The sequence below is a fragment of the Capsicum annuum genome, chromosome 11 (assembly GCF_002878395.1).
Source record: "Capsicum annuum cultivar UCD-10X-F1 chromosome 11, UCD10Xv1.1, whole genome shotgun sequence".
NCBI lineage: Eukaryota > Viridiplantae > Streptophyta > Magnoliopsida > Solanales > Solanaceae > Capsicum > Capsicum annuum.
Window position 1 is genome coordinate 190,250,406 of NC_061121.1, and position 72,089 is coordinate 190,322,494.

Below are 72,089 nucleotides of genomic sequence, written 5' to 3' on the forward strand. Positions count from 1 at the left end.
TTACCCCAACACAACTAGGTGTTGCTTAATTAGTAGTGGTCATATGCAAATGAATAGGTTTTCCTACTGAAGTAATTAAGAACAATGACTCCTTAGCAAAAAAAAGGTTGTGAAAAGATATCCAGGACATTTCCTGAGTGGCCTCTTTATCCTATTTGATCTTTGAATCGTATATAAATGGCCTTATCTGGTATGAATATCCACTCTTTACCACTATATAGTACACATTCTTATCCATCGTATTCAAAAAATCTTTCATGAGGCTAAATCTCATCAGTATATGTCTATTCCTTATCAAGCCTATCTTGCGATCACATTTGATCTTGCATTATTTAAGAATTTGAATACGAAGGTCATATAATTTAGGCCAATAATAAAAAAAAATAATCCATTTATAGATCTTCCAATACATTTATCTTTGCAACTCTCTCCTCCATCCGTGTAACCCAAGGTATGCCATTAACGGTACCCACTGGTTTAAGTGGAACTAGATCCATAGGTACTTCTTTATGATTATTACTTTTATTGGTTACTATTGACTTCATGAGATCTGCAAGCTTCAATTTTTCATTATGATTCTCATCTAAGCTGGATTTCAAATTGGAAATATTGATATCCTTAGTACTCAATTCTTTGGAATTATCTGGCAACTTCCATTACTGGTCTTAATTAACTAAATAGTTAATTTAGAATTGTTAGCTAAAAATCTTACTTCATGGGTGAATTAGGGTGATGTAAAGAAAGGACAAAAATCAAAAATAGGATTGAGAAAGCCTAGCCAATAATATTTGGTTGACCAATGACATGACCCAAACAAAGGCCGGGTCGTGTCAAGTATCTCAAGTCCTACGTGGACTGGAAATCACCCCCTGTACCTAAACAAACCAAACACAACACACTTCAATGACGGATGAATTCCGAACATATAACAAGACATCATGCAATAGCTTAAGAAAAGTTTAATGCATATCTATAATCGACAATTTATGATTGGCCAAACCACCAACTAACACCACCCAATAACCCCAGTAGTCTAAACAAATCCTTCTAAAGATTGATCCAAAATTGAATATCAATAAAGTGTCATAATATGTCCCCAAAAAAGCCAAAAATAAGTTTAAGACACAAGAGAAACAAAAGACCAATTGTAGACTTTCGATGTATGGAAGTTCACCACTTCAATGTCAACTCATGAGCTGATCTTGAATCCTAATCATTGAGAAGAAGGAGTAGAAGTATGACCAATTCCTACATCAAGTTGGGATACAACATTTGAAGAAGGTTAGTAGGGTGAACACTAGCATGTAACTCGATAATAAGGATAAGATAATGACATGATCAACAATTTAACATCATTCAAACCAATGTACATAATCATATGCACATACATATATATATATATAGCATATATAGGGATAGGGAAAAAGAATTAACATGTATTTTAAAAACTTTAGCATAGATTGTAGAGCTCAACCATCATATAATATTACCCACGGGCTAAATGGGATCTAATTCTCACCCCTAGTTAAGCCCCAGTGCGTGTAGCCACATGAACCAGAGAATAATCTCATATGTATACATAGGGGACTCGAACCTCCCCATCATATACTAAGGTGACTAAAATACCCTGAGTTTTAGTCCTTAGATATTTGCTTGGTTTTGTACTTTCTGGTTATGACATGACTCATCATACTAGTCATATAATAAGGGTACGGTTCAGGTGACCCAATCATATATTGTCCAATGTTAATTGGTTGAGTTTTTGAAATGGCACGACTAGGCGGGTATGAGTCATATTGTTGGTGATGGGTCTTTGATTTGGGTTTAACTTTACTTAATATGAAACTTAGTAACATAACTTGGATCTGAGTATGAGTGGATCACCATGAGTCGTAAGATAGGGTACGAGTGGTATAGTCCAACTCGTATGATGGACAATGTCAACCCCTCTTGATTATTCCTTATGTACGGTTTAAGGGTATGTGTCATATACTTAGGTATGGTTAGGGCTTGGTGGTTGTATGTTGGACAGTGTTGGGGGTCTAAAGGATGCCTAGGGTACGAGTGATGGGTAACACTCGTATGATAGGGTACGGGTAGTATGGTAGAGTCGTACCCTCATGCACAAATTTTATACAGTTTAACTTAGGGGCAATCTGGATATTTCTCCTCTTAACCTCTTAAGTCCCTATGACTTATATCACTATTAAGACATCATTTAACCTATTGGAAATCACTCCAACTCTCTCAAAGCTTTTGGGTTAAGAAAAAGCTAGGGTTTTCTTCAAGCTGGTTAATTGAGGCTCATAGAGGTGATTTCTTCTCATCTTCTTCTAAATCTAAGGCATGTTACTGCTCCCTCATTGTTATTTCCAACTAAAGGCATGTTTTATGAATTGTTTTCATTATATAAGTATTGTATGGTTTTGGGTTTTCAATTATCTGTTGGGGGTTTGGTTATAATGGTTGGTTATGGTTTTCCCATATATTTTACTCATGGTTTTTATGTTATTATGGCGGTTTGAACATTTGGTTGCATAGAAATAGTTAATTGGTACTTGGTTTTCACTTGGGAAACACTATACCCCCAACTTGTTTGATAAAGTGCATATGAGAATGTTTTTTGTTAAATTGTTGAACTTTCATTGAACTATTGCATGGTAAAACTTGGTAATGGAACCTTAAATGGTATAAATGGTTTAGAATGGTTAAATGGTAAGGTCTTGGTTGTTATGGTTGGTCTAATAGAAATCCTTGTAGGGTATAAAGGAATCTCTCAAGCAAAGATAATAATGATCATTTGTGGGGTACTTGGGACACCCCCAAGTATACTTAATAATGTAATCTATAGGTGCATAGGAATTCCTTTCTTCTTAAAAAGGATGGCTAAGGACATTTCTTGCAAGCTATAATTGGTATAATGATACCACAACTTATAGCTATGGTAAATAATTAACGCAATGGTGATTTGGTTGTGTGGTAATGATTTAAATTAGGCAATAATGGTAGGGTATGATATCTATCCATTAAGGTGTGAGTCAAACATGGAGACTAGATGTTATACTTATGGGGTCCACGAGTATTCCCTATATACACTTGTACATATTTATCATGGAGAGCGAAGGGTACTCAGGAATCCCCTACTCCTATGGTACTTTGATTCGTGCTACTACACGTATCGGAGACCGTTCAAGAGGTTACAGATATATAGACCGTGGGTGGTTCTATGATTATTAAGCTACATATACCCAGGTTAATAGTTTTAAAGGCATGCTAAACCTGGTTCCCTTTCCCAGCATGGTTATATATATGTATGTATGGTTATGAATGCATGTGGTTGGTTTACTTGGTTTTAAAGGTTGGCATATTTTATCCTTATCCTGAGTACTTGATAGCGTTCACCTGCTAACCCATCTTAGGGTGGCTATATCCCCACGTAATGTAGGAACCTACCATTCTACTACTCTTGTTTGGTGCTCAGATTTAGGATTAGCTCAGTTGTATTGATGTAGTGAGCTTCCGTATTCCGAAAGGCTCCATTTTATGTCATGGATGTTTTTACATACTTTGGTCATTTTATAGACATTGCTTTTGTCTATGATTTAGGGCATGTCCCAACTGGATATTGTTTTACTTTCGGTTAGAGGCTTTGTGGAACTAGTACGGGTTGGAATGGGCGGTTTCGGTATTGGTGTTAGTCTTTGTATTAGCATTGTTATTGGGATTGATACAGTTGGACTGTATTAGTATTGGCATTGGTATTTGGGCTAATACCATTGGATTGTATTTGTGATTGTTCCATCCTTTTATGTTATGAACATGTACTTCGTTATTGTTCTTGCTCTTGTATGGTTATTGGTTTGGTATTGGATGGTTAGACTTGCTTGGGTTGTTCACGATCATGGACCTATCCCAGAGTCTAGATTGGTACAAATATGCTATCTTGTTATACATTCATAGATCACCTAACTTAGGGTATGGATAAAAATTGCAATCCCCCTCTTCTTTAATTACAATTAGTATCTGACGAGGTCTCACAGATAGCGTTGTTTAACCGCAAGTGAGCAAAGATCAAATGGGTAGTTATTAGATTCCTATTGCTCTCCTTTAAAAACATCACTATTCCATAAGACCACCATACTTTAATGGATAACATTACTCTTACTGGAAAAATAGGTTCATAATCTTTGTCCAATCAAATGACTTTCAAGCTTGGGTTGTTATCAAGAAAAGTCCAAATCTGATTCTAGGACTCAAGGAGAAGTAAAAGGACAAAGACAAAGAATCTAGCAGTTCTGATATTAAGGACCTTGAAAGCTTCAAGGTCACCAAAGAAAAGCAATAGGTTATTCAAACTAATGCACGTCCTATAAGTTTACTTTTGTGTGCAGTTAGCGAGGAAGAATACAACAAGATATGAACTTGTGAAATCGCAAAAGAAATGTGGGACAAATTTGAGGTAGCCTATGAAGGAACCAACAAAGTGAAGAAGTCAAAGATTGTTGTCCTAGTCAATGAATATGAGTTTTTCAAAATGAAAGAGAATGACAACATTGAAACAATATTTACCAGATTCATTAAGATCGTGTGTGAACTGAAATAACTAGGGATGATCTATACACACAACCTGCAAGTTTGAAAACTAGTCCAAAGTTTCCTAAAGATTTAAGAAACAAAGACTGCCATTTTTGGAAGACGAAGATCTACACAACATGACATATGATGAACTACGAGGTAACCTCATTGCATATAAACCCAATTATATAAATAGGTATCACAAAGGAGAGAAGATGAAACCAATAACCTCTAATTCTTCTCTAACTAAAGAAGGAGACATTTTGGAAGATTCTAATAGTGAATGAATGTCCCTCATTAATCGTGGAGTAAGGCAGATCATGAGACAAAGACAACAAAGATCCCAAGGACCTAAAAATAATGACTCCACTAGAAAAGATGATCACTGCTACTACAGTGAAAGGCCCAACCACTTCAAACAAAACTGCCCTAAACTAAAAAGAAGAACATCAAGGAAAAATCAAAATTTTGGAGCCTGGAGTGATAAAGATAAAATCGAAGAAGAAATAGAAACCGCCAATATGTGCTTCATGGAAATGGGTAAATACAATGAGGTAAGACTACATTATTGTCATAATTGTAATACTCTTGAATCTAATTTAGATATGATAATTGATGAGCTTCAAAAAGTTATAGATGATTATAACAAACTCTCTCAAGAGAAGAAAAGCTATGAAGCTCGATTTAAACAAAAACTCAAAAAGAAACAAAGAAGGTATCAAATAGAAATCGAGGCATGTCAAATCAAAGTTGACTTACTTCATAAAGAGCTTAATGATGTAAAAATAAAATTAATTACTATCAAGAGATCACCAAGTCACAGTTTTATGAGAAAAAAATCTTCTAAAAATAATCCAAGTTCCTCATCGGAATCATTTAAATCATCAAATACCTTTTTATCCTCTCGAGGACCTATTTGTTTTATCTATAGACAAAAAGGGCAAAAATCTTATAGTTGTAGGCAAAAGCCTAAAATTGTGTGGGCATGGAAGCCTAAAGAAAGCACATCTAACCCGCATGGACCCAAGACCACTTGGGAACCTAAATGAAATACATCTTATTTTGTAGGAACATGTCCACAGGAGTTATAAGAAGGGAATGTGAGTCATTAATAGCGGATGTTCTAGAAAAATGATCAAAAAGAAAGAAAATTTCTCTACTCTAAAGAAAATAGATAAAGGATCGATCAGATTCAGTGAGAATGCTAGAGGCAATGTGATCGAAGTCAGCTCAGTAAAGCTCAGCTCCTCATGTAAAGTTACTAAAGTATATCTAGTAGACAGCCTCAAACATAACTTTCTTACCATCAGTTAGCTGTATGACATTGGATTTGGAGTCTCCTTCAAAGCAGAAAGTTGCTCAATGAAACATGAAAAAAAGAGACAACTCTCTCATCATTGAACGTGTTAACAATATTATGTTTTAAACATTCTTGATTTTTATACTTTAACTTGCCTCATTATGCAAACCAATGATATTTAGTTGTGGCACATAATGCTTGGGCATGTGATTATGCATTTTGTATTTGATGAATCTAATCACCCTTCTATGAGTTTGAGTATTCATAGAGAACGTGTGAGTGATCTATAATCTAGATATAATACTAGCATAACCTCTGAGCCATCACAGGACGAGTTCACTATACCCCCTCGAGTTAGCTCCCACAGTACAAATAATAAAACCAACTATTCTAAGAGAGTGTAAACATGATATTTGCTATCCAAATAAATTTATCATCGGAAATCTAGATGATAGGATGTAAACAAGAGAATCATTGATAAAGCAAGTGCATAATACCCTTGTATCTCAAATTGAACAAAAAAAATGATGATTCCATTAAAGATGAATCATGGGTCAAAGAAATAAAAGAAGAATTGGACTAGTTTGAACAAAATCAAGTTTGGACTCTTGTTGAAAGACCCAAGAACGTCTCAGTAATTAGAACTAGATTGGTCTACAGAAATAAATTGAATGAAGAAGGTAAAGTTATCATAAATTAAGAAAGACTTGTAGCTCAAGGCTACTACAAACAAGAAGGTATTGATTATCATAAAACCTTTGCTCCTGTGGCAAGGTTAGAAACAATTCAAATTTTATTAGCTTTTGCTAATTTCAAATGTTTTAAGTTATATCTAATGGATGTCGAAAGCGCCTTCTTAAATGGTTTCATTCATGAGGAAGCCTTTATAAAACAATCCCCGAGTTTGAAAATCCATCTTATGTAAATCATGTTTTCAAATTGTCAAAAACACTACACGATCTCAAACAAGCTCCAAAGGCTTGGTATGAGAGATTGAGTACTTTCTTGCTAAATACCAATTGTCAAAGAGGTAAAATTGATACAACTCTGTATATACAGAATCTTGATTTAAAACTTCTTATTGTGCAAATTTTTATTGATGATATTATTTTTGGTAGTCCTAACATCTCTCTGCATGAGAATTTTGCTAATTTGATGAAAGGAGAATCTAAAATGAGTCTGATAGGAGAGCTCACATTCTTCTTGGGATTACAAATCTAACAAACTCCCTAAGGTACCTTAATCATTCAAGATTAGTATAGAAAGAAACTCATCAAAAATTTGGTATGGAAAAAGGAAAGGTCTTTAGAACTCCGATGAGTCCATCCATAAGTCTTGATTAAGACTCATATGGGAATGAAATTGATTAAAAGATGTACATGGAAATGATTGGATCACTACTTCACTTGACCACCAGTCGACTGGACATCATTTTTCAGTATATGTAATTGTGCCAGCTTTCAGTAGACTCCTAAGGAATCTCACCTGACATCCATCAAAAGCATCATCGAATACCTCATAGGAACTCAAGACATTAGACTATGATACCCTTGTTTTTTTTTCAATTTAATTGGATATTCAGACACTAACTTTACCGGTGATAAAAGTGATAAAAAAAGAACTAGTGGAATGTGTTAAATTCTAAGTGATGCCCTGATCTCACGTCATGACAAGAAGCAAACTTCAGTTACTCTTTCAACAACTAAAGTCAAATACATAATCATTGGAAGTTATGGTGGAGAAAGATAAGAACATCAGAAGTGCCTATAATTCAAGGGGAGAAAATCGACTGATACTCAAAAAACTTTTAATAAGAGAAGTAATTACAAGTCAGGGGGAGTAACCCGACTCTGTGAAAGACAGGGAAGTCAACTGACATTTATGATTGTTTGTCATTATCAAAAAGGGGGAGATTGTGAGCCTCCTATATTTATGTTTGATGTTTTTATAATGACTAACTAATAAGTAAACTTTTCAGGATGATAAAGATCCTTAATGATGGAAGGATATCTTACACAAAAGATATTGAAGATCTTAAATCATGGAGGATATCTTGCACAAGTCAAGGAATATCATGCTAAATATGGATCCATATCAAAGAAATTAAAGATCCCTAATAATGGAGATAGATCTCACATAAAGGAGATTGAAGGTCTCAAATTAAGGAAAGATATCTCATACAAGGCTAGGAATGTTCTCTCAAATATCATACTAAATATGGAGCCACATCGAAAGTAGGATATCACTTGACAAGGCAACAAAAATCATACCAGCTGAAGATCCCAATAGACAAGGCAATTAGACACACCTCATGGCAAGATCAAAGGAGAAAGAGGATCTCTCTTTTTAGATGGACATATCTAATATGGACTTGTATGGATGTGAGAAAGGAAAATTGCACCAAGTATAAATATATCTGATATAGACATACCACAAGGTGTAAACTTCCTCAATCAAGAAATCAATTCAAATCCTTGATTGAGAAAAAATATCTTGGGTTTTCTTTTGAAGAATAGCAACCGATGAGTATAAAAGAAGATGACTAAAGACAGACACAGGTCACACAACTTTAAGGAAAAAAATCAAAGTGTCTCTTCCTTAGTCTCACAACGCTTTGTAACTCTTAGTTTACAATTCTTATATAAAGAGTATGATTGAGTCGACTTTGTAACATCAACTAAAGTTGTGTCATAAGATCTGAAGAGCAAAATAGAAATTCAAGAGAGGGGTAAATTAAAAAATTTTTGTGAGTTGACTACTAACTCCTTACAGTCGACTCGCCTACAGATCACTGCACTTTATGAATAAATAAGATTTAAAACAATTAAGCATATAAATAAAAGAACATAAAGAAATAACACAAAAATTTATCATAGTTTTGATCACCAATGTCGTGCCTACTTTCAGTCCCCTTGGGTTTCAAAGTTTCCTTAGATCGTCGAATGTCAGGTTTGAGTACAATGATAGGAAATAAGTTTTGAAGACTTCTTTTGCTCTTCAGATCTTGTGACATACCTTCAATTGATATTACAAAGTTTACTCAATCTATCTCTTTATATAACAATTATAAACTAAGAGTTATAAAACCTTGTGATACTAAGAAAGAGATACTTTGATTTTTCTCCTTGAAGTTGCGTTACCTGTGTCTATCTTTAGTCATATTCTTTTATAGTCTTCGGCTGATATTCATCATAAGTAAACCCAAGAGATTTTTTATCAAGCAAGGATTTGAATTGATTTCTTGATTGAGGAAGTTTGCACCTTATGGTATGTCCATATAAGATATGTCCATACTTGGTGTTATTTTCCTTTCTCACATCTATACATGTCCATATCAGATATGTCCAAGTAAGGAGTTAGATCCTTATTCTTCTTTGATTTTACCGTGAGGTACGTCCAATTTTCTTGTCTATTGGGATCTTCAGTTGGTATGATTTTTGTTACCTTGTAAAATAATATCCTACTATTGATGTGGATCCATATTTAGCATGATATTTGAGATAATATTCCTTGTCTTATGTGAGATATCTTCCCATAAATTGAGATCTTCAGTATCCTTAATGTGAGATTTCTTTCCATCATTAGGGATCTTCACTATATTTGATGTGACTCCATATTTAGAAGTATATTATTTGAAAGAATATTCCTTGCCTTGTATGAGATATCCTCCATGATTTTAGAACTTCAATGTCCTTTGTGTGATATCTCTGTCCATCATTAAGGATCTTCAATATCTTGCAAAGTTCACCTATTAGTTTGTCATTATTAAAACATAAAACATAAATATAGGAGGCTAACATGGGTTTAGCGGTTGGGATGGGTATGGGGGTAGTCCTCAATCTTGGTTAGACTTGAGAAGCCCATTACGATAAGTCCTATGTTCAGGTCATGTCAATTAGGTATCAGAGCTTTACGTTTATGGTCAATTGGGAGTCCACAAAGCCGTATCAAGTACAGTTTCTTTTAAGGATGTGTAGTGTATCACACTCATAAGAGAGAGGCTACAGGGTATTTGGGAAATGTTTCTCTTCCTTATGTTCAATTTTCAACCATAAAGCCTAAGGTCTTGGATTCTTCTAATTTCTATTTTCCTATCTTTAAAATCATACCTCGATGATCTAAACCTCATAGAAATTCCTCTTTCCAAACTGGGGACAATGTTGATGAGACTTGTTTTACTCAGGTGATCTATACTCAGTCTAGGAGTCTATTCCCTAATACTTCTGGAGTTTCATTGATTCCATCTAGTTATTCTCAGGAAGACATGACAAATGCAGAATTTCTTCAGTTGATTCATGTTATTGCTCAGTTAGTAGCTTCTTAGGCTAAGCGTGGTGCATCTAGTATTGTATCTTCTAAGGCCATAAGGGTTGGCCAGTTCATGAGGTTGAGTCCACCAACTTTTACTAGTGTTAGGTAGAGGGGGATTCTTAAGATTTTCTAGATGAGATGGAAAAAATCTTCAGGATCATGTAGGCCATGAATGTAGAAGGGGTAAATTTTGTTTCCTATCAACTAATGGATATTGCATACCAATGGTACAAGGAATGGGATCAGGTAAGGGCTGAGGTTTATGAGTCATTTCTATTAGAGACTTTCTCTGATGCATTTTTAAATTGTGTATTTCCTCAGGAGTTGAGGAAAGTGAAGGCAGAAGAATTTGTTAATCTGAATTAGCGAAAGATGTCGGTCAAGGAATATGACTTGAAATTTCACTAGCTATCTTGGTATGCTCTGGAATTAGTGTCTGATATGAGGAACAGAATGATAAAGTTCACTTTAGGACTGTCTCATGAGTTGATTCTTGAAAAAAAGACTGTATTGCTGATCAAGGACATGGATATCTCTTGGTTGGCTATACATACGCAATATGTAGAAGAAAAAAATAAAAACCAGGATGAGATAGGTAAATGATAGGGTAAAAAGTTCTGTGGAGTAGCGTAAAAAAGACTGTGTAAGAGTTTTTGTTCTATCTCTACAACTGGTGCTCCCTACCGAAAGTAGTCAAGTAATAGCTGTCAGAAGGGTAGCGACAATTTTAGGTCACAGGGTGCCCAATATCAGGCTAGTAAGGCTCAGTTGGCCTCATTATTTTCTTTTTGTAGGTTCTGCAATAGGCTACATCAGGGTTTCTGTGATGAGGGAAGGGAAATATGTTTAAAATATGGTCAACCAGGCCATATATTTAGAAATTATCCTATTGGTAAGGTTTCTTCGAGGGAGAACAAGGTTTTGATTGCCTCTTTATTTGTTTCTACACCAAAGGTTGCTGCTGCTACATCAGTTTCTATTTTTGGTACCCACATAGTCCAAAATAGGTTATATGCTCTTTTACCTGATAGGAGTCAAAGGTATTGCCTGATGTCATGACTGGTATGTCATAACTCTTTTCTTGTGACATATATTGTTTACTTGATTCAGGGCCCACTCTTTCTTATATGACCCCATTTGTGGTTGTGTATTTTGGCTTGGTCTCAAGGTAATTTTGGATCCTTCTATTATTTCTACTCTGGCAGGTGACTCTATGGTTGCTAAAAGAGTCTTTATGGGATATGTTGTATTTGTTGGTAGTAAGGAGACATTGGTGGATTTATTTGAATTAGATATGGTGGGTTTTGATGTCATTTTGGGGATGGATTAGTTATATTCGTGCTAAGCATCTTTAGATTTGTGGACACATAAAGTTGCCTTTAGGTTCCTTGGTGAACCAGTTATTGACTAGGATGGTGATTCCCTGGCTGCTAAAGAAAAGTGTATATCATATCTTAGAGCTTAGAGGTTGATCTATAAATGGTGTCTCTATCATTTGGTCCAGGTTAATGCCTCTAACTTGGAAGGTCCTTCTTTATATTCGGTTCCAATGGTGAATGAGTTTCTTTAGGTCTTTTAGGATTATCATCTTGGTGTTCCTCCAGATAAGGAGAATGAGTTTAGGATTGATTTGGTTCCAGACATGCTTCTAATATGTATTCCTCCTTATAAAATAACTTTGGATGAGTTGAGGGAGCTCAAGAAGCAATTTAAGGATCTTTTGGATAAGGGTTTCATCTATACTAGTATGTCCTAGTTTGGTGCACTGTTGTTATTCATATGTAAAAAGGATGGTTCCCATTGTATGTATATTGACTATCGACAACTAAATAAGGTGAAAATTAAGAACAAGTATCCTCTTCTGAGGATAGATAACTTATTTGATCAACTGTAAGGTGCCAAATTCTTTTATAAGATACATCTTTCATCTGGGTATCACCAGCTTAAGATTTGGGAGGTGGATATCCCTAAGACAGATTTTTGTACTTAGTATGGGCACTTTTAGTTCTTTGGTATATCACATGGTTTGACCAATACCCCGGCGACATTCATGCATTTGATCAATAGGGCCTTTTATTAGTTTTTAGATCTTTTGGTCATTGTGTTCATTTATGACATCCTAGTATATTTAAGAGTGAGTTGGATCATGCTAATCACCTCCGTGTGGTGTTACAGACCTTGAAAGAGCAGTAATTATATGCCAAATTCTCTAAATATGAATTCTGGTTGAACGCTGTCACTTTTCTCGGTCATATTATTTCTAGTGAAGGATCATAGTGGACCCAAAAAAGGTGGAGGTGGTTAAGAGGTGGCCTAGACCTACGACTCCAACCGATATTCAGAGCTTCTTGGGTTTGGCTGGTTATATAGAAGGTTTGTGAAAAGTTTTTTTATGATACCTGCCCCATTGACTAAGTTGACTCAGAAGAAGGTAAAGTTTTCTTGGTTGGATGCTTGTGAGGGTAGTTTTCAGAAGCTGAAATATAAGTTAACTTCGGCTACGATTTTGAATTTACTTGAAGGTAATAAAGGGTTTGTGGTGTAATGTATTGCATCCCATGTGGAACTTGGTTGTGTTTTAATGCAACATAGTAAGGTAATTGCCTATGCTTCTAGGCAATTTAAGGTGTAGGGAAGAAATTATTCTACTCATGATTTAGAGCTTTTATCAGTGATGTTTGTATTTTAAATCTGGTGGCACTACTTGTATGGAGTGCACGTGGACATCTTTTTAGATCATAAGAGTCTACAATATGTGTTCACTCAAAAAGAGAGTAATCTCAAGCAGGATAGATGGCTAGAGCTTTTCAAGGATTATGATATGAGTCTTTACTATCATCAAGGTAAGGCTAATATTATTCTTGATGCTCTTAGCAGGTTGTCCATGGAGAGTTTAGCTCATGTGGATAAAGAGAGGCAGTAGTAGGTGAAGGATATTCACCGCTTGGCTAATCTCAGAGTTCGCCTTTTGGAATCTGAGAATGGTGGTGGGTTGGTATGGAAGTAGTTTTATCGTCTCTCGATGCATAGATCAAGGATAAGCAAATGCTAGATCCTTTCTTGATGAAAATCAAGGGTGATGTAGGTGGGAAAAAATTAATGGTATTTGAGATCTGTGGTGATGGTACATTGCGGTACTAATGGAGGTTATGTGTTCCTGGCATCCATGGTTTGTGAGAAAGGGTAATGGCTGAGGAGCATGAATCATGCTATGTTGTTCATCCTAGTTTGACAAAAATGTATCGTAATCTCAAGGAGATGTCCTAATGAAATATTAAGTAGAAGGATGTGGATGATTTTGTGGCCAAGTGTTTAGTGTGTCAACAAGTGAAAGGTGAGCTCATAAGGCCTGGAGGCTTGTATTAGGAGATTGAATTGCCAGAAAAGAAATGGGAGATAATCAATATGGATTTCATTATCGAACTTCCTCGGTCTCAGAACCAATTTGATTCAGTTTGGGTTATCGTGGATAGGATGACAAAGTCAATTCACTACTTGCCAGTGAGGACTAACTTTTAGGCTGAGGATTATATGAAGTTATATCTTCAAGATACTGTGACGTTGCATGGGTACCTATTTTGATTGTCTCAAATTATGCTACATAGTTTTTATTTCACTTTTGGCAATTATTTTAGAAAGGGTTGGGTACTGAGGTTAGTTTGAGTACTGTTTTTCACCTGTAGATGGAGGGAAAAGCAGAGAGGACTATTCAGACATTAGAAGATATGCATCATATATGTGTGATTTATTACGGTGGTAATTGGGTTGAGCATTCACCCCTAGTAGAGTTTGCTTACAATAATAGTTATCATTCTAGTATTGAGATGGCCCATTTTAAGTCAATGTATAGTAGGAGGTATAGCTCTCCTATTTAGTGAGGCGGATATGTTTGGATTGGATTTGGTTTATCAGGCTATGGAGAAGGTAAAGGTGATTTGGGATAGGCTTAAGGCTGCCCAAAGTCACCAAAATTCCTATGCAGATGTAAGGCTTAGGGACTTAGAGTTTGAGGTTGGGGATAGGGTGTTCCTAAGGGTGCCTCGTATGAAGTGAATAATGTGGTTTGGCAAAAAGAGGAAGCTCAATCCCCAGTATGTTGGTCCTTATATGCTTTTGAGGAGGGTTGGTAATATCGTATATGAATTGGTGTTACCTTCTAGTTTAAGCTCCATTCATCCAGTATTCTATGACTTGCTGTTGAGAAAGTGTATAGGTAATCCTTCATAGGTTGTTTCTTTGGAAGTATTGGGTATCTCGGATCTCTATCTTATGAAGAGATCCCGATTGAGATCTTGGATCGGTAGGTTCATCAGTTGCGGAGCAAGGATGTATCTTGGGTTAAGGTTCTATGGAGAAACCATAAGGTCAATGAAGATACTTGGGAAGTAGAAGAGGACATAAAGTCAAAGAATCCTCATTTATTTTCTGCTTTGGGTATTCAAGAAAAAGATATGTATTCTTGATCATATCATTATTTTCTAATGGGTTAAAGGAAAGTTGATTTCCTTACAACTTTGTTTTCTAACTTAGTTAAAGGTTGGAATAGTTATATTGGGGTGAAATACATGCTTGTACTACCTTGTCTGTCATTCGGGGATGAATGATCCTAGTGGGGGGGACTAAAACACATTGGGTTTTGGTCCTTAGAAATTTCCTCGGTTTTTGAATTTTTGGACATTATACGACTCACCATACTTGTCATATGGTGAGGGTATAGTTCAGGCGACTCAGTTGTATATTGTCCATTATTAGTTTATGTTAAGCAGTTGAGTTTTTGGAATATGTTTGACTAAGTGGGTATGAGTTGTATGGGTGGTGATGGGTCATTAGTTTGGGTTTTCCTTCTCTTAATCTGAAACTTAGTAACTTAACTTTAATCTGAGTATGAGTGGATCACCATGAGTTATGAGATAGGATACGAGTGTCATAGTCCAACTCTTATGAATGACAATTTCAAGCCCTCTTTATTCTGCCTAAGGTACAGGTAAGGGTAAGTGTCATATGCTTGGGTACGGTTGGGTCTTGGTGGTCGTATATTGGATAGTGTTGTTGGTTCGAGGGATGCCTAGGGTATGCTTGATTGGTACCACTTCTATGATAGGGTATGGGTAGTTTGGTGGAGTCGTACCTTCCTGCAGGAATTTTATTCAATTTAAGTTGCAGGTGATCTGGATATTTCACCTATTAACCTCTTAAGGCCCCATGACTTATATCAGTAATGGGATATTATTTAACCTATTGGCAATCACTCAAACTCCTTCAAAGTTCTTGGGTTATGCAAAAGCTAAGGTTTCCTTCAAAGTGGTCAATTGAGGCTCATAGGGGTGATTTCTTCTTATCATCTTCTCAATCTAAGGCATGTTACGCCTCTCTCATTGTTAATTCCGACTAAAGGAATATTTTATGAATTGTTTTCAATGTAAAAATGTTTTATGGTTTTGGGTTTCAATTATATGTTGGGGTTTTGGGTTAGAATGTTAGTTATGGTTTTCCCATGTCTTTTACCTATGGTTTTTGTGTTATTATGGTGGTTTGAACATTGGGTTGCATAGGAATGGATAATTAGTACTTAGTTTAGTCTTTGGAAATACTATGCTCCCAACTTGTTTGATAAAATGCCTATGAGAATGTTTTTAGTTAAATTGTTGGACTTTCATTAAACTCTTGCATGGTATAACTTGGTATTGGAACCTTAAATGGTATAAATGGTTTGGAATGGTTAAATAGTAAGGTCTTTGTGGTTATGGTTGGTATAATTGAAAGCCTTGTGGGGTACAAAGGAATCCCCCAAGCAAACATAATAATGGTCACTTGTGGGGTACATAGGACTCCCCCAAGTAAACGTAATGATGTAATCATTGGGTACATGGGAATCCCTTTCTAAAATAGGATGGCTAAGGACATTGCTTGCAATCTATTGACGGTATGACTATAACACTACTTATAGCTTTGGTAAACAATAAATGGAATGATGGTTTGGTTGTGTGGTAATGTTTTAATTGGGAAATAATGGCGGGGTGTGATAGGTAACCATGAAGGTGTGAGTCCAATGGACAGACTATAGAAACTCTTTTTACCGACATGAGGATTGGTCATGGTGACCATGTATGATACATATGGGGTACATGGGAATCCCCTAAGTACACTTCTACATAAGTATCATGAAGAGCAATGGGTCCTTAAAAATCCCCTACTCCTATGGTATCTCCAGTTCATGCGGCTACACCTATCAAGGCTCGTTTAGGGGGTTACACTGGAACCCTATAGCCCATGGGTGGTTCTAGGATGGTTAAGATACACATACCCAGGTTAATGGTTGTAAAGGCACGCTAAACCTGATTCTCTTTCCCAGTATGGTTATATATATGTATGTATGGTTGTGAATGTGTGTGGTTGGTTTACTCTGTTTTAAAGGTTGGCATTATTTTAACCTTATCCTGAGTACTTACTAGAATTCACCTGCAAAACATTCTTCGGGCGGCTGTATCCCTATGTGATATAGGAAACAACCATTCTACTTCTCCTACTAAGTGCTCGGATTTGGGATCAGCTTAGTTGGATTGAAGTAGTGAGCTTTCATATTCTGAAATGCTCCATTTCATGTCATGGATATTTTTACATACTTTAGTCATTTTATAGACATTGGGTTTGGCTATGATTGGGGGCATGTTTCAACCAGATATTGTTTTACTTTCAGTTAGAGGCTTTGTAGAACTACTATGGATTGGAATGGGTGGTGTCGGTATTATTGTCAGCCTTAGTATTGGCATTGGTATTGGGGCTGATATCAATGGCCTATATTTATGATTGTTCCATCCTTACCATTACCAACCCTTTCCAAAATCATATGCCACATTACCAGCCCTTCTCAAAATCACATAATGACCAACATATAGGGGATTGAGCTTCCCCTTCTTCTAAAACTGCATTACTCCCTTCATGGGAGACCCCTTTAGGAACACCCGATCCCCAACCTCAAACCCTAAGTCTCTATTCGTCACATCTGCATAGGAATTTTGGCAACTTTGAGTGGCTATAAGCCTGTCCTGAATCACCTTTACCTTGTCCAGGGCCTGGTAAACTAAGTCTGCGACAAACATATCCACCTCACTAAGCTCTAACCACCCAATAGGATATCTACACCTCCTGGCATACTACGCCACAAAAGGGGTCATTCTAATACTAGAATGATAGCTATTATTGTGAGGAAACTCTACAAGAGGTAGATGCTCATCCCAATTACAACCATAGTCAATCACATACGTATAAAGCATAGCCTCCAATGTCAGAATAGTATTTTCTGCTTGCCCATTCGACTGCGGATGGAAAGCATTACTCAGACTAACCTTAGTCCCTAACCCCTTCGAAAATGAGCCCCAAAAGTAAGATGTAAACTGTGCGCCATGATCAGAGATAGTAGAAAAAGGTACCCAATGCAGCTTCAAAATCTCATGAGTATACATCGCATAACCCTCATACGGTAGTCCTCACTGGCAAAAAGTGAGCCAACTTTGTCATCTTATACATGATGACCAAGGTTGACTCATATCCATTTCAAGACTGAGGGAGACTTGTGACAAAATCCATGTTGATTACTTCCTATTTCCATTACATAATTTCAATTTCTTGATACAAGCCTCCAGGCCTCATGTGCTCTACTTTCACTTATTGACACACTATAAATTTGTCCACAAAATCAGCCACATCCTCCTTCATACCACTCCACCAATACATCTCCTTGAGATCATGATACATTTTTGTTGAACCGGGATAAACAACATAGCGTGTCCTTTCTCACAAACTATCGACGTAAGGAATGCATAACCTCCCTTAGTACCACAAGGTAACATCACCACTAACATCAAATACCATCACCTCTTGCCCATCTACATCACCCTTGATTTTTATCTAGAAAGGATCTAGCATTTGCTTCTTCTTGATATCTACACCAAAAGACAGTCGTACCACCTCTTATACCAACACACCCCATCCTTAAAGTCCAAGAGATGAACTCCCAGGTTATCTAAATAGTGAATATCCTTCACCACTCCTGCTTCCCGTATCCACATAAGAAAAAACTCCCCTAGATAACCTCCTAAGAGAATTAGCAACCACGTTAGCTTTACGTGGGTGGTAGTGAAGACTTATATCATAGTCCTTGAGAATCTCAAGCCATCTTCTTTTCCTGAGGTTAAGCTTTTTGTGAGTGAACACATACTGTAGATCTTATGATCTGAGAAAATATCCACGTGCACTCCATACAATTAGTGCCGCCAGATATTCCATGCAAACACCACTTCTAACAGCTCCAAACATGAGTAGGATAATTCCTCTTATGTACCTTCAACTTCTTGGAAACATAGGTTATCATCTTACCATGCTGCATTAGACATAACCAAGTCCCACCCAAGATACATCATAGTAAACCAGCAAACCATCGGGGCCTGCAGGTAAGGTCAAAAGTAGAGTCAAAGTTAGCTTACCCTTCAGTTTCTCAAAACTACCCTCACAAGCATCGAACGAAGAAAACGTTACCTTCTACAAAGTCAACTTAGTCAATGGGGAATCTATCATTGAGAAACTCTTCACCAACCTTCTTTAGTATCCATCCAAACTCAAGAAGCTCTGAATATTGGTTGGAGTCATGGATCTAGGACACTTCTTAACCACTTCAACCTTTTACGAATCCACCATGATCACCTCACTAGAAATAATATAGCCCTGGAAAGTGACAGCATTCAATCAGAATTCACATTTAGAAAATTTGGTATACAAATGTTTTTTCTTGAAGGAGTGTCAGCAATAAACACAATGACAAACAGATCCAGAAACTGACGGAAGACCCTATTCATCAAATCCATGAATGCCGCATGAGCATTAGTCAAGATAAATGACATAACCAAAGACTCAAAGTGCCCATATTGGGTAAGGAAAGATATCTTAGAGACATCCACCTCACTAACTTAAGCTGATGATACCTAGACAAAAGATCAATCTTAGAAAAGAATTTGGCACCCTGTAACTATCAAACAAGTCTACTATCCTTGGAGGTAGATACTTGTTGTTTACCATCAACTTATTTAACTTTCAGTAGTCAATACACATTCTAATGGAACTATCCAATTTACACACGAATAACATCAATGCACCCCATGGGGACACACTACGATGGTGAAACCCATATCCAAAAGATCCTTAAGCTACTTCTTGAGTTCCTTCAACTCATCCGAAGCCATTCTATAAGGGGGAATAAAAATTGGATAGGTGTACGGAACAAGATCAATCCAAAACTTAATTTCCTTATCAGGAGGAGCACTAGAAAGGCCATCATAAAAGACCTCAGGAAACTCATTCACCACTGGACCAAATGTAAAGAAGGACTTTCTAAGTTAGAATCTTTAACATGGACTAGATGATAGATACACCCTTTGAAGATTAATATCTGAGCTCTAAGATATGATATTAACTTCCCCTTAAGATCTAGGGAACCACCCTCCCACTCAATAACCAGTTCACCAGGGATCTTAAAGACAACCTTATGTGTCTGATAGTCTAATGATGCATAGCACGAGTGTAACCAATCCATCCTAGAATAACATCAAAATCCACTATATCTAGTTCATATAAATCCACCAAAGTCTCCTTACTACCAAAAGATACCACACACCCATATAGACTCTTTTGGGAATCACAGAGTCACCTACCGAGGTTGAAATAGAAAAATGATCTAAAACACACTTCGGACCAAAACCAAAATGTACATCCCCAAAGGGGTTCATAAAAGAGAGAGTGGACCTTGGATCAAGTAAATAATATACATCGAGAGAAAAAAGTGGCAACATACTAGTCATGATGTTAGGTGATGTCTCAGACTCCTGTCGGGTAGTGAGAGCATAAAGACGATTTCGACCTGTGCCAGACTAGATGGTGCACCCTTTGGTACTTGAGCCAAAGAAAAAGTAACCATTACCTTATTTTCTCCAGAAGTGACCTTACCAACCGAACAGCTTCTAAGCATGTGGCTTAGCTGACCATATTTGAAGTAAATGTCCCTTCACTCATCAGAGAAACCCCAATACAACCAACCACAGAACCTATAAGGACATAATGATGCCGACGAAGCTCCACAAACTTGAGATTAGGAACCCTATGCCCTAAAATTACCACCACCCTCCTGACTCCAGTCTATTGATAGCTTCGGGTAGGGAGCATTAGATGTGGAGAAAGAACCATAACTCCCCTACTTTTTTTTCACTTACCACTATCTCTACCACTATGTTGTTGCCCACCACCTTACTCAAAAAACCTAAACTTCTTTCCCTGACTTTTCCCTATATCAACCTACTTTTTCTTTTTCTCTTCCACCTGTTGCATATGAATAACCAACCTAGAAATATTCATGTCCTTGATCAACAATGCAGTCTTACTTTCAAGGATCAACTCATGAGACAGTTCTGAAGCAAACTTTCTCATTTGGATCCTTATATTAGATACCATCTTCAGAGCATACCAAGATAAGTAGTGAAATTTCAAGGCATACTTCTTTATCGATATCTTTCCCTATTTCAGATTAGCAAATTCCTCCACTTTCACTTCCTTCAACTCTTGAGGAAACAAGAGGTCTAGAAATACATTAGAAAAAGTCTCCCATATAGATGACTCATCAACCTCGCCTCTTTCCCTATCCTATTCCCCGTACCATTTTTATGCCATATCCTTCAGCTGGTAGGCAATAAACTCTTCCTCTTCCTCATTCATGGCATTTATAATCCTAAATATCATTTCCATCTTGTGTAGAAAACCCTGATAATTCTCATATACCTTAATTCCAGTAAAAGTTTGAGGGCTAATTCTCATGAACTGGCCAACTCTTATAGCCTCAGATGATGGAATGTCGGATGCACCACAATCAACCAGAGAATCTACCAACTAAGTAATCATATGAATTGACTAACAAAACTCTGCATTCATTACGTCGACCTGAGAAGGACTAGATAGAACTCCAAGAAGATTAGGGACTAGACCCCTAGACTGAGTGTGGATCCTACAGGTAGAGCGTGTCCTATCAACATCATCTCTAGTTGGGTATAGAAGTTTTTGTGCATATCAAATCATTGAGGCATAATCTAAAAAACAAACAAATAGGGATTAGAGAATATTTCAAGACTTAGACTCCAAGATTGAAAATAGAACACAAGAAAGAAAAATACTTCTAAATGACTTATAGCCTCTATCTTATGAGTGTGGTGCGCTACACACCCTTAAAAGAGACTCTAATCAACATGACTTTGTGAACACCCAAATGACCACGAACCAAAATCTCTGATACCAACTTGATATGATCTGAACCAAGGCCTTTTTGTAATGGGCATCTCAAGTCCAACCAAGATCGGAGACCACCCCCAACACCCAATCCAACCAACCAACATATACTCTTAGTTGAATGAATGCCAAACGTATAATAAGATAGTGTATTTATATATATACTGACTTTGAGATAACTCTACTTCCTAAAGCAACCCAACGAAGTCAATCCATCCAATAACCAACCAAACAAGGACAATAACCCAACTTGTTTTTATATATAACCGGAACAATTATAAATATAATATAGTCCACCAATGTCATCCCCAACACTAATGCCAATGCCAAGGCTGACACCATTACCAACACCACCCATACTAACATAGTAGTCCTACAAAACCTCTAACCAAAAGTAAAATAATATCCAATCGGGACATGCTTCCAACCATAGGCAAAACCATAGTTTATAAAATTACAAAAGTATGTAAAGACACCAATGACATGAAATGGAACCTTTCAGAATATGAAACATCCATGAGATAAAATGGAGCCTTTCAGAATATTAAATCTCACCACTTCAATCTAACACAAGATGATCCCAAATTCGATCACTAAGCATGAGGAGTAGAATGGCTAGTTCTTGTATCGCATGGGTATACAACGCCCAAAGATGGGTTAGAGGGTAAATGCTAGAATACACTCAGGATAGATAAAATAATCCCAACCTGTAAAATCAAGTAAGCAACCATATGTATACACAACTATATATGCATTTTAAACCAAGTAAGCAACCATATGTATACACAACTATACATATATATATCCATTTCCAGAGAGAGAATCGAATTTAGCATTTCTTAAAGACATTAACCTGGGTATGTGTAGATTAATCATCCTAAAACCCCATGGGCTATATGGGTCTAGTGTTACCCCTTTTAACAGGCCCCAATCCATATAGCTGCGTGAACCAAAAATACCATAGTCATAGGGGATTCCTGTGTACCCTTATCTCTCTATGATACATATATATAAGTGAAACTTAGGGGATTCCCACGTAAACTATAAGTATTATATATGTGGTCACTAAGACCCATCTTTATAACAGCAAAAATGAGTTTCCAGTGTCCGTCCATTGGACTCATACCTTTATGGCTAGCTATCACACCCTGCTATTTGTACCCTATTAAACGATTAGCACATAACCAAGCCACCCTTTCTAATTATTATTAACCAAGGCTATAAATAGTGGTATCGTCATACCAACCATAGCTTACAAGCATTGTCCTTAACCATCCTCTTTAAAAAAGGGATTCCCATGTACCCATAATTGAGTTTCTTGGAAGATTCCCATGTACCCCACGAGTGTATTCAATTAATCCATGACCATAACCACCAATACCTTACTGTTTAACCATTAAATATAATCCAAACTAGTTAGGGTTCCATTACCACTTTATACAATACAAAGTTTTCAATAAAAGTTCTATAATATAGTAAAAACATTCTCATAGGCATTTTAGCAAATATGTTGAGGGCATATAGATTTCAAAACAAAAACTAAGTACCAATTAACCATTCCCACGAAACCACTTGTTCAAACCACTATTAAATTATAAAAACTATAATTAAAATATGGCAAGACCATAACCAAATGATTTTTAACCAAAAACCCCAACATATATTCAATACCCAAAACCATACCAGTATGATGCCATGAAAACCATATATAAAACGTGCTTTTAGTTGGAACTAACAATGAGGGAGGAGTAGCATGCCTTGGATTACGAAGAAGATAGAGATAAACCACCCTTCTAAGCTCTAAATTAACCTTATAAAAGAAACCCTAGCCTACCTTAACCCAAGAGCCTTTAGAGAATTTGAGAGAGTTTCTCAGTGTTTAAAATTATGATAATAGGTAAAATGATGTCCCAAGAATGTTATAAGTCATGAGGCCTTAAGAGGTTAAGAGGAGAAATGTCTAGAGTACCTCAAATTAAAATGTATAAACTCAGGTAGGAGGGTACAAGTACCTCCCCAAATTGAAATACCCTGGGTTTTGGGACCCTTAAAAAATATTTAGGATTTCTAGTTTCTGAACAAGATATAACAAAGGGATACAGATCGTAAGCTAGGGTACAGTTGGTAAGGCTTGGTCGTACACTAACTAGTGTTAGTTGGTGGGTTGGATTGGTTTCTATAATGGGTATGATTTGGTTGGTATGAGTTGGATGGTTGGATACAAGTTGTATGGTTTGGTTTTTTCTTCACTTAATATGAGACTTAGTAAAGTAACTTGGATCTGAGTACGGGTGACTCAACATTGGTCATGATATGGGGTATGAATCGCATTGTCCAACTCGTATATTGGATAGTGTTAACAACTCTTAGTTCTGTTATGGGTATGAGTTGAGGGTACTAGTCATATCCTTAGATACGATTGAATGAATATTTGTAAGCTGACTAGTATCGAGGGATCTAAGGGTGGTCTAGGGTATGAGTGATGGGTACCACTCATATTGGAGGGTACGAACGGCGTACTTGAGTTGTACCCACTTGTGGGGATTTTATATAGCTAAGTTGGGGGTAATCTGGACATTTCCCCTCTTAACCCATTATGACCCCATGACTTATATCATACTTTGGAGGTTATTTGACTTATTATTCTAATCTAAAACACATAGAAACACTCTTTATTTCCCTCTAAGTCTCTTATGTAAAGAAAGGCTAGGGTTTTATCTAGAGGAGAAATTGGGACTTGTTTGGGTGATTTATCTCCATCATCTTTATAATCTAACGCAATATAGTCCTCTGTTATTGTCAGTTCCAACTAAAGGCATGATTTATACAATGTTTTCATGGTAGGATTATTGTATGATTTTGGGGTTTTTAATTATATATTGGACTTTTTGTATTAAATAATTGTTTATCGTTTTCCCATGTTTTAATTATATTTTTACATATTTTAATGGTGGTTTGGACAATGGGTTGCATGGGAATGGCTTATTGGTATTTAGAATTGGTTTTGGAAACACTATCCATCAACATGTTTGATAAAATGTCCATGATAATGCTTTTACTAAATTATTGAACTTTTAATGGAATTATTACATGGTATGGTTTGGTAATGGAACCCTAAATGGTTTGGAATGGTTAAATGGTAAGGTTTGGTGGTCATGGTTATGGTTAATTAAACTTCCTTGAGGGGTACAAGAGAATCCCCTAAGTAAATATGTTAATGAACAGCTTATAGGGTGCATGGGATTCCCCTAACAAAACTTAATAAGGGAACACATGTATGGTACATGGGATTTCCTCAAGTTAAATTTATGATGTAATCTCTGGGTACATAGGAATCTCTTTACATAGAAAATTTTGCTAAGGACATTACTTGCAAGTTATAGTCGGTATGATGATACCACTACTCATAGCCTTGGTTAATAGTTGTAGAATAATGGTTTGCCTATATGGTAAAGGCTTCAATTGGGCAATAATGGTGGGTATGATAGCTAACCATGAATGTGCGAGTCCAATGGATAGAAACTAGAAACTCATGTTTGCCAACATGAGGGTTGGTCATATCGACCATATATAATACTAAGAGGTATATGGGAATCTTTTAGGTATACTGTACATAAGTATCATGTAGAGCAAAGGGTTCCCGATAATCCCCTACTCTTATGATATTTTTGGTTTATGCGGTTACACATATTTGGCCTATTCAGGGGGTTACACTAGACCCATATAGCCCATGGGTTGTTGTAGGATGGTTAAGCTACACATACCCAGGTTAATGATTTTAAAGGTATGCTAAACTCGGTTCTCTTTCCCAACATGGCTATATATATATAGTTTGTATGCATATGGTTGGTTTACTCTGTTTTACTAGATGACATTATCTTATTCTTATTTTGAGTACTAATCCATCTTCAGGTGGTTGTATCCCCATGTAATATAGGAATCGACTATTTTACTCCTCCTACTTAGTGATCAAATTGTAGGATCAGCTCGATTGGATTGAATTGTTGAGCTTCCATATTCTGCAAGGCTCTATTTCATATCATGGACATTTTTATTTTAGATACTTTATGGATATTGGTTTTGGCTATGGTTGGGGGCATGTCCCAATCGTAAATTGTTTTTTTTTGGTTAGAGGCTTTCGTGGAACTACTATAGGTTGGAATAGGTAGTGTAAGTATTGGTGTTAGCCTTAGTATAGACATTGGTATTGGGGATTACACCCATTGACTGTATTGTTGGTTGTTCCATCCTTTTATATTATGTTATGGACAGGAACTTGGTTATTGTTTTGGTTTTAGCTTATGATTTTGGTTTGGTTATAGTTATTGGTTGGGTTTAGAATGGTTGGGCTTGTTTGGGTTAGTCTCAGTCATAAGCCTATCCCAGGGTCTAGATTTTTGCAATTACACACTATCTTGTCATATGTTCAAAATTCATCTAACTCAGGGTATATGCTGGATGGTTGGGTTGGGTATTGGGGCTGGTCTTCGATCTTGGTTGGACTTAATATGCCCATTATGCCAAGTCCTATAGTCAAGTCATGTCAAGTTGGTATCAGAGCCTTAGGTTCATTTTCAATTGGGAGTCTACAACGTCGTGTCTAGTAGAGTCTATTTTAGGGTTATGTAGCATGCCAGACTCATAAGGGGGAGGCTACAAGGCATTTAGGAATATTTCACTTTCTTCGTATTATATTTTCAAGCTTGTAGTCTTAATCTTGGAATCTTCTCTAATCTTGATTTGTTCACTTTTTAGATTATGCCTCGATGATCTAAGACATAACATAACTCTTCTATCCTAACTGGGGATAATATTGAAGGGATACGCACTACTCTGGGGATCCATACTCGATCTAGGGGTCTAGTCCCTAATATTTCTGGTGTTATACTGGTTGCTTCTATTCCTCCTCATAATAAGGTAACTAATGTAGAAATATGCTAATTGATTTATGTTATTGGTCAGTTGGTTGCTTGTCAGGCTGAGTAGGATGCATTTGGTGTTTCATCTACTGAGGCTACAAGGGTTGTCAAACTTATGAAGATGAATTCTCCTAATTTTATCAGTGTGAATATTGAGGAGGATCATTAAGGTTTCTTGAATTAAATAGAGAGAATCTTCAGGGTAATGTAGGCCACGAATGTGGAATAGGTAAATGTTGCTGCTTACCACCTTAAGGATATGGCATACCAATGGTACGACGAGTGGGATAGGATGAGAGGTGATTTTGAGTATTCCACTTTGTGGGAGACTTTTTCTAATAATTTTATGAATCACTTCTTTCCTCAGGAGCTGCAGGAAGCAAAAGCTGAGGAGTTTGTCAACCTGAGGTAATAGAAAATATCGGTCAAGGAATTTATCTTGAAATTTCATAAGTTTTCAAGGTATACATGGATATGGTATCTGATATGAGATCAAGGATGAGAAACATCACTTCTAGACTGTCTCAAGATTTAATACTTGAAAGAAAAAATGCATTATTGATCAAGGAAATAGATGTGTCTAGGTTGGTGGTTCATATGCTACTGGTGGAGGAATAAAAGAGGAAATAGGTTGATTTTAGGGAAAGGTAAAGTGAGAAGTTCAGGTTATCTGAACAAGGTGGTGATCAATAGCAAGGCAGTCTGGATGGTAGTAAGTGGCCAAAGAAGAAGTGGGGGAGTTCTGGCTTCTTTTCTACCATTTTTTCACCTTACCTGAAGCCTTCAAGTAATAGGTGTCTGTAGAGTGGAAATAATTTTTAGGAACATGGGGCCTAATCTCAGGCGAGTGGGGTATAGTTTGACTTCATTATGTCCTTCTTATTAGTTTTGTGGTAGGTTATATAGGATTTTCTGTGATGAGGGGACATGTGTTTCAAATATGGTCAGCCAGGACATATGCTTAGAAATTGTTCGATTGATAAGGGTGCTTCAACAGAGAGTAAGGCTCTAGTTGCCTCATCTTCTAGTTCTTCACCAAAAGGTGTTACTTCTGCATCTATTTCTTCTTCTGGTACTGGTGTAGGTTGGAATAGGTTATATGTTCTTGCTACTCAGCAAGAATCTAAGGCATCACCTGATGTCGTGGCTAGTATGTTACAGCTCTTTTCTTGTGACGTGTATTGCTTGCTTGATCTAGAGTCCACTCTTTTTTATGTGACCCTATTTATCGCTATGTAATTTGGTTTTGATCCTAAGGTTATTTCGGATCCTTTTTCTATTTCTATCCTAACAGGAGACTTTGAGGTTGCTAAAAAAGTCTATAGGGGGTGTATGATATCTATTGGTATAAGGGAGACCTTGGTGGATTTTCTTGAACTTGATATGGTGGATTTTGATGTTATTCTGAGGATGTATTTTCTACACTCTTGTTTTGTGACCATAATTGTCGAACCCATAAGGTTGTAATTAGGTTCCGTAGTGAATAAGTTATTAAGTGGGAGGGTGGTTCCCTAGCTCATAGGGGGAGCTTTATTTCTTCTCTTAAAGTTCGGAGATAAATCTATAAAGGATGTCTCTATCATTTGGTCTAGGTTAAATATTTTAACTTAAAAGGTCCTTCTTTTCATTTGGTTTCAATGTTGAATAAATTTCCTAATGTCTTTCCAGATGATCTTCCTGGTGTTTTTTCAGATAAGGAGATTGAGTTTGGTATTGATTTGGTTTCAAACACTCATCTAATATCTATTCCTCTCTATAGAATGGCTCCGACTGAGTTACGAGAACTAAAGAAACAAATAAAGGATCTTCTATTTAAGGGTTTTATCCACCCTAGTGTATTATTGTAGGGTGAACTAGTTTTATTCGTGCACAAGAAGGATGGTACCCTTCGAATGTACATCGACTATCGGTATTTGAATAAGGTGATGATCAAGAATAAATATCCTCTCCCAAGGATAGATGACATATTTTATCAATTGCAAGGTGCCAAATTTTTTTCTAAGATAGTTCATCGGTATAGGTATCATCATCTTAAGATTAGGGAGGAAGATATCCATAAGATATCTTTTCATATGCGGTATGGGAACTTTGATTTCCTAGTGATGTCATTAGATTTGACTAATGCCCCAATGACATTTATGGATTTGATGAATAGGGTTTTCAGGTAGTTTCTGGAGATTTTTATCATTGTGTTCATTGATAACATCTTGGTGTATTCTAAGAGTAAGGTGGATCATGCTTATCACCTTCGTGTGGTGTTGCAGGCCTTAAAAGAGCAGCAGTTGTAAGCCAAGTTCTCCAAGTCTGAGTTCTGGTTAAATGCTGTGACTTTTCTTGGTTATTTTGTTTCTAGTGAGAGAATCATGGTGGATCCGCAAAAGGTGGCTGGGGTTAAAATATGACCTAGTCCTACAACTCCAACTAATATTCAGAGCTTCTTGGATTTAGCTAGGTATTATAGGCAGTACGTGGAAAGTTTCTCGATGCAATCTACTCTATTGACTAAGTTGACTCAGAAGAAAGAAAAGTTTTCTTGGTCGGATACTTGTGAGGGAAGTTTTGAGAAAATTAATATTAAGCTAACTTCGGCTATAGTTTTGAAATTACCTAAAGGTAATGAGGAGTTTATCGTTTATTATGATGCATCCCGAGTGGACTTGGTTGTGTTTTGATAATGCATGGGAAGGTGATAGCCTATACTTCTAGGAAGATGAAGGTATATGAGAAGAATTATCCTACTTATAATTTGAAACTTTTTATGGTGGTTTATGCTTTTAACATCTGAAGGCATTATTTATATGGAGTGTACGTGGACATGTTTTCTGATCATAAGAGTCTACAGTTTGTGTTCACTCAGAAAGAGCTAAATCTTAGGACGAGGAGATAGTTAAAGCATCTCAAGGACTATGATACGAGCGTTCACTACCACCCAGGTAAAGCTAACGTGGTTGCTGATGCTCTTAATAAGTTGTCTATGGGGAGTTTAGCGCATATGGAAAAAGAGAAGCGAGAATTGGTCGAGGATATTCACTGTTTGGATAATCTTGTAGTATGACTGTGGACTCCAATAATAGTTATGTGTTGGTAAAGGAAGTTATTTGATTGTATTTTGTTGCAGATATCAAGGAGAAGAAAATGCGAAATCCTATCTTGATGAAAATCAAGAGTGATGTTAGTGGGAAAAAGGTGATGGCATTCAAGATCAGTGGTGATGATACTTTGAGGTACCAAGGGTAGTTATGTGTTCCTGATATTGATGGCTTGCAACAGAGGGTTTTGGCTAAGCATATAAATCGTGCTATGTTGTTCATCCCATTCAAAAAAAATGTATCATCCCATTAGTGGAATGGTATAAAGAGGAATGTAGCTGACTTTGTAGCCAAGTGCATGGTGTGCCAATCAGTCAAAGCTGACCATATGAGGCCTATTGGGTTATATCAGGAAATGGAGTTTCCAAAATGGAAATGGGAGGTAATCAATATAGATTTCATTACTGATCTTCTTTGATCTCAGAATTAATTTGATTCAATTTGGGTCATCGTAGATAGGATGACCAAGTCTGCTCACTTCTTGCCAATGTAGAATAACTTTTCGACTGGGGACTATGCGCGTTTGTATCTTCATAAGATTGTAAATATGCAAGAGGTACCTATTTCAATTATATTTTATCGTGGTACACAATTTTCATCTCATTTTTAGCAGTCTTTTCAGAAAGGGTTAGGGACCAAGGTCAGTTTGTGTACTGCATTTCATTTGCAGATGGATGAACATTCAGAGCGGACTATTTAGACATTAGAGGACATGCTTTGTGTGTATTTGATTGATTATGGTGGAAATTGGGCTAAGCATCTACCTTGGGTAGAATTTGCTTACAATAATAGCTATCATTCTAGCATTAGGATGGCCCCTTTTAAGGCATTGTATAGTAGGAGGTGGAGATCTCCTATTGGGTGGTTTGAGTTTGGTGAGGTGGATATGTTTGGTCCAAATTTGGTTTATCTGGGTATGGAAAAGGTAAAGGTGATTCAGCTCTTAGTTTATGATTAGGGGGTCCAAGGCTTGAAAATTTCACTAAGTGTTGAGGACTTAGTCATTTTCAAGAACCCTAAACTTTATGGATTTTTATTTTGGTTTTCCCAACCCCGAAATGTTGGTTTTCGAGTTGTTTCATATTTAGGGAGGTTAAAAGTATGTCTCATGAGAGTTTTGGGACTTTTGGAGAAAGTTTGTAACGTGTTTAGATGGCTTAAACAGTGAAGCCTCGCGATATCCCCTCGACGAGAGGGTGGCTCCATAAGTAAGGGGGTTCGCAGTGCGATGGTGTCTTAACCCAAGCAAGGGTCGCAGCGCATTAGCCACTTAACCTAAGCAAGGGTCACGACATGCCAAAAGTAGCCCAGCCAGTTTCTTGATTTATGTGCCCAAGGGGTATTTGAGTTATTTTCCCTCAACCCAATTCATCTTTAACATGATTTGGGACTTCAAAAAGGGCATTATTTGCCCCTTTCACTCCAAATTGCTCTCAAGAAACCCTCATGTTCTCCAAAGAACAAAAGCTAAATTATTTTTTAAGAAATCAAGAGTTCAAGCCTGCAAGTTCAATAAACCCTTAAGAAATCTTCAAGAAAACTATCTATTGAGGTATGTGGGGTGTTCATCCATGGGTCCCTTTCACCCATAGAGCCTAAAAATCCAGTTCAATGTGGAATAAAAGAAGATTGCACAATAGGAGTAATGGATGCAAGACACATATTGATAAGATTGAATCAGCTGGAAGACTATGTGCAATTATTGTCAATATCAGCTTATTGCATTAAGGCCAAAGACATGTTCTGGTAGATGAGAGCACTTAAATGGGACCCTGGGTTTGAACCAGATGTTGAAACCACGATAGGCATAGCATGGATTTCAATGCCTAAGTTACCACTTAACTTTTTTGCTAAGGAAGCTATCTTTTCTATTGCTTCTGCAGTAAGAAAGTTGTTTATGGTAGAAATGGCTACAAGTAATACAAGGCCAAGTTATGCAAGAGTGAAGATAGAGGTCGAGCTCATTGCTAAGTTACCTCATAGGGTAAAAATTAATTATAAGGATGATATTACAGGTGAAACAAAATCCAATTTGATTCAGATTCAATATGACTATATAACTAAGTACTGTAAAGAGTGTTGTTTATAAGGAAATGATGAAGAAAGTTGATGGAATATTCATCCTGAGATATATGCTAAGGTACAATAGCAAAAAAACAAAAAATGATAACACTAAGGAAGAGAATAAAAGGCTAAAGAAAGATGGTAGAGCTTCAGCAACCAATAGCAACAAATATCAATGGTTACAAAGAAAAAATAAATACAGAAGAGACAAGTATGGTCACATTATTGGAGAAGATGATGAAAAGACAGATGAAATTGAGACAACAAATACTTTTCATGTTTTAAATCAAGAAAAGAATCAACTACAGAAAGAGTAGAGCAACCATCAAAAGAAGAAAAGTACAATGAATTGGGTGTATAAGAGCTTTGGCAAATCAAAAAATGATGTAGTATCAAAAGAACAAGCCATCAAAGAGAAAAGTACTAAACAAGGTCAAGTAGACAACACCGGTAGTGATAATAATTTACAAAAATGAGAAGAAATAGCATAGCAAGGTAACAACAATATGAAGAAAAATTCACATGTTCAGCAAGCAAGGCAATAAGGAGAGGGTAGTGTTGGACCAAGGTAGGCTGAGAAGCAAGATATGGTATTAGAGGGGATTTTACCATTAGCAATTGAAGTAGTGAATCTGAAAGAGATTGTTAGTAAAAGAAAGAATAGTTGGAGAATGAAGATCCAGCAGATAATATAAACATGGTTGAAATTGAAAGAAATTTGTCTCCAAAACAAATTCTATCTTTAAATGCAAAGAATGGAAAGAAGTATAGGAGAGGCAAAAATACAGGTGCAAGCACATGCAGATAAGCATCCATAAGTCAAAATCTTCATCAAAATGAATGCATTAATTTGGAACATAAAATCTGTTAATACTCAAAAATCATTTACAATGTTGATAATAATGTATAGAAGACATCAATTTTGGTTCATTGGCCTTATAGAACTATTTCAAGTAAGCCATAACAATGATGATTATAAAAGAAGATTGGGAATAAAATATGCAGTTGTAAATACATCAGGTAAAAATCTGGGCTTTTATGGACTTAATAATAGAGTACAGTATCATTAGGTATGAGGAATAACATCTCACTCTAAAACTAGAAAATTAGTATGCAGTAGTAGTTGTGTTAGTTACACTGGTATATGCATAGTTTAATCAAAATAAGAGATTAGTCTTATGGGTATTAATAGGAGAAATAGCTAATATTATACAAGAACCATGGTTAGTGGGTAGAGATTTTAATGGATAAGAAGTGATGATGAGAAACTTGGAGGATTGCTAGTTACAGTAAATAAGACAGAGGATTTTAATCACTGTATTAACATTTTTAATCTTGAAGAATGTGGTTTTAAGGGAAGCAAATATACATAGTAGAATGGTAGGACTAATGATGAATGCATCTTCAAAAGGTTGAACAAGGTGCTATATAATGACAAGTTGTATAAAGTCTTTCCTATTATGGATATTGAGTATTTGGTAAGAAGTTGTTCTAACCATGCTCTAATGTTCTTACAGTTTAGCTGTGCAAGTAAGCGGGTAATCAAGTGATTCAGATTTCCCAACTTGTGGCTAAAGAAAGAATCATGCATGGAGGTTATTAGACGGAACTCGAAGGATAATATATAGAAGGTAATCCTTCTATTATTTTTCATCAAAAGTTAAAGAGAACAAAACCTACTTTGACTGTTTGGAGTAAACAAACATTTGGAAACATATACCAAGAGATTGCTACTTTATCGGAGGTAATTAAAATAAGAGAGAAACAATTTGAAGAGGATCCTACAGGGTCAATAAAGCTAATATGCGAAAATCTCAAGCAAAATTAGCAATGCAATTAAGAAGAGAAGTAGACCTCTGGAGACAAAAAGTAGGATGTGAGTGGTTCAAAGATGGAGAAAAGAACTACAGATTTTTTTCATGCGGTAGTGATAGAAAGAAGGTCAATATTAAGAATTCAACGAATCCAAAATGAAGAAGGGAGTTGGTTGGACAGTCATGTTGAAATTGCAAAAACAGCAGCTAAATTTGTCCAAAAATAATTTGAAAAGTAAGAGGATATAGAAGATTTCTCAATATTTGATGTTCTGCCTAAAATAGTAACAGAAGCTTAGAACAGAGAGTTAAAAAAAGCCCCAACAATTAAGGAAGTAAAAGTAGCAGTTATGGGGTTGAATAGAAATAATGCTGGAGGTCCAGATGGTATGAATAGTGCTTTTGATCAGGATGCATGGACTATTATTGCCAAGGACCTACACGAAATGATTACTTCTTTTTCTATGGATATAAGCTTCTGAGATTTATCACACATCCTAATTTGGTTCTGTTACCTAAAAAGTTAGTAGTGAAAACATTTTTAGATCTGAGACCTATCTCACTTAGTAATTTTGTGAAAAAAATCTTCTCTAGAATGTTTCATGAAAGAATTAAGTATATTCTACCTAAAATTATTTCAGAAGAACAAGTTGGTTTTGTTCAAGGAAGAAGTAAAGCTAAGAATATATAGGTGGTTCAAAAAAGAGTGTTTGAAATTAGAAAAGGGGGAAAACCTCCTAACATTGTGATGAAACTAGATATGATGAAACCATATGATAAAGTAGAGTGGTTGTTTCTTAATAAAGTTCTGAGGAAGATAGGATTCTTTGAAGAAATCGTTGATATGGTATTCAGATTGCTTGCAAATAATTGGTATATATATATTGCTAAATTGATAAACTAAAGGATTTTTTAAATCCTCTAGAAGTCTAAAGCCAAGGAATACACTTTCACCTACTTTGTTCATCATTGTAGATGAGGTATTATCAAGAAGTTTGAAAGCTTTATTACTCAGGAAAAAATTCAAACTCTTTGGTATGCCTAGAGGTAGTCCAAAAATCAATCATCTTGCATTTGCAGATAATATGATTGTATTATGTAAGGCTGAATTGGGCATATTAAAGTTGGTCATAGCAATATTGGAGAAGTATGAAACTATTTCTGCTCAAAAATAAATAAGGAGAAAAGTTCTTTGTATCTACATAGAAGTGTATCTAATGGTGTAGTGGTAATGGAAGAGGTAGCAATTGGAATTTTGAGGTAGTAATTACCTTTCAATTATTTAGGATGTCCTGTCTTCTATATGAAGGAAAAAAAGAAGAACTTTATTTGGGATGTCCTATTTTCTGTGGATATGAGCTTCCGAGATTTATCACACATACTAATTTGGTTTTATTACCTAAAAAGTTAGTAGTGAAAACTTTTTTAGATCTGAGACCTATATCACATAGTAATTTTTTGAATAAAATCTTCTCTGGAATGTTTCATGAAAGAATTAAGTGAATTCTACCTGAAATTATTTCAGAAGAACAAGTTGGTTTTGTTCAAGGAAGAAGTATAGATGAGAATATATAGGTGGTTCAAGAAATAGTGTTTGAAATTAGAAAAAGGGGAAAACCTCCTAACATGGTGATGAAACCATATGATAAAGTAGAGTTGTTGTTTCTTACTAAAGATCTGAGGAAGATAGGATTCTCTGAAGAAATCATTGATATGGTATTCATATTGTTAGCAAATAATTGGTATTATATATTGATAAATGGACAACCTAAAGGATTTTTTAAATCCTCTAGAAGTGTAAAGCTAGGGGATCCACTTTCACCTACTTTGTTCATCATTGAAGATAAGGTATTATCAACAAGTTTGAAAGCTTTATTACTCAGGAAAGAATTCAAACTCTTTGGTATGCCTAGAGGTAGTCCAAAAATCAATCATCTTGCATTTCCAGATGATATGATTGTATTGTGTAAGGCTGAATTGGGCATATTAAAGTTGGTCATAGAAACATTGGAGAAGTATGAAACTATTTCTGGTCAAAAAATAAATAAGGAGAAAAGTTCTTTGTATCTACATAGAAGTGTGTCTAATGGTGCAGTGGTAATGGCAGAGGTAGCATTTGGGATTTTGATATAGGAATTACCTTTCAATTATTTAAGATGTCCTGTCTTATAGATGAATAAGAAGAGGAAGAAGGTGTATTATCAGTAGATCATGAACAGAATTAGTAACAATTTAAATCATGGTAAGGTAAACCACTTTCTTTTAGAGGTAGAGCAATTTTAATTAAGAAGGTATTGCAAAGCATTGCCATTCATTATGTCTCAATCATTAATCCACCTAAGAATGTTTCAAATACTATCCTGAAGATATTTTCTCAATTTTCTTGGAGTTGTACTATAGGAAGAAGAGAAAGACATTGGGTAACATGGAACACTATATGTTTTCCTGAAGAGAAAGGGGGTTTGGGGTTCAGGTTACTGCATGATGTTTCCATATGCCTCTTTTGTAAATTATGGTGGAAGTTTAGAACTAACAAGCCTATTTGGAGTGAATATATGAATAATAAATATTTCAAAAAATATCATCCTAAGAAAGTAATGCGGAAATTAGAGGGAGGATCTCAAGTCTGAAAAAAGATGTTGCAAGTATGAGATCTTACTAATCATCTTATAAAGTGGCAGATTAGAGGAGGTGATGCACATATTTGGTTTGACAATTAGACTAGAGTAGGAGATATTTATACTATTATGTAGGACAGCAAATAATGGGATGATAGATATCAATTTGTTAAGGATTTAGTAAGGAATAGACACTGGAGTGAAGAATTGATGAAGAATTTATTTTCAGAAAAGCTAGTGGATCATATACTACATAAAGTAAGACCTCCAGAGCAACCATCAGGAACAGATAAAGCAATATGAAGTGTTGAAGTGGGAGAAAAGTTCACAGTTAAATCAGCATAGTAGTATGTGAGACATAGAAAAGAGCCGAATGAATTTTATAAGCAATTATGGGTTAAAGAGATGCCTTTTAAGATTGTATATTTTATGTGGAGAATGTGGAAGGGAAATATCCCAATGGATGATACTATAAGAAGATAAGGAGTTAAAGGTCCTTCCAAATACTGGTGTTTCCAAAATCCTGAACAAGAGACTATTCCTCATGTGTTATTGAGATCCTTTACAGCTAATAGGACTTGGTCCTATTTTTCTTATTTTGTGGGAATTAACATTCAAGGATTGGGCTTAGGAGATATAATATGTGCATGTTGGGATGCTCAAGTGAAATATAAGGAAACGGTCTACTTTAGAGCACTACCAGGTATCCTATTATGGGAACTGTGGAAAAGAAGGAATTCATTGAAACATAAAGGAAAATAACTGACAATGCAGAGGTTGATCCTTAGTGTTACAAGGCACTTAAGGATGCTATTGCAAGTTATAAGGCCAAATATGGATTTCTCATATGAATGGCCAATAATTTTACAAGATTTTAAACAATTGAAGCCTAAGATCAAAGTAATAACAGTGTTATGGGAGTTTCAAAAGGCAGGCTGGGTTAAGTACAACACTAATGGAGCATCAAAAGGGAATCTATGGAGAAGTTCAAGGGCATTCTGTTTGAGAGATTTACGTAGAGATCTACTATATACAGAAGGAACAATAATAGAGGATACCAATAACATGGAAGCAGAGGCTATGGCAATACTAAATGTAGCTATACATTATAATCAATCAGAGAAGGACAAAGTGATCATTCAGACTGATACATTTGCCATACAAAAGATTTTAAGTAAGGAATGGGAGAGTCCATCGAATATAGCAGATAAGGTCAGTTAAATACAAAAATTACTTTCAACCAAATATGTACAAATATAGCATATACTTACAGAAGTCAATTAACTAGCAGACTATTTTGGTAACATAGCATTGGAATAAGGGGAATTCATGTTTACATCATTCAATCAGTTACCAAGTACAGGTAGGAGAATAGTTAATAGTGATAAGCAATAATATCCATATCTCAGGTTATCACCATCAAAAAGGTAAAAAGACTAAAATGGATAAAGAAAATTGGTTCACATACACTATATGTACAACCTGAAAGGGTAAATAAAATAGTGAAATGCTAATTATCATAACTACATCAGCAAAAAAAATGGACTCTCAGTAGATTAGGGGATCACAAGGTTAGATCTTATCTTCAAGCTACTGACATACTTGTTACTCTCCAGATACATAGGGGTCTGAGCATCCCAAAATCTTTATACCATCCATATCTACACCTAAAAAAAGTCAAGGTTTCTAAATATAATTAACAAAGTAGTCAGTAATGTCAATATAGGAGTTAACTCACTTGGAAAAAAGAACAAGTCTCAATGGACTAGACCTTTTATTTCAGCACCAAAAACCACTGCACATACTCATACACTAGAGAAATCAGCTGAGATATCAGTAAGTAAAGATCCAAATCTGATTAAAAGCATAAATTTTAGGAGCATACATCAAAGGGAAAGAAGATACTTACTCATGCAAGCTAAAAGAAGCTTTAATCAAATACAACCAAGGCATGGAGTTAAGCACCCACAGCTAAAGTAGGAAGAATTATTGATTATCAAAGAGAAATAGAATAAAAATAGGCAGAGAAGTGTGGATCTTAACACTGAACTCAGATTTGGAAGCCCTACTAAGCATATATATTGTTTCTTTGGGCAAAATCAGCTTTTAAATTGATCCAATTTATTACTTTTCTTTGCTAGTTTTTATTATTAGACTATTGGATATATTGGTCCATCATTGTGTAGATTTTAAAAGATTGATTAATAAAATTACAAATTAAACCAAAAAAAGATTGAAAAGAAGAAGCATAAGGAAAGAGAGAATAATTGGGATAGAATAGGAGGTTTTAACTTTTCTCAGCCAAGTTCAAAAAGTGGTAACCATTCTTAGTTCAATCATAAATTTTCATCACTATCTCTATCTTCATCTAGTGAGCCAGTGCCTAAGATCAGGCAAGAAAGTCGAGATAGAGCGCCAGGCTCTAAGTCCTAAGGTAGTGTGAATAGTTGTTGCACTAATCTACTTTGCTGAAAATATGGTATGAATCATCAGGGTTAGTTCAGTGATAGTAGAGAGATATGTTTTGGAAGTGGCAAGCCAGGCAATAAAGTCAGAGATTGCCCAAGTCTGGTCAGCAGGGTCAGTCTAATTATTCTTTAGCTTAAGCCAGTCGTTAGACCCAGTAGGGTGCCACTTCCAGTGCAACCTGTGGATAGCACTAGAATAGATTGTATGAACTCCAGACTCATTACAATTAGGAATATTGTCCTGATATGGTTACAGGTTTTCCATCTTCATGTTTATATTTTATTACACCCCAGAGCTTCACTTTTTTTGTGACTTCTTATATGATTATTAATTTCAGTGTCAAGACTCAAAATATCTATAGAAACTTTCCTAGTTTATACCCCAATGGCTAAATTTGCTATAGCTATACGGGTATATAGAAATTACTCAGTCATGGTATCTCAAAAAATCACAATATTTGATCTAGTGGATTTAGTGATTAATGATTTTGATGTCATTCTTGGCATGGATTGGATCCACTTATGCTATGCCTCAGTGCTTAGGGGTCAAATCATTTCATATCTTAAAGCCAGAAAGATGATATCTAAGGGGTGTGTTACCGTCTTGTCTGAGTTAGACTCAAATTCTAAGACTCTGAGTCTTGAGTCAGTTTCAGTAGTAAAAATATTTCCAGATATGTTCCTTGAAGATCTTCCTAGAGTTCCTCCCATAAGGGTAATAGACTTCGGAATAGATCTCCTTCCAGATACCTAGCCTATCTCTATTCCACACAGTAGAATGGATCCAGGTGAGCTTAAGGAACTGAGGAAATAGTTAATGAACCTCTTAGATAAGGTTTTTATTAGGCTTAGTATTTCTTTATGGGGCACTCCAGTCCTATTTATGCATAAAAAAATGGTTCTCTGATAATGTGCATTGATTACCGTCAGTTGAATAAAGTCACAATAAAAAATAAGTATCCACTCCATAGAATTGATAACTTATTCGACCAACTTCAGGGTTCCTGTTATTCCTCTATGATAAACCTCAAATCTAGCTATCATCAGCTCAGAGTTAGAGAATTTGACATCCCAAAGATAGCTTTTATTACTAGGTATGGTCACTTTGAATTCCTAGTTATGTCTTTTGGACTAACGAATGTTGTTGTAGCTTTAATGGACTTGATGAACTAGGTTCAAGTAGTACTTAGACATGTTTTTCATAGTTTTTATTGATGATGAGAATGATCATGCAAATCATCTAAGAATTATGTTTTAAACCCTTAGAGTTTATCAATTATTTGCTAAATTTAGTAAGTGTGAATATTGCCTAAGATCAGTAGATTTCCTTAGCCATATATTTTTTGGTTATGGCATCTGAGTTGACCCTTAAAAGACCAAAGTAGTAAGAAACTGGCCTAGACTTATCTATCCATTCGGTATTAGGATTTTCTTGGGTTTGGCTGGCAATTATATAAGGTTTGTTGAAGGTTTTTCTTCTCTTTTATCCACCATGTCTCGATTGACCCAAAAAAGGTCAAATTTTAGTGGTCAGATTCCTACAAGAAAAGTTTTAAGTAGTTGAATACTCGATTCACTTTTGCCCTAATCTTGACTTTGCCTGATGGTTTAGATACATTGGTAGTTTACTATGATTCTTCCATAGTTTATCTTGGTTGTGTTTTAATGCAAAGAGGCAAGATCATAGACTACGCCTCTAGATAGCTTAAACCCCATAAAAAAAATTAACCTACCCATAATCTTGAGTTGGCAGTTGTTGTTTTTGCCTTAAAAATTTGGAGGCATTATCTTTATGGGGTTTATGTTGATGTGTTCATGAATCATAAGAGATTACAGTACATGTTCACACAAAAAGATCTGAATTTTTGTCAGAGAAGATGGCTCGAGTTGTTAAAAAATTATGATATTAGTGTGTTGTATCATCTGAGAAAGGCTAACATAGTAAAAGATACCCTTAGTAGGTTGCCCATGGGTAGTGCTACTCATGTTGAGGGAGATAAAAAGAAGTTAGACAGTGAGGTATATCAGCTTACTAAATTAGGTGTTCGGTTGGTTGATTTATTTGAAGGTAGTATATAAGTTTAGAATGGTTTAAAGTCTTCATTGGTTGCCAAAGTAAAAGAAAAACCAGACAGGGATCCTAGTTTGGTTGAGTTGAAGGAGGTAGTTAGAGATCTGAAAGTATAGGTTTTCTCCCAAGGGGGGAGATGGTGTGTTTTGTTGCCAGGGTAGGTTATGTGTTCTGTGTGTGGATGGTTTGAGAGAAAAAATACTTGTTAAAGTGTATGATGCGCGATACCCTATCCACCCAAGAGTTACTAAGATGTATCATGATTTGTGGGAAATCTATTAGTAGAATGGTATGAAAAAAGATATTGATGATTTTGTGGCTAAGTAAGCAAATTATCAGAAGGTCAAAGTTTAGCACCAAAGACCTAATGGTACATTGCAGGATTTCAACATTCCCACTTAGAAGTGGGAGGTGGTAAACATAGATTGTGTGACATGGTTTTATCATATGCGCCATCAGCATGATTTGATATGGGTCATTATGGATAGAATGACCAAGTCAGCTCATTTCTTACTAGTTCATACTTTGTAATCAGCTGAGGATTATGCCAAGCTCTATCTTAAGGAGTAAGTGAAGTTGCATGGGATTCCGTTGTCTGTCATTTCAGACAGAGGTACTTAGTTTACCTCTTATTTTTTAAAGGTCTTTCAAAAGGGTCTTGGTACCCAAGTTCATCCTAGTACAGCTTTTCATCCTCAGACAGATGGTCAAGCAGAATGGACCATTTATACTTTAAAGGACATATTGAGAGCATGTGTTATTAACATTAAAGGTAGTTGGGATGACCACTTACCTTTGATTGAATTAGCCTATAATAATAGTTACCCCTCTAGTATTCAGATGGCTTCGTTTGAGGCTCTCTATAAAAAAAAATATAGATCTCCTATTGGTTGTTTTGAAGATAGTGAGGCTACTTTGATAGGGCCAAAGTCAGTGTTTGAGGCAGTAGAGAAGGTTTAGTTAATTCGAGAGAGGCTGAAGACACCCCAAAGACATCAAAAGTCCTATACATGCATAAAGAGAAGGTATCTTGAGTTTGATGTTGGTGATATAGTCTATTTGAATATTTTTTCTATGAAAGAAGGGAAAATATTTGGCAAGAAAAGAAAACTAGGTCACCGCTACATTTGCCCATATAGAATTTTGAACCGCTTTGGGAAGATAGCTTATGAGCTTGAGTTTTCTATAGATTTGGCATCAGTACATTTAGTATTCCATGTTTACTTATTACAAAAATACATCGGTGATTTAGTTGTTGTTGTTCTTTTAGAAAGCATGGATTGTCAGGATAGCCTTTCCTACGAAGGAGTCCTATTTGAGATCTGTGATCATCAGATTTGTAGGCTAAGGAATAAAGAGGTTCTCTTGGTTAAAGTTCTTTGGTAGAATCAGTCTATTGAGGGGGCTAATTTGGAAGCAGAAGCAGATATGCAAGCCAAATACCTCATCTTTTCTATGAAAACTCACATTCAGCTTGAGGTAATGATTTTTTCATAGATTTACTCTTTTCCATTCTCAGTTTTTGCTATGTAACCATTCTCATGTCAAGTACGCATTCACAAAAATAGTTCAGTTCATTATCATACTTTAGACTCAGTTATGTAAACATTCCAAGTCATGTATGTTCAATAGATAACCTCAGTTGCCTTAGTATTCTCAGTCTAACCAGTCATATTCGAGGATGAATATTCCCAACGGGGAGAAATTATAATACCCCATAATATTCTAGGCTCGATTTAGCTCTTAGTTCCATGCTTAAGGGGTCTAAGGCTTGAAAATTTAACTAAGTATTGAGGACTTGGTCTTTTTTAATAACCCTAAACTTTGTGGATTTTTATTTTATTCTTCCCAACCCTGAAATGTTGGTTTCTGAGTTGGTTTATGTTTAGGGTTATTAAAAGTATATCTCGGGAAAGTTTCAGGACTTTTAGAAGAAGGTTGGGACATTTATGGATAGATGAAATAGTGAAGCCTTATGATAGTCTCGCGGTGTGAGGGTGGCTCCACAGGTGAGGGGGTTCGCGGTGAGATGGTGGCTTGACCCAAGAAAGGTTTGCGGCATGATAGGCTCTTGACCCAAGCAAGGGTCATGGTGTGCCTAGAGTATCTCACCTAGCTTCTTGATTTAAGTGCCCAAGGGACATTTGAGTCATTTCCCCTCAACCCAATTCATCTTTAACATGATTTGGGACTTCCAAAAGAGCATTATTTGCCCCTTTCACACCAAATTTCTCTCAAGAAACCCTCTTCTTCTCCCTAGAACAAAATCCAAATTCATTTTTAAGAAATCAAGAGTTCAAGACTCCAAGTTCAAGAAACCCTAAAGAAATCTTCAAGAAAACTATCTATTGAGGTATGTGGGGTGTTCATCCATGGGTCTCTTTCACCCATGGAGCCAAAAAATCTCTTCTTAATTTAAAATGTGAGTTTTTCCTTCATTATGAAGTTGGATATATTCAAGATGAGTTTAATTCATGTTTTTCCCTAGTAGTTTGACTAAATTTATGTCATAGTATGATTCCATAGAGAGTTAGGTTTTGTCATATTTCAAGTTTCAACTTCCCATGTTGTATTCAATTAAATTACATGTCTTAATATCGAGTTATGAATTTATTCATGAAATCGTGTTGTTTTCTCATGTTTTAAGACTTCCCCATGTTCAAGTCCATTTTTTTCACTTAATTGGTGGGGTGTTTATGATTTGGTTCTAAAATCATGATCCCATACTAAAGTTGTAAGATTTAATAGTTTATTTTATGATCATCTAGTGTTGGCGGGTTATGAATACTCGATACCTATGTGTTTATTTACATTTGATATCTTTCAAGCAATGATTTCAGTTAAATCATGAATATTACCATTTGCTCCATTGTTATGATCAAAATGAGCAATGTTAGTTGTTATGTTCAGTTGAATTTAGTTTAGGTCAGTACCAGTGTAAGTTCAGTTGGGAGTAGGACTTAGCACCGAGGAAAACTAAGGATGGGGGCTTACCAATCAGTAGAGGGTGTGACCCTTAGTTGTAATCCCTGAGTTACAGAACTATATAGCTAGTGTAGGTTTGAGATATCTACCTACTAATTGAGCATGGATGTATATCTCATGATAGCAGCTCTCAGTTGAGAGTGACTCCTTAGTCCTTTGGGACACTAGTTTAATGGATTCACATAGCCAGTGTTACTACCCGTGGCATAGTACTGACATCCTTCCAGCTGGGGATACAGGTTGGACCCTGATTAGCTTAGATTGGGGCATGCCGATTACATGATACCTCTTACAATTTCAATCAGTATTCAGTATGTCTTAGCTCAGGTTTTATGGACCAAAGCATATAGATTTTTCGTTATTCAGTTATACAGAATCCAGTCTTTTAGATTACAGATCATCTCACAAACATGTTTATTCTTGGTATTGCATTCTCATATATTACATGTCCATGCATTCAAGCTCTGTTATCGCACGCATTTCATCCAATCCTTATCTCATATACTACTACATTTAAAGTAATAACTGTATACTTTTTTGGGGCTATGTAGTCTTATAACATAAGTTCAGACGCTCAGTTTTTTGATAGTTCATAAACAGCTCAGCATTATTCAGTACCAGTAGTGGTGAGTCCTCATCTATCAAGGACTTGATATATTTATCTCAATTATTTTAGTATTTCTTATACTCGATTAGTTGGAGTTAGTTAGGGGTTTGTCCCATAAACTCCTCATGATGCTTAGAGGTTTTCAGACAATTAGTTAGACAGTCAGACATTTCTTTCAGTATTATCAGTTTCATTAGAAAGACAATTTGGATTCTAATATTTTATCAGATATTTCAGACATGTTGTTGTCACGTATTTGAGTATTCAGATTTATAGAACCTTATTAGTTTATCTTCCGCTCATGAGTTATATTACTATTTTATTCAGTGCTCGCAAGAGGTACCAGTTCATGGGTTAGCATGAGGTTATTTATGGTTGTTAGCACCATTGTCTCAACTAAGGGGTATCCTCGGGTTATGATAATATATGTTCTTAATCACATCTTTATTTTCTAACTTAGTTAAAGGTTAGAATAGATCCTTGGATCTTCATTTTCTAACTTGGATAAAGGTTGGATTGATACTCGATAATAAAAATGAATCGGGCTTATGTTAGACCTACCTTTTTTGTCATTTGGGGATGAAATATCCTAGTGGGGGAGACTGAAACACTTTAGGTTTTGGGACCCTTAGAAAATTTCTAGGATTTCTCATTACTAGACAAAATATGACTAGGGGTACAGGTTGTATGCTAGGGTAAGATTGGTAAGGCTTGGTCGTACACTGACCAACATTTGTTGGCAGGTTAGATTGGTTTTTGGAATGGATTCGATTTGGTTGGTATGGGTCATATGGTCAGATACGAGTCTTATGGTTTGGTTTTTCCTTCACTAAATCTGAGACTTAGTAAAGTAACTTGGATCTGAGTACGAGTGACTCACCATGGGTCATAATAGAGTGAATGAGTCGCATTGTCCAACTCATTTTTTGGATGGTGTCAACTCCTTTTGGTTTTGTTATAGGTATGGGTTGAGGGTACTAGTTGTATCCCTTGATACAGTTTGTATTACATGTTCGTATGTTGACCAGTGTAGAGAGATCTAAGCAGGGTTTAACGTACGAGTGGTGGGTACCACTCGTATTGGAGGATAAAGCCGGTATGGTTGAGTTGTACCCACGTACAAGGATTTTATACAATTATGTTGGGGGATAATATGGAAATTTCCCCTCTCAACCCATTATGAACCCACGACTTATATCACACTTGGGAGGTTATTTTTCCTATTATTCTATTCTAAAACACTTAGAAACACTTATTAATTCTCTCAAAGGCTCTTATGTAAAAGAAGGCTAGGGTTTCATCTATAGAAGAAATTTGGGTTTTGTTAGGTGATTTCTGTACATCATATTCATAATCTAAGGCAAGATACTTCTCCCTCATTATTAGTTCTAACTAAAGGCATGATTTATATAATTTTTTCATGGCATGATTATTGTATGATTTTTGGGTTTTCTATTATATGTTGGGGTTTAGGTATTAAATGCTTGATTATGATTTTTCTATGTTTTAATTATGCTTTTACATGCTTTAATAGTGGTTTGGACAATGGGTTGCATGGGAATGGTTGAATTATAATTGGAATTTGTTTTTGAAACACTGTGCCCCCAAAATGTTTGATAAAATGCCTATGATAATGCTTTTACTATATTATTGGACTTTTAATGGAACTATTGCATGGTATGTTTTGGTAATGGAACCCTAAATGGTTTAAATTGTTTGGAATGGTTAAATGGTAAGGTTTGGTGGTCATGGTTATGGTTAATTAAATTTCCTTGAGGGGTACAAGGGAATCCCCCAAGTAAACATTTTAATGAACAAATTGTAGGGTACATGGAATTTCCGCAATCAAACTTAATAAGGGAGAACTTGTGGAGTACATGGGATTCCCCCAATTTAACTTGATGATGTAATCTCTGGGTACATGGGAATCCCTTTACATAAAAAGGTTGGCTAAGAAAATTGCTTTCAAGATAGAGTCGGTATGAAGATACCACTACTTATAGCGCTGGTTAATAAAAATTAAATAATGGCTTGGTTATATGGTACTGATTTTAAGTAGAAATAATGGCGGGGTGTGATAGGTAATTATGAAGGTATGAGTCTAATGGACAGACACTGGAAACTCGTGATTGCCGACATATGGGTTGGTCATAGCTACCATATATGATATTTGGAGGTACATAAGAATCCTCTAGGTACACTGTACATATGTATCAGGGAGAGCGAAGGGTACCCGAGAATCCCCTACTTTTATGGTATCTCTGGTTTGTGCGGCTATACGCATCAGGGCCTATTTAGAGGGTTACACTAGACCCATATAGCTCGTGGGTGGTTCTAGGATGGTTAAACTACACTAACGCAGGTTAATGATTTTAATGGCATAATAAACCTAGTTCCCTTTTATATATATGTGTGTGTGTGTACGGTTTATATGCATACAGTTGGTTTACTTGGTTTTACTCGATGGCATTATCTTATACTTATCCTGAGTACTTGCTAGCATTCACCAGCTAACCCGTCTTTAGGCAGTTGTATCCCCATGCGATGCAGGAACCGGCCATTCAACTCCTTCTACATAGTGATCATATTTTGGGATCATCTCGGTTGGATTGAAGTGGTGAGCCTCAATATTTTGAAAGGCTCCATTTCATATCATGGATATCTTTATTTGTTTTGAATACTTTTTGGATATTGGTTTTGTCTATGGTTAAGGGAATATCCCAACCATATATTGGTTTTCTTTTAGTTAGAGGCTTTTGTCGATCCAATAGAGACTTAACTTAACAACGATTTAATTTTAGTTCACAGTCTAGATTAATTTAGTACAAAAGTACGCAAAGAAAGCGTTTATAATTTTTGTAAATTAGAAATAGAGTAAATAATGCGTAAAATAAAATACTTGAGACAATCAACGGAGAAAATCCCAGGGTTAAAGCACTACGAACAATCACACTATGTTATTAAATTTCATCCGTTAATTTGCTTATTTTGGTTGTTGATTAATATGGTTAATTGCATGATCGTGGTTTCTCAACTTCTAATCTTTTACCTAATATGGACATTACAACTACATCGTTGAGCGAGGATATAATATTCCAATTAAGTGAATTAAAGATATCATCCTACGTATGAATCAAGTAAGGCATCTAAGTACATCTCTGTCCTACACGCTAAGTTTAATTCATATTTTATAAAAGAATAAAAATCCAAACTTTATTTATTACCATGTTCTATCTTCCTATTCCCTTCGCGAGATCGAAAGGTCGACAATAGATGTATTCTAAGGGTCGCGAATCCTTAAAATAATTAAAACAAGAACAAACAAACAACCAAATTTGTTAAGCAAAATTAATCGAAATTAATCCAAAATAATAGTACTCATGTTTTTGGCTTTAACCCCAAAAAGAGGGAATTTATCCGATAATATTCATAATCACGATTCAAATAATAGAATACATGATATAAAAAAATTAAAGACTAAATAAAAAATTAATAAAACCTAAAAATAGTACGTGTATCCGCCTCAACTTTATGCTATCCGTGTCAGGTGTGCCCACCAAAAATTCTTCCCACTTATCCTTCATAATGTGTATGATGTTTATATATATATATAATATATTTTTAATAATCCTAGTGGGATTAGGATGCTACACGGATTTCAAGAAAAAGATGCCTTCCTTTTTGCATGCCACTTTATCATATTAAAAATAGACAATGAAAAATCCATGTCGGGGCTTTTAATTTTGTTTTGCATTGAATCATCGACGTGACGCATCATGAAACGCATCGCTGGACTGGTTGGACCGGAAATATCGACAAGACGCGTTGACTTTGCCTCGACTCACTACAATTTGCTTTCAAAATTTTGGTTAAGTATTCAACGTCCTATTCTTTGCCCTTGCCTTTTGTAGTGCATTTTCAATAAATTTTTGACCTTTAAATCATGAACATATCACCGTATTTAATTCACAAAGCCTCCTACAATATAATACACCACATATTAAAGATCAAAAAAACACAATATTCTCAACGACGAATCAAAACAATAGCTAAGATAAAGCAAATTCGCAATGATCTTCCACTTATTATTCCGATTCTTGACTTAATCAAATCAAACTTTGCACATTACAAACAAGTTATTCCACTCATAATTACACCATTAAAATATTTGGACCAAATTAAACATATTAGAATCCACCAAGACCAACTGGACGCACACCTAGCTCAAGCTAGTAAAACTAGTTTTTCGGGTTGAACTCTAAATTACTCAATTAAGCACAAATTTGTTTGAAAAATACTTTGGACATTGTAATCACATACTTGGACACTTAAATTCTTATTTATATAAATATTAACACGTTAAGAACATGAATATATCTCAAAACAAGGCGAAATAAGCTAGAATAATGATACAAAAGTGTATAAAATTACCTCAGATCATCACCCCACACTTAAACTCTTGTTCATCCTCAAACAACTTTTTACTCTAAGAATCAATAGCTGAGGTGATGCTACACTTTGACTAAATGCAAGACACTCAAGCTAGTACTACAATGACTACATGAAATGCATGTTTCTACATAAATCACGTTATTTACACTATTGAGAGCTCATGAACACTACTCCAAAACATCCTAACCTTAAGAATTGACTCACCTAAGTGGAAAACTCAGGCTTATCATTTAATCAAGGACATAATACAAATCACCCATATTCATCAAACATGTGCCCCTCAAAACAAGAGAGTTACCCATAATCACTCACAATAATGTACTTTATAACATAATGGGTATAAGAATCAGATATATCCTCTCACAAAGACTTCACAAGTTACACACAATGAACCATAGGCTTGCCCTTAGTGTAATTCTCCATTAATAGTTGAATGTAAAGCTTAGGATCAATTAGGATTTTTCAGGGTTATAATGTAAGCTAAGGGACGGGTAAGAACTATTTGGGAATAATGACTAACCTCTCTAAGCGTTTTAATACACTACATTATACATTTAAAATCAATCTCCAATAACTAAATTACACCATTTTTGTCTACACCATTCTTTTGTTTTGTCCCATCTCTTTTGAGCATTTTTACAAACACATGATGGGCACATAGTTTAGTACCATAAGAATTAATTTTTCTCTTTTTAACAATCATGGAAATATTTTTAGCATAAATTATATCACAATCATCCACCACACATCAATTATACACCAAAAACTATTACCTTGGGGCATCAATTTCACCTTTTTCTTCTTTAATTTCTCAAACTCCATACTAAATTATTGTTTTTTTAATTAAAGAACTTAGGAGCTTTTTGGATCAAATTATGGTCTATCAAATAAGGGATTAGGCTACATATGAGGCTATCAAAGAAAAAGCTATAGGCTCAATGGGGGTTAACTAGGATAATGCACAAGGGTAGGTATGAAACAAGGCTATCAAAAAAATGTCTATATCATCTTCTAAACCCACACTCTTTATTTCGCTTCACACACACATTGCGCATGTTCTTGATATAACATGCAACAAGGAATATACAAAATACCTTACACGCACATGGCGCATGCTTAACTCAATAAGATCATCATAGACTCCTAACCAAACAATAGCATGAATTCAATTTAAAGCCAACAAGTACAAGAGTCACAAACATGAGCGTAAGAGTCTCAAAAGTGGTAATTTTCACTAATTCAACATGCTTTTACCAACAAACCCACTTGCATCATTTAATAAAAAATAACACCAACAAGAATATCTTACATAAAAAAATTTTAAATTGAGCCAAAAATTGAAAAATTTCCCTCTCACCCCACACTTAAAAATCTACTTTATCCCTAAAGTGAATTTAAAGGTAAGAGATAGAAATACTCCCTGAGGCCTTTAGGCCTAGCTAGTAGCATCTTCACACATACATGGGATCCATGGGATCCCACACTCTATCTTTTCCATGCTCCAAGCTCAAGTTTATGGTACTCAGACTTCCCATTAACCTGTGACTCAACCAAAAATAAAAACTACGTGAAATAAAAGATAAAAAAAACTGAAAAGAACATATACCTAATTTTACTTGGGTTGCCTCCCAAGCAGCGCCTGATTTAGTGTCGTAGCATGACCCAACTCAACTCAACCATATTTCTTCACCCTTTTACTCCCTTTTGGGAGCTATTTTTTCATTTGTTTCAAACTTTTTTTACTTCTAGGAATCGGTGGTTTTATTTTAGGCCGCTCAATCAGGTATTTGAAAGAGGTCTTTAATGGCTTAAGCACCCCACACTTATCCTTTTCAATAACATTGATCATACAAAAATATTAAACTTGGGATGAAATTTTGGGTGCTTTGTATACATTAAATAGCACCTCTTTATCCTCTACCCTCATTTTAAGCGTACCTTCTCTAACATCAATCAAGGCCCCTCCGATTGCTAAGAATGGATGCCCCAAAATAATTGATACCTGTTTGTCTGCCTAAAAATTAAGAATAATAAAGACAGGAGGAATAACAAATTTACCAACCTTAATGAGGACATCCTCAATTATTCCTTCCGTATATGCCATAGAATCGTCTGCTAGCTGCAAAACTACGGTAGTCGATCTAGGTTTTCCCAAGCTTAATTTTTTAAATAGAGATAGAGGCATCAAGTTTATACTTGCCCCCGAATCACTCAATACATAGACCTCTATGCTTTCTATTTAAATAGGGATAGCAAACTTCCCCTAAAGGATAGGAAACTTCCCCTGTGTTATTACCGCACTACACTATTCAGTGAGGAACATTTCTCTCATATCTTGCAATTTCACCTTTTTTTCCACCACATCCATCAAGTACTTAGCATACTTAGGCATACTCTGCAAAATATCTAGCAAAAGTAAGTTAATATGAAGCTCTTTGAATTATCAATAAACTTTTTGAATAGCGCATCCTCCTTTGCTTTTATTTTCCTTTGAGAGAATGGTAGTAGCATTGTTTTCTTCACTTCTGGTTCAACAACTTTTGGTTTCAAGTACTCGGACTTCCTTCAATTTTTTGCAACTTGTTATCTACCTTTTAGGTCACTACATTAGCATCTAGCTCCTTTGTTTTCTAGGGAGGTTCTTCTTCAAACTCCTTACCACTTCTCAAGATGATTGTCATAACGTGCTTTGGAGTTTCTGTGTCAACTGGCGAACCACCTTGTGGCCTAGTATTCAATGCTTTCTGATTCTTCATCACTTGTAACTCTAAACTTCTAGTAGCTGCTTATAAATTTTTTAGTTCTGCAATAGACTGTGTCTGATTAGCTAGGATCTGCTTTAACATCTCCTTCATGTTGCAAGTTGACTAAGTTTGGTTAGGCTTGTAGCTGTAGGGCATTCCATGGCTGATTTGTTGGCTGAGTATGCCACTTAATGTTGTAGGCTGTACTATAATTTGGTCTTAGAGCATTACCTACATACATCACAGATTCTGAATTTGATACGCATATGGTTGTTGTATGACCATTATTTCTGCATACCTCACACCAACCTGCAGTCTGTTGGATGGCACTGATTGTGGTTACAGGTTGTGCTGCTCTCAACTTTATGTTGCTGAATAATATGTTGATCAAATTTTGTAGTGCAGAAACTTGTGCTGATAAGGTTGTGAATTGGTCCACCTCCAACACATCTGTATTTTTTTCATGGAACTTCTAGAATCTGAATGCCAGTTTGGATTTACTTATGCTATGCAGTTCAACAATGTGCACATCTCATCATAAGTCAACTCTAGTGCTTGACCACTTGCGGCTGAATCAAGTAAAATCTTTGTATTATGATCAAAAGCTTCTACAAAAGTATGAGCAAGTACCTCATTAGACTATTGGTGGTGTGTACACTTGTGAAAAAGATCCTTGAAGTGTTTTCAAGCATGATCGAGGTTTTCATCAGGCTTCTGTTTGAAGATCACTATTTCATTGTGAAGTCTCGCAGTCTTGCCTGATGGAAAAAATTGGACGAGGAACTTTCTGGCTAAGTCGTCCCATGATGTGATTGAATTGACCGACTCCGCATTCAACCATATTTTAGCTTCCCCCAAAAGTAAATCGGGTAACAGTGTCAGCCTCACATAATCTAGAGTCACCCTAGTAGAAGTGAATGTATCAGTAAGCTCAATGAAGGTCTGCAAGTGGACTTGTGGATCCTCGTGTGAAAGCCCTGCAAACTGTCCACTGCTGATAAGAAGCTGCACCATATTGTGTTTCCACTCGACATTCCTCCAGTTCCCGGTCTTTGAATTGGGGAAGTTAAGTTCATTGGAAGTAGGAATGCCACTTCCCTAACCTTCCTACTAGTTGCTTGTTGTTCAGCCATAGGAACAGTATTATCTTGGTCTTCTTGGATTTGAGGAATTCTAGGGAGAAGGATTCCTTCTGTCCTGCATTGATTCCGAGCTTGGTTCTACAAACTACCGATCCCTTGCCAGCTTATAAACTTAGAAATATGCTCCCTGAAAACACAAAAATAAGACCAAGCGTAAAAATACGAAATAAATCTAAAAGTAAAACTAAAATAAACAATTGCAAAAATACAAGTCCCCGGCAAAAGCGTCAAAAAATTCATAGTTCCCAAGCGCACACACAAGTGTACGTGGTCTTATCAAGTAGCAAAGTGGCCTAATTAAAGCCAAGTATCGATCCCACAGAGACTTGATTTAACAATAATTTAATTTTAGTTCACAGTCTAGATTAATTTAGTGGAAAAGTAACCAAAGAAAGAGTTTGTATTTTTTGTAAATTAGAAATAAAGTAAATCATGCATAAAATAAAATACAAGAGACAATCAATGGAGAAAATCTCAGGGTTAAAGCACTTCGAACAATCATACAATGTTATTGAATTTCATCCGTTAATTTGCTTCTCTTGGTTGTTGATTCGTAGGGTTAATTGCATGATCATGATTTCCAAACCTCTAATCTTTTACCTAATATGAACATTACAACTACATCGTTGAGCGGGTATGTAATAATTTAATTAAGTGAATTAAAGCTATCATCCTACGTATGAATCAAGTTAGGCATCTAAGTACATCCCTGTCCTAGATGCTAAGTTTAATTCTTTATTATATAAAAGAATAAAAACTCAAAATTTGTTTATTCCCATATTCTAGCTTCCTATTCCTCCTCCTGAGATCAAAAGGTCGACAATAGATGTATTCTAAGGGTCGCGAATCGTTACAATAATTAAAAAAAGAACAAACAAACAACCAATTATGGTAAGCAAAATTAATAAAAAAATTAATCCAAAACAATAGTACTCGTATTCTTGGCTTTAACCCCAGAAGGAGAGGGTTTAACCGATAATATTTATAATCACGATTCAAATAATTGAATACATGATATGAAAAATTAAAGACTAAATAAAAAATTAATAAAACCTAAAAATAGTACGTATCGCCACCTCAATTTTATCCAATCCGTGTCAGGTGTGTCCACCAAAAATTCTTCCCAGTTATCCTTCATAATGTGTCCAGCTGTGATGTTTATATATATATAACATATTTTTAATAATCCTAGTGGGATTAGGATGCTACACGGATTTCAAGACAAAGATGCCTTCCTTTCTGCATGCCACTTTATCATATTAAAAATAGACAATGACAAATCCATGTCGGCGCTTTTAATTCTGTTCTGCATTGAATCATCAACGTGACGCGTCGTCAAACGCGTCGCTAGACTGGTTGGACTAGAAATGTCCACGCAACGCATCGACTTCACCTCAGCTCACTAGAATTTACTTCCAAAAGTTTGGTTAAGTGTTGAACATCCTATTCTTTGTCTATGTCTTTTGTTTTGTATTTTCAATGAATTTTTGGCCTTTAAATCATTAACATATCACCGTATTTAATTCACAAAGCCTCCTACATTATCACACACCACATATTAAAGATCAAAACAACACAATATTCTTAATAACGAATAAAAACAGGAGCTAAGATAAGGTAAATTCGCAATGATCTTTCACTTATTATTTTGACTCTTGACTTAATCAAATCGATCTTTGCACATTACAAATAATTTATTCCACTCATAATTACACTATTAAAATATTTGGAACAAATTAAACATATTAGAATTCATTGAGACCAACTAGACGCATACCTAGCTCAAGTTAGTAAAACTAGATTGCCGGGTTGAACTCTAAATTACTCAATTTAGCACAAACTTGTTTGAAAAATACTTTGGACATTATAATCACATACTTGGACGCTTAAATAATTATTTATATCAATATGAACACGTTAAGCACACGAATTACTCTCAAAACAAGGTGAAATAAGCTAGAATAATGATACAAATGTGTATAAAATCACCTCAGATCATTTGTTCCCCCTTTCTCTAACTGGAGAAGCATCTCTATGGCTAAGAGAACTACCAAGAGGATCTATCACACTGTGGAATAAGTTAAAGAAACAGTTTCTGAGCAGATTCTTCCCCCTACATAGATGTTATAGTTGAAGGATGAAATTTCTAATTTCATATAATTACCTGCAGAATCGATGTATGAGGTATGGTTTAGATTTAACAAAAAGTTGAGCTTAGTGCCAAACCACAAATTTAGAGGATCTAATCTGTCAGAAATCTTCTATAGATCACTAAGTGATAGTTTGAGAGCCAAGATAGATACTACCTCTGGAGGTTCATTTGTGTGTCTTTGTTGGCATGTTGTACAAGAATTGCTTAATGATATTGCTGTCACCATTAGAGGATGGCATACTAGAGATTCTAACCATGGTAGTGGTACGTATGTTATTGGAGCAACAAATACATATGAAGTAGGTAATAATATAGTTGCACAAGAGATAGCACAGCTTCAGACTGATATTGATTTTCTCACAAAATAGGTTGTTTTATTAAATGCTGAAAATGTGAATGCAATAGCAGCACAGAGAGTCACACCCAAACCATTCGATATTGCATCTGAAGAAGAGGTAAACTATTTTAATCATAGATTAGCAGATTTTTGAGCCTAAGGAAAAGGGAATCAAGGTCAAAACTATTATAATGATAGATACAGAGATAGGAGAAAAGATAGAGATGGTGATTGGTGATGCAAGGATGATTATAAGGACAAGAGTGACAAATATATTCCACCAAACAAGCGAGATACAAAGTCTAGAGTTGAGGGTCTCTTGTCTAAGCTAGTGAAAGGGCAGAAAAGTCAAGAAAATTCTCTAAAAGATATCAAAGTAGATCTGTCTGAACTCAATCAAAAAGTTAAATCATATGCCATAGCAATCAGGCAATTGGAGTAATAGTTTGGGTAGATGTCGGCCACAGTAAATCAGAGATAGCCTGGCACTCTTCCAAGTAATATAATAGTAAATCCCAGAAACGACAGACAATGTCTTGCCATTACTGCACTGAGTGGTAAGGTTACTGTAGATCCACCTGCACCTACTATTGATAAGCAAAAGTAGAATGATGATAAGCTAGTTGATATGGGAAGCAGCAGCAAGCAGAGGATAGGAGATGAGAGGACTGCAGGTCCTATGTTGAAACTTATTCTAAGGTCGCTTCCTCCCTATCCATAGAGACTGCAAAAGAGACAAGAAGAGGATAAGTATAAAAAAAATTTATCCATGTTAAAAGAGATGACAGTCAACATACTATTGGTCGAAGCATTAGAGCAGATGGATGGATATGAAAAATTCATAAAGGACCTGATCACAAAAAAAAGAGCAGTCATTTATGAGCCAGTTGATAATATCCATCATTGCAGTATTGTAGCCACTAGGTCATTGATAGAGAAGAAGGAGGATCTTGGTGCATTCACTATACCTTGTACCATTGGATTTTCCACTTTGTGCGTGCTTTATATGATTTGGGTGCTAGTATCAACCTCGTACCATTTGAAGTGTTCAAGCAGTTGGGGTTGGATGCTCTAAAACCCACCACCATGAGGCTAGTTATGGCAGACAGAAGTGTGAAGAAGCCAGTTGGTATCTTTTATGATGTTCTAGTGAAAGTAGCTTCTTTTATATTTCCTACTGACTTTGTTGTTTTAGATTGTGAAGTGGACTTTCAAGTCCCAATTATTCTTGGTAGACCTTTTATGGATACAGGTAGAATTTTGATTGATCTGGAGCGTGGACATCTGATATTGAGATTCAATGACGAACAAGTGATATTCTATATATGCAAATCCATGAAGCAACCTGATGAGTTGAAGGTGATATCTATGTTTAATGTGGATAATGAAGAAGAAGATTCATTCCATGATGTTGATGCGGTGATTATGTAGGATGATGGTTCTGATGTAGTTGTTCCTAGACTAAGTGTTACAGCACTTGCAACTGTGATTATGAATTTTGACTCTAAAGGCATAGAAGAATATGAGAAGATTGTTGGTACATTGCATGATACTAGTTATAATTTTACAACAAAGAATCTTGATCTAGATTTAAAGAATAGAACAACTCTACTTGCTCCCCCATTTATTGAGGAACCATCGATGTTAGAGTTGAAGGCTCTCCCATCTCACCTATAATATATATTCTTGTGGGCCAACAAAACCTTATCGATCAATATGTAGTAGACCTGAAATAGTCAGAAGTGAAAGCATTGTTATCAGTTTTATAGAATTTTAAGAGGGTCACTGGATGGTCCATTGTATATATTATGGGCATTCCACCTGGTTCATGTACTCATAAAATTTGGGTTGAGCCAGATTATGTTCCATCGATTGAGCACTAGTGCTTCCTTAATCCTCCTATGTAAGAGGTGGTTAAGAAGGAGATAATCAAGTGGTTGGATGCTAGTGTGATTTTTCCCATTGCTGACAGCAAGTGGGTTAGCACGGTTCAATGCATTCCAAATAAAGGTGGAATAACTGTTATGCCTAATGAGAAGAATAAGATGGTGCCTATGAGACCAGTCATTAGATGGACAGTTTGTGCGAACTATAGTAAGCTGAATGGATGGACTCAAAAGGAATATTTTCCAATGTCGTTCAAGTATAAGATGCTAGACAGGTTAGCAGAAAAAGGATGGTATTGTTTTCTTAATAGGTACTCAGGTTATAATTAGATTACTATTGCATTGGAGGATCAAGAGAAGACTACTTTTACATGTCCTTATGGGACCTTTGCATTCAAACGAATGCCATTTATGCTATGCAACACCCTAGCCACATTTTAGAAATGTATGATGTCTATTTTCTCTGATATGGTGGAAGAAACTATTGAAATTTTTATGGATGATTTTTCGGTAGGGTGAATCCTTTGATGATTGCCTCATTCAATTGGCAAAGTATTTAAAATATGTGAATAATGCAAATTGGTACTCAATTGGGAGAAGCACTATTTCATGGTTAAAGAAAGAATTATGCTGGGGTACAAGATTTCAAAGAAAGGCATAGAGGTTTATCGACAAATGATTGAGGTAATTAAATAATTACCTTATCCAATTTCTTTGAAGGGGATTAGAAGTTTTCTTGATCATGCAGGTTTTTATAGAAAATTTATCAAGGATTTCTTAAAGATTGAAAGTCCTCTTTGCAATCTTCTTGAGAAGGAGGTAAACTTTAATTTTGATGATGCATTCGTGAAGACTTTTCAAATCCTTAAAGAGAAGTTGGTGACTGGTCCAATGATTGTGTCTCCTGATTAGTCTGCAAAATTTGATATTATGTGTGATACGAGCGGATTGGCCTCAGGGGCTATACTAGGCCAACTAAAACAAGATTTTTCATCCCATTTACTATGCAAGTAAGGCACTAATCTTTCTCAAAAGAATTTTACTGTCACGGAGCAAGAGTTACTAGTTGTGGGTTTTGCCTTCAAAAAGTTTAGATCTTACATAATTAGGACCAAGGTAACAGTACACCCTGGCCATGCAGCATTGCGGTACTTAATGGCTAAGAAGGATGCAAAGCTGAGGCTAATTCGATAGGTGTTATTCAAGAATTTGACTTCGAGGTAAAGGACAGAAAGGGTAGAGACAATCAAGTTGCAGAAAAATTGTCTAGACTAGAAAAGGAAGATATGCAGAAGGTTGCAACTAGAGTGGAGATTGATTATAGTATCCTGGACGAGAAGATATTATCAGCCTCCCAAGATCTTATTCCATCGTTTGCAGACTTTGAAAACTACCTAGCCAGCGACCTAGTTCCAAAAGATCTCTCATATCAACAAAGACAAAAATCTATGTATGAGGTGAGAAAGTTTTACTGGGATGAACCTATCTTTTCAAAATTTGGGCAGATGGAATCATTCGTAGGTGCATACCTGAGGAGGAGATGATGAACATACTTGAGGCTTATCATTCATCGCCAGTTGGGAGTCATCGTAGACGGACCCATGCAACTCATAAGATCCTGCAATACATCTATTATTGGCCGACAATATACAAAGAAGCTCATGACTATGCAGCTATTTGTAATCAATGCCAATGACAAGGTAATATTTCTAGAAGACATGAATTACCTATGACTCCCATTCTTGAATTAGAAGTGTTTGATGTATGGGGTATAGATTTCATGGGACCTTTTGTAAATTTTTGTGTCATGAAGTACATACTTTTAGCTGTTGACTATGTTTTGAAGTAGGTACAAGTAATTGTGCTTCCCAATAATGAAGCAAGGAGTGTCACAACATTTTTGAGAAAGAATATCTTTTCATGATTTGGTATGCCACATGCTATTATTAGCCACAGAGGGTCACATTTTTGTTATTATCTATTATAGAATCTTCTTGACAAATATGGAGTGAATCACAAGGTATTAACACCTTATCATCTGCAGACTAGTGGACAAGTCGAAGTATCCAACAAAGAAATCGAGTCCATATTGGCAAAGACTGTTAATGCCAATCGGACTAATTGGGCCAAGAAGTTAGATGATGTATTATGGGCTTACCGTATGGCTTATAAAACCCCCATAGGTGCTTTACCTTATCAGCTTGTGTATGGCAAGGCTTTCCATTTACCAATTGATCTTGAACATAAGGCACTATGGGCATTGAAGAAGCTGAATTTAGAGTGGAAGGATGCAGCTAAGTCAGATTGGATAACATCAATGATTTAGATGAATTTCGACTTCGGGCATATGAAAGTTCAGCAATTTACAAGCAGAAGATGAAGTTCTATCAAGACAGAAAAATCGAGAAGAGAGTATTTGAGAAAGGTGACCAAGTACTACTATATAACTACAGGCTCCACTTGTTTCCTAGAAAGTTGAGGTCTAGATGGCATGGTCCATTCACAGTTGCAAAAGTCTATCCCTATGGTTCTTTAGCACTATAGAAGAATGGTGCACAACCATTCAAGGTAAATGGTCATAGAGTAAAACACTATCTGGGAAATACATAGGAGGTGAATGAAATAGCTGATATTGACCTTGATGAAGTCTAAGTAGTCAAGGAAACTCTATCGTGCCACGACGTTAAATCAAGTGCTACATGAGAGGCAACCCATGAGGCTTGTTGGTGAAATCTTAGTATCTAACTTAGCCAAGTCGTGCCGCGACGTTAAATCAGGCATTATGTGGGAGGCAACCCATGTTTTTTACTTATTTCTCTTATAAGGTAATGTGTTGGTTCAATGTGCGGGACTAAATAAGTGTAGACAAAAGTCCTAAAGATTTAGAAATGTCTCATACGAACTCTTCACGAGTCTTATTTATACGGTATAACTCATGGGTAGGAGTCATAATGACCTGGGAGAGGAATTAGAATTAGAAATTAAGTTTTGGAATGCTTACGACTCTTGGCATAAGTCATAGTCTCTGGTTACGGATCATGACCAGGAGTTATACCCACTCTAAAACCCAAGTAAGAATCCCAGTCCATACGAGTCAAGGAAATAACCCGTAAGCCTGGGTATGAATCGTATCAACAATTTGTACCCCGGCTTAATAGGTCAGTCCTCGGGTTGACCCGATCTAAAATTTAAATAAAAAGGAATGTGTTGACCCGATAGGATACCCGAGGCTTCTCACTCATAGCTTCACCATTTTTTTTTCAAATTTTCAACTCAAATCCTAAAGATTGAATTATTTTTTACTGAATCTAACTACCAGTAAATTCAATTTCTCGAGTTAGTGCAATTTTTAACTTGAATTTGAGGTTTTTTAGATCCAAAATTGAAATACTCTACAATACATATACCAAGTAAGTTCTCCACTCTATTATTGCTATATTGTAAGTTGTACAGTGTTGTATCAGGTATTGACAACTTCGGTTATGTGAAATTTCTTCAAATATCGATTGTTGGTACCCTATATTTGGATTTTGATTTTGAAAATGGAGATTAGGGATGAACTAGGGTTTGTACTTGGAATTTTATGTGTTTATGTATTTTAAAATGCTGGATATAGTTGATTAAAGTAATGGGTAGATTAGGAATTTCATCTGAGTCAAACTTTGAAAGTTGGACTTCTAAGTTATAGTGGATACCGGACTCCTTACGACTCATACCCACTGGTACGGGAGTCTTAATGAAACTCGTACCTGCTGACATCATGGAAATCTAACAAATTCATAGTTTTAGAATGGATACAACTCAACCTTACGAGTCATATCCAAACCTTACGACTAGTACATATATATCGTACTCACCTTGGAAGAAAATAGATTGAACAAAAGTTTCTTACTAGCTTATAATTGCTGGTCACGAGTCATAACCAGTCGATATGACTGGTGAGGAGAAGTCGTAAGCTGGCCAGTAAATAATGATAATTCTTTATTTGGGTTACGACTCAGGTATACGATTCATACCCAGTAGTTACGACTGGTAACCACCACTCGTACCTAACTGAACCAAGGTACATTGAACTTTTATTTTCAATTTTGCTTTTCTTTTCTTTTCTTAGCTACTAACTTCAGTATACTTGTAGGAAAAATGTCTCCAAAGAATTCGTCTTGTTTCAAAACTGTGGAAAAGAAATGAAATAAACAAAAACCAGTAAAAAGTGAAGAAACTAGTGTATCTGTAAGCTGAACTAAAAGTTTCAGAGAAGAGTATGCTGGTACATCTTCTAAGAAAGCTGCACAAAAATAAAAGGAAGCAGCTAAAGCTAAGGGGAAGAAAGTCATTCCCCAAGATTTTGGTACTCCACCATAGAATGGACCAAGAAGAAAGATTATGACTGTATATCCTCAACATACACTAGTACTAAGTGACGATCATTATGAAGAGGCTGAGTCTAGTTCAGTCAAGGAGACTGTAAAGGAAAGCCATTGTCTCGTGGTGGATATACCACCGATAGCAAGACAGGAACTCCCATTAGCATTAGCCTCTTCTCTAATGCCCATCATTGAATGATGGGGGTACCACAGCATGCAGGTAATATTTACCATGGGCTTATCTTAGCTACCAAATGGGAAGGTTAAGAGAGAATTATACGAAGAGCAGAGAATGACGACTACATGGATCGATAAAGTGCCTGAGTTCACTGAACGTTTCAAATAATATGGTTTCAACTAAATAATGAGAGCACCAGGTAGATATAGTGAGGTACTTGTACAGGAATTTTATGTATCTTACAAGGGTGAGATGATGAGGTTATATCCACAAGAAATATTATGGAAGAGAGGCAAACCTATTACCTTCTTTGTTATTAGAGGTGTTCGTGTTGACAATTCTTCCCAGACTATCGAGAGATTTTTGTATGGGATAGTATATCAGGCATCGGCTAACACAGCTGAGATGGACTATAGAATAGCAAAGATGAGGTAGATCACCAACCAAACTTTAGGTACGGAAGACAAGATGGTGATGTTTCGATAGATAGATGAGACAATTACTGCACATGGAGAGCATGACACTTGGGTTGCCGGTGGTATTGGGGATTTGTAGAAAATCAAAAAGAGTTCCCTTACTTTTGAGGGTAAGGCAGGGTGGACTATAGACTGTTATAGGCTATGTCTGACTACAGGTGATGATATCCTGATCCCATTTTGGGTTGCGACGATAGGTGGTTTTACAAATGGATTTGCATTTGATGTTAGCCAGTTCTTGGCCTGAGAGTTGAAAGGCAGAGTTGTTGTAGAGTAGAAGGCGTTGCTAACATTCCCCTGCATAATCATATAGATATGTATAGCTGCAGGGGTATTGGATATTCTGGGCATAAATGAGATGATAGAGGCCCATCAGACTTTTGATATAGGGCTTATTCATGATGCAACCAACCCACTGGCCCGACCGATGAGGTAGGCAGCAGATTCTATGGCGGGAGCCTTCCCACAAAATTATCAGACAAATACTGCTGCTACTGTTGAGGCCACTGAGATAGGTACGCAGACTGAGATAGCACCCACATATAGAGTGAGTACTTTTAGTACCCCACCACCAGCTCAGTCTGTGCCACCTAGGCTAAAAGGTATGCCACCTAGTGTTATGATGATTTCAAAGGCTGTGTGGACATAGGTGGTGACTCAGTTGGCTACACTTACTACAAAAGTCAAGAACATAGAAGGTGGAGTACAGAGTTTGATAAAATAACAATTGGAGGTACAGGATAGGCGTGTTCAAGACCGCTTTAATACATTTGAGTCGAGGATTACTAGACAATTAGGTAGTGGGAAGACATCCGATATTGCTACTATCTGAGCAGAAATTACTAATATAAAGGGTATGGTTGTTGAGTTCGAGAGGCCGGTGATTACTGAGCCCATCATAGAGACTATGATCCCCATAATCGACATGCAGAATATTTGGGTAGTCCTGATATTTAAGCAGACTTTGCAGAACGAGGAAGAAAGAGTAGAAAAGAAGAGAAAGAGTAGAAGAAAAATAGTTGAAATATGGGCAGGTATGAAAAGAAGGAAAAGTGCCAAGTATTGTAAAAGAAAAAGAAAAAATAGGCACTAGGAAATGCTAAGCCTGACCTGATTAAAATATGCTTAAAAGAAAAAGGAGATATAAGGGTTAAAATAAATGAAAAGGTGGAAAGTACCCTAAGAAATGCGTAGTTTCTAGGAGGCTTAGTCACTAAAAGAATCCCAAAAGATATCCTACCATCCCTTATCCTACTTTACAAGCCAAAGAAAGTCCTATAGTAATTTTACCATGACTATCCGAAAACTTAGGAAAAGAGCATAAGCCTGTGGTATTTGCACGCCGATAATACTTCTTTGTGAAAACGAGAGTTATTTTTTAGATCCCGAAAGAAGTTTATATATGAAGATAGATTGGGATTTCTTTGACGGTGAGTGCACATGGGTTATGTTGCTAGGTTGATGGAGTGTTTGATAGCTGTAAAATAAATCCATGCCCAATTGTCTATTGCTAATGTAATACTATCTTCGGATCCCTTTATGTTTCTACATATGTTGATATTGTTATACACAAGTGCGAGTTGAAAATAAAGGGGGGACAACAAAATTGGAATTAAATTCAAAATGACTGCCATGGGTTGTTATTTAAGATCTTCCTATTTTGAGCATCGCCTCGAGGGTAGAAAATAGTATTTGGTTTTGTTTACCTGAGGACATGCACAAGTCTAAGTTGAGGGTGTTGATGTGGAGTGTAAACACGATACTTTTGATGCTAAAAACCAAGAATTTATGTATGGACGTAGGGTGTTTTTTTAGATATGATGCACTTTGGTGTGAATTGCAGGTAAAATAGGTCAACAATAGTACATGAACGAAAAGAGAAGAAAAAGACCTGAAAAAGACCAACTTTGATCAGTATACGAGTCATCACCTAAGTCGAAACAAAACATTATGACTCTTATGCTGAATTATAAGTACAACAGAGCCAAAAGAGAAATTGAAGAACCAAATCTGAGAAAGATATAACTCAAGTATCTTAGCCGTAAGGAAGGATAAGAGTCATATACTGAAGTCATAAGCATAAAAGAATCCAAGCTACTATCCGGGAATTGAAGTGTCAGAAGTATACGAGTTAGAAGTCTGAGTATAAATCGTATCGAGATGTCATATGCAAACCAATGATCAAGATATGAAAAGACTAAAGTCCCAGGTGGATACATATGAAGAATCCTAGTTGTAAACATGGTTAGAACTCGTGAGTTAGAATCATAAGCTAATCAGAGAGCTAAAGCCATGGGCATACTAGATACTGGACTGGTTACGATAAGACAAGGTACGACACGTAAGCTTAGGATTTGAGTAACAATCGAGTTATACTGACTGCCGACTTAGCTTTACCTTTCCCATTTTTAATAGGAATTTACTATTATTTTGAGATACTATAAAAACCCTAGGCTTTATGTTTTATTAGGTTAGCTTCTATTACATTCTACAACATACTTTAACATACTTTACAATTGTTCTTGAGATTTTAGGGTTTTATTCAATTCAAGACTTTGGATTTTATTCATCTTATTATTGTGAGATTGATTTTATGTATTCTTCATTGATAATCATGGTTTCTTACATAAATATGAGCGGCTAATCTCTTTAGCTAGGGTTGTAGGAACCATGTGGATTAGCAACGTAGCAGAAGTGTGAAACACGTCTGTTCTAGGGTTATGTGTGTATTCTAATTCTTCTTCATTACAACTGATTTCAAGTACCTACAGCAACTTGAGATAAAAGCTTGTATTCACATTCTTTTGATAACCAAGAAAGCTTGTGATTGGGATAAGAAGATTAGGACAGTAATTTGGGATTTCTACCTCTATCTTATAGTCCCTGCATTCCATCTTATCACTTTACCCGATAACCAAGGATCAAGTGAACTGGGGCCATAGCAAGGGAAAACTAGGTGACATCCAACGACGATAACCAAGTCAAAAGGTTAGATTTATCTTCTCACTCAAAAGGTGGCTGATAATACATAACTTGTAGGCTTTACATGTATAACAACAGAATAGTGGGTTGATCATGAGAAAATAATAGAGTTGAGACATCATGGGGAACACAGACCTAGCACTCATCTCTGATTTATTACAACTCAAAATCATTAAAGAATTGGTTACATTTTGATACTGATAACAAAATTGCTCCATTTACTTTTCTACACTTATCAAGGATTAAATCAAAACAAGCAACTGATTGAGGTGTAGTTTTGGGTGACTTCATTTTAAAACAAAGGTTGGGGTTTTGGATGTTCATGGTTGATTAATGTTTCTCATGATTTTTAATTACGGTTTCTCATGTTTTGAAAATGGTTTTGCACATATGGATGAATGGGAATTGTGGTTTACCTTATGGGATATGATTAACCCTAAATTTGTTGGTCTTTGGCATTGATAATGGCCTCCCCTCAACCTGTTTGTGAAATTATCAATGAGAATGATTTTGTCACATAGTTTGACTCGTATTGAAATCCTTACATTGCATAAATGGTTAAAGAAACATGAAATAGTTTTGGTTGGTCTCACATGACTTTGAAAGGCCTTGGTGGCCATGGTTTGATTATAAATGGTTTTGTTTTATTGGAAATGATGGATTATAATTTGTTTTAATGGTTTATATAACATAAGGTAATAGACTTGCAAGCTCTAATTTTTGAATGACGATACCAATGCTTAATGCCTAATTAAAAAACTTTTTGGTATATGGTTTGGTTATGTGTAAAAGGTTTAATTGGTCTTAAATGGGGTTGAGTAGAATAGCCATGGAAGGTGGAGGTACCAAGGAGACCGACATTGAAAACTCAGGTTTGCCGATGTGAGGGTGGCCTTGATGTCTGTATTCATAATGTCACACTTTATATTTTGGGGGATTTACTAGACATCCCAGGTTCTTTTCTCCAGTTATGCGGCTAACACTCATTGAGGCCCTTTCAGCAGGGGGAGCTAAACACATATAGCCTGTGGGTGGTATTAGAACGGCAGAGCTATACAACTCAGGTTAAGGTTTTAAACGCATGCTAAACCTTGTTCCCTATCCCGACACGGTACATATGTATATATGTTATTGCATATGGTTATTTTATTTAGTTTCAAATTGATGGCTTTATCTTATCTTTATCCCTGAGTTACATGCTAGTGTTTACCTTGCTAACCGTCATCAGGTGTTATATCCCCACGCAATATAGGAACCGACCATACTACCATTCCTTCTGCTCAATGACTTGGATTCGGTGACAGCTTTGATTCAGATTGAAGTGTTAAGATTCCATACTCTGGAAGACTCCATTTCATGCTATGAACTTCTTTTTATTTTTATTATTTCATAGGATTTTGTTTTGGCTAGGGTCGGGGGCATGTCCCGATCAGATGTTTCTTAATTCTAGTTAGAGGCTTTGTTGAACTACTATGTGCATGGATGGGATCAGTATTAGTGCCAGCCTTGGTATTGATATTGGCATTGGGATTGAAAATGGTTGGTTAATTGGTTGTGAATTTTTACTTTGGTTTTAAGCTTACTATCATATCTTTAAATTTATATTGTCTTATTTTGTTCTATGTTTGGAATTCTTCCGACATTGGGTGTAGGTTGGTTAATAGTGGGGTGTTGGGGATGATTTTTGGTCTGAGTTGGACCTGGAATACCCGACACAACTAAGCCCTAGTTCGAGGCATGTCACATCTACTAAGATGACTTAATCACCTGATCATGTACTGATTTATGGGAGACTCGAACCTCCTTAATCATGAAATAATAATAAGGGGGACTCAAACCTCCCTGGTCACTTTGGCCCCCTCGTTGGCAAATGTGATTTCCAATGTCAGTCGTCTGAACCTCCACTTTTACGACTCAGCTACACAACACTTATTAGAGCCCAATTAAAACATTTATCATACAATCTCATTCATGAACCGTATTTCACATTAAGGTATGTATTGCTGGTATCGTCATACCAACTACACTTGCAAAGTAACAATATCATGCCAAAATAATTCTCATTAACTTAGGAAAAATAACTCCCTTTGTTCACTAATAAAAGGTGGAGGACACCGACTTTCTTTGTCTATTAAATCAGATTGTTGTATTTCAAATACCTCTTTATATCATGCAAAAGTTCAAGACTAATTCAATTTTATAAATATTCATATTTCTCACTATCAAAAACAAGTTTCACAACACGGGGTTGGGGTCATAACCACTTTAAAAATCACAAGTTTGGAAAAATCACAATTCCTTAGTTAATTCACCATATTCATGCACCCACAAGTTCAAAACCATAATTAAAGCATGAAAATCATATATAAACCATTTGAAATATTGTTCAATTCATAAACATTCAAAAACTCAACCTTTATTTCAAAACCAACATAACATCTCATGAAACAAAATGTACGGAGAGAAATCACCCTAGAAATCCCTAAGTGATCAACCACTTGAAAACCCTAAGTGTTCTAGACCTTGAGGAATTTGAGAGTGTTGAGAAGTTACTTTGATATGTTTATGGGGGCTAATGATACCCGAAAGGGGTTATAAGACGTGGATTTTAATTTGGGTAAGAGGAAAAATGTCCAGAATACACTTTACTTAAAAGCTGAAAAAGTGTCGCTTCTGGTTACGATTCAACCATTGACTCGCAACCACTCCTTATGACTCGTCACCACAATTCGTAACCAAGGCACACTAGACTGTTGACCTTACGACTCAGCCATAGGAATTGTAATGGGACCCAAGACTCGTAGGGTCCAGTCGTACTCAACACAGAACCCAAATTGAACTTATACTGAACACCCTACGATTACACCTAATGACTCGTAACATATCCTTATGACTCTTAGTGAGCCACTCGTACTCAGAGCAGAATCTAGCCACAAATTTACTGTTTAGTTACAACTCATCCCATTGACTCGTCAAGAAATCCTACGACTCATAGGTCAAGTCGTAATCAAGGCAGTGATCTCAAAAATCAAGAATTTTCTCAAGGTCCGAAAGTCAAGGTGTTTCAACCAATGACCTGACCGGTCATCAATGACGGCTACAAGGCTAGAGTTTTAGAATTTCGATGAAAGATCCAGCTATTCAAATAAAAAAGTTATCGTGATACATCCACTAATTAGTACACAATTCTCATGGTTACATTGAATAAAAAAAATTATTTGGTTAAAAAAATGTCTTGCATTATATGTGATTATTATTGCAATATTAGTAGTCATCAATACCAACCATGGCAGTAATATATTCCCCTATTTAAAAAGGAATTACTTACTTTCCTTTTATTTTCTTTAAAAAAGAATAATTTAATTCTTTTTTGGTGGTACTTTAATTCTAATTTTTCACATGACATGTATAAATTCGTCATATTAAAAAATATTTTGATATATTTAAAATAATTTTAATTTAGAACCATAAAATTCAAAAATCATCTTTATTTTCTTAAATTATGTGTCAAGTGAAAATAAGTTTTTCTTTTTAAAAACAGAGGGAGTAACTTTCGGGAAGCGGCTCCTCTCCCGTGTCATTCCCCTCCCGTGTCATTTTAGCTTTTGCTGCTTGATGTAATTTTAACGTTTAAACATACTACTTGTTATTTTATATAATTTTGATATGGCACTATCAACTCTTAAACATGATTAAGGACGGATCAAATTGTGGTGTCAGGTTTATCTGGATCCACGTTTTCGATGCTACATGCGAAATATAAATTTGTGTATAAAAATTTACTAAAATTACAATAATTAGGAGATACAATTTTAGAATAAAATAAATATAATAATAAAAATCTTAAAAATTGAACCCATAAAATCTATGTATTAAATTTAAGAACAATATTTAAATATCAAACACGCTTTAATAGTTTCCAATGGAGAATGAACACAATAGTTTAGCCACTGCATAGAAAGTGGAGAAGAAAGTTTTATCTAATAAAAAATGAGTTAGTTTTGTTTGATAGATTGAATTATTAATCGAATAATTAGAGCAAAATTTTATTGTGTATAAGGACGTGTTTGCAACCCGTACTCAGGAAATCTAAGGCATACATTTAATTAATTAGGGGTGTGCATCGGTCGGTTCGATTCGATTTTATGTATTATCGATTTGGTTTATCGATTTTTGATTTTTAAATATGTTAAATTAATAATTAAACCAATAAGATATTTTTTATTGATTTTCGATTTATCGATTTTTAGTCCTTAACGATTTGGTTCTCGGTTTAACCGATAAGAAAATACTCATAAAATAAGAAAAGTAGTAACTAACATGAAACGAAATCAAATCTTAATTGCAACCAAAATCCTACATGGTATGTTTTAATTTACAAGAATCTTCAAGCTTGAACTAAATGTTAGTTAGGAGAAATTATGAGTTTGTATAAATAAAATAATATGTTTGTTAATTTGTAGAAGTAAAAGACAAATTAAGATATATATATATATATGTACGTATCTGTGTGTGTGTCTATATATATATACACAAAGCCACAAACATAAGAGACCTTATTACCCAAAATCTCTTACTTTTTAAACAATTACTTAAAATTTTGGATTTAATATTCTACTCTTGATACCTATAAACAAAACCCCCATCCTACTTTTACACCACAACTAAAGCATGCAATTCAATTTTTTTTTTTTGAAAAATTTCATCCTCTAAAATCTCTCCCAAATTATTATCAATTAAGACAACTTTCATCTCCCTGCAACTTTTTCATCAATTTCATTGGTTTGATAAATGTTTTTCACTGTGAATAAAAATTTTAGTCATTTTCACAATCTCAAAAGAAATTTGTTCCATCTCTCTAACAAATTACATTAATCTATATTTATTAACTTACATATAGTACCTAATTAGCTGGATTCAAAGACTTAGTTGTCAAGTCCTGCTTCTTGTATCAAATGCTGGAAGAGTAGTAGATTCTACATGTTGTAACTCATCTTAGATTCAATGGTTTCGTCGGGTAGTTAAAATAGCGGTGATGGTGCGATCGAACAACGGAGGGGTGCTGATGGTGGATTATATCTATCAATCATAAGTATCAAGACATATACATATGTATGAATCATATGTGTCAAATAAATGTATTTAATACATATATAGTTACATATCAAAATCGTGTGTACTCTTTTTAAAATTTTAAGGATGAGACATATATTTTTTGGTCATTTAGTGGTTTCACCATCCTCATTCAATTTGGATATTTTTTAATTGACACATATCATATTTTATTTAATTTCGTGATACATTTTATACATGCATCATTGATACATTTTATCTCGTGAGAAATGACTTGTGTAACACTGATATAATAGCACAAAAAATATGTATTGGTGTTGTTAATCAGTAATCAAAAGAAAAAATACATCATTTCACCCTTGAACTTGTTTTCATAACTCACTTTAACATTTTAACGTTACGGATAATTATTTACCTCTCTAAATAACTTTAAAGTGAATTACATTACCCCCTTAATAGCTGACGTGGCAAAAAAAATAAGGCACAATTTTTATATAAAAAAGTTTAAAAAAATAAATGGGTCCACTTTAAGTTTTCAATCAATAATGTTTCTTCTTCCTCACACCCCACCACCCCCTCTATTTTTTTCTCCACATCCCACCACCCTTCTCTTTTTTTTTTCTCCACTTTTCATCACAACCATCATTAAGAGCATTTGAAATTTAAAAAATTGGGCACTGATCTTTAAAAATAGTTCCTAATTTGTTTGCTCTTACTGTGTTAAAACAAACAAAAGATTAATTGTTAAATCTAAAAATTAATTAGACACAGAACGTATTTTTCATATAATGATCTACTGGAATCCATAAGGCATATGAGTAGAGCTATTGTATATGAAAGGGTACTCCAATATTGAACTTCAATCAATTCCATCAATCCTTATTGGCTACATGGTCGTACTTGAACCAATTTCATTATTAACCAATCAGTTGTTTACCTCAAAATTCATAGAATAATTAGCATTGCCAAATAGATAATCATCGATTGTAAGAGGCCCATTATTCATCCTCTTTTCCATTGAATTCACACCACTTGATAAAATATTTGCTGGAAAGTTGTCATTGTAATCGATAAAAGGATTCACTTAAGAAATAGGCCACGGTAAAAGGACATTTTCAGGTCTCCATTATTTTAAAAACAATATAAAAAATTACTTTGTAAAGTCAAAAAATTGAACACTAACTTTTGATGAAGAAAAGTGGACACTGACTTTTGATGAACAAATTCTTTTATATTACAATTATAATTTTAATAAATTAAATTTTAAAAATTTGAGCCTAAAATCAAAAAGAGAAAAAATAAACAAGAAAGAATGAGGAAGGGGGAGGGGAGCTGGTGAAGATGGATTTGGGGGTGAAAAGGTAGGGTGAGGCAGGGGGAGTTGCAGATTTTCAAGAAAAGAAAGGGAAAGGGTTGGGGGAAAGAGAGAGCAGATGAAGAATGGTGGTGGGGGTAGTGTGGGGGTGGGGGTGGTGGTGAAGAAAGTTTAGGAATAATTATTTTTCTTATATATATTTATATATGTGTGTGTGTGTGTATTAAAAATTATTTACATGGCGCTGATGTGGATTAGATGTGACTCCAATGAGGTGCGTGTGTACTACACTGTTCGTAGTGAGAGTGGTTTATTTAACTTATTTTATTTATATTTGATCCCACAAATCTCTACCTTAATTTTAATTTTTCTTCTTTATTCCAATATTTAATCTCATGTAATACCCCTGATTGTTTCTTGAGTCTAAATTCGTCTTCTGAGTATATGAAAATGACTTCCAAAGTTAATGATGATAGAAACATGTATAATTTCTCTAATTTTTAATTTTTGTCATGTAAAGCATTGAATAAGCTTTCCATCGATACTAATTTCATTGAAATCCGACATCGGACGGGGGAGTTATGGTCATTTTACTAAACAATATCAGAATCGCCCAAGCCTGACGGTGGACCTGACGGACCACCAAGTACTTGGTGGACCGTCAAGTTTCCCATCAATTCAAGGCAGTGACCCCTCTTTTTGGTTATCGTATGATGGCCAAAGTGGTGGATCGTCAAAAAGTTGACGAACCGTCAAGGGGTCTGTCAGGTCGAGGCAGAATGTTCCACTTTTGGCCCCCGAGTAACGGACGATCTAGTGGACCGTCAGATCCCTGATGGACCATC